We start from the raw sequence: 72089 nt of genomic DNA, 5'->3' as shown, positions 1-72089 counted from the left end.
GGAACCATACTTCATCATCAGTACTGTGGATAATGGTAACTGCACTGGCCAGCATTCTTATATTTTCTAGAAATACTTTCCTTTTCAATGTTGTGATAATTTCACAAACTGTTCTCCTAGATTTGCTGTCCTTATTCTACATCAATTTTTGCAAATCTTCCCTAGTTTCTCTAAATCCATTCCTTTCATCATTCTTAAAACACAGTAATATTTCATTACATTCAAATACCAATGTTTTAAAGCTATTCCTCAACTGATAGATACTCCTCCTTAGTTTCTATTTCTTTAATATAAAAAGTAGTTCTATCAGAAAAAAAGTTATACTGTATTGTTGTGGACTTATTCTATTCAGTCAGGTTTACCTTTTGGTAATTTCTTGACCAAAAATATTCCTGATTCCTTCATAGTGCTCTGCATCTCCTGCTAAATCATAACTACAACTTCACATCTTGTTTGGAGCATTGTCCAAAAGCCAAGCTCTGTCTTCATCCCATATTCTTTAATAAGTTGTCTGTGCCCTCTTTTGAGGGGATTTGGATTTCCTGTGCTGGTAAAACTGTCTTCCACCCTAACCCCACCCCACCACCTCATTTACAGTATTTCTATACTGAGAGAAATGCCAGATATCAGACCACTTTTTAGTCAGAGATTAGAGAGTTTAATTCTTTGTGGTCCTCTGGAATGGCATGTCAGGGTTTTGGAGACTTCTTTTTCTATTTTCCATGCACCATAAATATATACATGTTCAGGATGTCCTACCACCTGCTCACAACCTTATATCTAGGATCAAAGTGGTCAGATCACTGCCAGTTTCTGACCTTAATGGAGGTTCCAGTGACCCCTCCAGAAAAAAAAAGAGTGCTACAGTTTTCAGGTGCTATGGAAACAAACATCTCTGGAAAAAGTATTGGAAGGATTCTGGTTTCCTTACTTCTGACTGCCCTCTTGATAGAAGACATTATGGAGTCCCTCAGACTTCTAATTATCTTTTTTGTGTCATCCTGCTCTAGAAGAAAAAGATCACTGCTTTTTCTCTTTTGATTTCTTTGTCATTGTTCAATCTGGTGTCCTTTTTTACATTATGATAGAACATATATGGACAAGCTGGGCTTTAATATGACCTCTCACACAGACATTTTAACTGGGAATATGAATTTCAGGATTCTAAACAGCAGACTTGGGGGGGGTAGTATGTTTCATAAACAGGGAATGGCTTTTGCAAAGCCATTAAAGTGGGAGATGTAATGTAGTTTATTGCAAATAAATAGACAAGTTCATTTAATTGCAACTTAGAGTATGTGAAAGAGAAAAATGTGCAATAATTCCCAGAAAGGTAAGCTGGAGTAAGGTTATAAAGAGTTTTAAATGCCAAACAAAGGAGTTTGTATTTTATCCTAGAATCAATAGAAACCCACTGGAGCTTCCTAAGCAGGTAAGTGATGTATTCAGACCTGTGTTTAAGGAATATCAATTTTGTGGAAACCAAGGGAAGAAAAGATATCAAGAAGTAATATGTAATTCAAAGTGGCAAGCTACAGAATTCAAGAAAGATGAAGACAGAAAAAAAAATCCTTAGAATTTGGAAATAACTATATCAATGCTGACCTTGGAGAGGACTTTTCAGTAGAAAGGAAAATTGTCACTTGATTGCAAGTTCTTAAGGAGTGAGTTGGTAGCGAGGAAATGGTAGAAGCAAATGTAGCTTTCTTGGAATTTGGAAAGATGGGAAAAAGAGGCAAGATATTAGCTTGAGGAAGCATCTGGGTCAAAAGAAGATAATGTCATTATAATTATTTTTATTAATGATGATGAAGGAAATAATCTGAACCATTTTTGTGATCCAGGGGATAATTGTAGAGAAATTGAAGGAATAGGAAAGAGAAGTATGAGTGATATAATAAGGTCACAGAGGAGAAGAAAGATTATGAGGCTTAAATTCCAAGTCCTCAAAACTCAGTTTATTGCTGTATATTTTTTAAAAAGTGTTATTATGTTGTGCTCTCACACCTGTTCATTTAAAATATAATTTGTGAGCTCTCTATGTAAGTGGTTTTGTATTTTAGTATGTCAGGAAAAGTGTTTTAGGTTACAGCCACACTACCAAATCCAAGTTTATATAATTGTCTAACTAAATGGTTACAAAAAAACTACTTGCTGACATTAAATTTTATCTGCCAAATTTGGCTTTATGATTTCAATTCTGTTGAATTGGATTGCATACTGCACAATAATTTCCTGGAACTCTACATGTTTTAGAAACAAGTTAGAACCTTCTTCATGCTGTGCATTTTCAGAACTATGCTGTCTTTCCAATTTTGTCAAAAACACTGTGCATGCTTGGTCTGAGGTTATACTAGAGGGCTTAAATGAATATTTCTGGCTCCTTAGTTTTAGAATAAGAATGAGTTCCACGAAGAAAAAAATGAGCTTAGTATGGAAGTGATCAGTTGCTAATTCATGTCACAGTTTTATTGCAACATATCAAATATGGGTTGTACTCTTCTCAAAAATCTGGATTGTATAAAACCTGAGTTGGACCTGTATCATTATTTTGTTTTCTTTTGTTTTGTTTGTTTTTAGTATTCATTTATATATCCTCCACAAAATCCTATTCTGGTACCCAATCATGGCATGGAGACAACCTTGAATTCTTGAAGACTTTGCCAGAAGATGACAAGCTCTGGTAGGTTTTACTAGGCTAAAAAATCTTTGAGAATGGTCTTGGCAATGGCCTTAGTCTGCTTTCTAAAAACTATCCAACCTAATTACAGACTCTTCACAAGTACACTAGCCACTTAGTAATGAACTCCTCATGCATGGCAACATGTAAAACATGAAAAATACAAAGTAGCCTTAGATCCTTTGTTGCACCATTTTACTTTTACTGTCCATGGAAGAGTGGCAGAAATGGTAATGAGACATTCTAAGAATCACCATTTTCATATTATTTACAAATTAACTTAGTGATTGTTACTCCAGATAAAATATCATTGTATAATAATCAATTAATAGGCATGCTACTAAAGCAATGGTTAACTTTTTAATGTCATAGATCTTTCATATTCTGGTAAAGTTTGGCTATGCAATAATGTTCATAAATGTACAAAATAGAATAAACAGAATTATGAAATAGGTCAATATATTAAAGCACCATTTAAATAAATACACACACACAACTGGGCATCCATGAACTTATTATTAATTATTATTGCCTATTGTCCATTAACTTCTAGAAAAAGTATAAAATTCATCTGTAAGAACAAAAGACCTAGAATATAAATGGATTTAATTGTGGGGTGGGGTGAAGGAAAGTGGCTAAGCTGCATTGGATTTCAAACTATATTATAAAGTGGCAAATATAAAACAGTCTTATAGTTATTAAGAATGGAGTGGAGGACCAGTGGAATAGATTAAGTGCTCAACACATAATGATAAATTACCACAGTAACCAAGTCTATGACAAGCTCAAATATCTAAGCTTTTAGAAGAATTCATTATTTGACAAAAAGTACTAAGAAAACTTATAAACAGTATGGCAGAAATTAGACAAAGACTGATCTTATCCCATATACTAAGGTAAAATCAAAATCAATACATGATTTTGAAATACCATAAACAAATTAGTTTATCTGTCATACCTATAGATAAGGGAAGAATATTAAGGCAAAAAAAATTGGGAACCTTATGAGGTATAAAAAAAGATAACTATGACTATATTTAATTAAAAAGTTTCTGCACCAACAAAAACAATGCAACCAACATTAAAAAGTAAACAACAAACTGGAAAAAATATTTATAGTAAGTCTCTTTGACAAAGGCCTCATTTCTCAAATTATATAGAGAATTAGATCAAATTTGTAATACAAAGCTTTCCTCAATCAACAAACAGTCAAAGGATATAAACAGGAAATTTTGAGATGATGAAATTAAAACTATCTTTAGTCATATATAAAAATGTTCCAAATAAAAATTTATTAAAGAAATGTAAATTAAAACAACTGTGAGGTACCATTTCACAAAATCCGATTCGCTAATATGACAAAAAAAGGAAATGATAAATGTTGGAGGAGAGGATGTGGAAAAATTGGTACACTAATACACGGCTGGTGTAGATGCAAATTAATACAACCATCTGGAGAGCAATCTGGATTCATGACAAAAGGGCTATAATGTTGTAAATACCTTTTGAATCAGCATCACCACTACTTTATCCTAAAAAGTTAAAAATAGGGAAATAAAACCAACTTTCCCCAAGATACTTATAGCATCTCTTTTTTTGTGGTGGAAAAACAATGGAAACTGAAAGAATGTTCATCAATTGGGGGATGGCTGAACAAGTTAGTGTTATATGCTTATAACGAAATACTATAGTGTCATAAGAAATAACAAACAAAATGTTCACAAAATAAAAACTGGAAAGATTTATATGAAGTGATGCAAAGTGAAGTAAGCAGAATCAGGAGAACTTCGTACATAGTAACAATAAAGCATGGTCTTCAATTGAATGATTGTACTATTATCAGCAAGGCATGAATGCAGGAAAACTCCAAGCAAATCATGACAAAAAAGGGCTAACAACCACCATGAAAGAAACAGACAGAGTCCAAATGCAAATTAAAATATATCATTCTTTATTGTTTTCCCCTAAGAATCTTTGTCTAGTCAAAGCAATATATGTCTTTTTCACAACCTGATCAAAATAGAAATATGTATTAGATGAAAATATATGTACAGCCTATATTTTATTAATTCTCTTATTGGGGAGGAGAGGTAGAGAACATGGATTGCAGAATATGAAAAAACTAATATTGAAAAATTATATTGACATATAACCTGGAAAAAATAAAAAAGTATATTAAAATATATCTACAGAAACTATCAAAATAAAATTAATACATAATTTAAAGAAGAAAAAAATTACAGGCATGGAAAACAGGCAATGAAAATTCCCAGGATTGTCAAATTGAGTGTCTTTTGTGAAGAGCAGCAAGGAAGCCATGTCAATGGATCATAGAGAATGTGGGAGAGTGACATATAGAAAAACTGGAAAGGTAAGAGGTCAGATGATCAATGGCTTAAAAACAAAACAGAATATATTACATTGGATACTGAAAATCATAGGAAACTTTTGGAACTTTCCAAATTGGAGGGTGATATTGTCATACCTGTGCTTTAGGAAGATCAATTTAATCTGCATAAGTAGAGGATGGAATAAAATGGGGAAAGATTTGGTGCAAGAAGACAAAGCACTAAGTTATTTTGAATTTTGAAGTAAGGAGTCTGGACTGTGGTTTTCAAAATTCAGTTCAAGTATTTCTTTCTACATGAGAAATTTCCTGATCCCCTTGTGTCCTCCAGAAATATTTTATTTACCTCTTATATATTTTTAAAATATGTATACTTTATCAAAAGAGTATCTGATGAAAACAAAATTACATTCACATGTGCAAACATTTTAATAGACTGTAAGTTGCTTGAGAACAAGTAATGTTTGACTTTTCTCTTGGTTCATATTATCTAGCACAATGTCTGGCACATAGAAGATATTTAAAAATATTTGTTGATTAAAACTGTCATAACAGACATCAAAAGAGCATAAAAACAGTTTATTTAGCACTTTCTTAACTTACTCTTAATGCAAAGAAACATGGCAATGAAGGGCAATATCAATTTAGGGTATAAATTCTTTTGTAAAATAGCATAGGAAAGGATAAGTGAAAATAATAAGTAGTATCACTTCATAACAGAGAGAAGAAGAAGGTGGTGAATTCCCTCTAAGACTGACTTTTATCTAGTCTGTATTAAATTATATACACATATAGTACAGACATATATATCTTTATTATATTTATGTATGCTCTTTTTACTTCAATTCAAACAAAATATTTCTGTTCCAGTCCCTTATTTTAACTGTTTGTCTCTTTGTCTGAAGTGCATTTTGTATAAACAACATATTATTGGATTCTGGTTTCTAATTCATTATATTATCTACTTCTGTTTTATGGGTGAATTTATCCCATTGACATTCGCCTTCACAGTTATAACTGCAAACTGCACTTCTCTCCATTCTATTCTATTTATCATTTACCTACTTTTACCATATTTCCCCTTAGAATTATGCTTAATTTTTAATCACTGCCTCCCTTAATTTAACTTTCCTCTTACCACCATCTTCACTTTTTATTAATGACCTTTTATCCTCCTATTTACCTATTGAGTAAGATGAATTTGTATACTGAATCAAGGACATACAGATATGGTTTTCTCTTTGAAATATTTCAAATGATAATAAGGTTCAAGTAATGCTTCCCTTTCTGACCTCATTTTGCCTCATAAACAAAAGTGAAAAAATAGGTCTAATTAAAAGATATTCAATGAAACAACATTGTAAAAATTCTTCCATAAATTCTTCTTTTATATAAGATAATATTGCCCATTCCTAGTCTCCCTTTATCTCTCTATGAATGTATCTATCATTTTGCCCCTTCATTCCTTTCTCATCCCAGCATAATAGATTCATATGATTGCCCAGTGAATATATAATTTTTTCTTAATTGCTTTAATAATTATTACACATATATCTCCCAATATAGGAATATAAACAATTTAACCTCATTAAATCACTTGTGATTTATCTTTTTATCCTTCTGTTGAATATTATTTTTGAAATTTCAAATTTTCAATTCAGCTCTGATCTTTTGATCAGAAATATTCATTTTTCCCTTAAAATACTATATTCGTTTTTTTTTATAAGTCATTCTTTGTTGTATTCCTTGCTCCTTAGCCTTCCTGAACACCATATTCTAATTCCCACAATTCAATCCCATGCCATTTGAATGGTTTCTCTCTGGCTAGTTGATATACTAGCTGGTAGTAGTAGTAGTAGTAGTAGTCTCTCGGTAACCGAGGATGATGATTGTCTTTGTGCATTTTCATCTATGGTGTATAGATGAGTGTGCACAAAGATACTTGTGCATGAAGATTTAAGTGGAAAAGTCGATGCACAAAGACAGTCCCACTCTCTCGTCGTTGGAAGCCTGGGTCCAGTGGCACGAAAAGTCGTTACACCTGGAGACTTCCTCAGCTGCATTGGATGGCCATGTTGTCTTTTGTGCTCCAACACGCCCTAAGCACTCCACAGTGCCTTGCTGCGTCGCCATCTCAGCCGTTGAACCTTATTGTTGGTTTCTTCCACCAAAACAGTTCCACCAAAACAGTCTTCACATGCTGGGTGAGCAAAGCCCTAGTTCACCAGGGGTCAATGACCCGATGGCTACCCTCACAAGGTTTAGCCAGCCTGTGGAAGCCATTGCCCAGGGTGTGGCCGCTGCCGCATGCTAGCAGCTACTGGGAGCCACAAGTGAGAGCTGGGTGTCAGGTGGGGGTCAGAGGCTGGAGAGCTGCCCTAGGAGGGCACGACAAGCCCTCCATACCAGAGATACTACCCCTCCCTGAGCACCCCATACACCCCACTGGCTGGTATATATATACATATATATCTTTTAGGTAGTTAAAAAAACTTTAAATAATCTATCTTCAATCAATTTTCCAGGTAAGATTTTTTTTCTAATAATATAGTTCAGATTTTCTTTCTTTTTTGTCTTTTAATTTTTTAATTTATTAATGTCTCATTAAATTATTGCTTTCCTCCTGACCAAATCTAATTTTAAAGGAATTATTTTCTTCTGTGTTGTTTTGTGCCTATTTTTAAAAGCTTATGTCTTTGTTTATAATTTTGTTTCATTGGTCTCATTTATTTTCTTTAACTTTTCCTTCATCACTCTTATTTTTTTCCCTTTTTTATATCTTCTGTTAGCTCTCCCAGGAATTCTTGTTGGATATATGTCTAATTTTGGTTTTTCTTTGAAGCTTTGCTTAAGGATGATTTCAGGTTGCTCTCTACTTCTGAATTTGACTGTTATATACCCTCATCACCATATATTTTTAAGATCAGGTTATTTTTTGTTACTTGCTCATTTTTCTTGATTTTGGATTTTATGTCACAGTTGGACCTTGGTCATTTGTAAGAGATAGAGATTTCTACCCTAAGGATCTATGTCTAGAAATATGGGCTAAAGATTTATGGCATTTTCAAGGATATATGTTCTGGGACAAGTTGTAGTTACTATCCTATTGGTTTACACTCTGTTATTTTACCCACATAGGACTTCTCCCTCCAGACCACAGGCCATAACCACTCCTCAGCATAGGAATGACAACCTAGGACTAAGTAATGGGAAACAAAACTGCCAAATGGCACATTTTCCTACTGCAATTGCTAGCACAGGAATCCACTGTAATCTCTTTCTGACCAGATATTGAGTCTCTTTGTCATCCTTATTCTCTGGGCACTCTTGGTACTGCCATTGCTATTATCACTCCTCCATTGCCACCACCTCCAAGTCTTTCAATTGGCATTGTTTCTGCTATGCCATGTCCAAACCAACATCCACAGACCTCTGTACCAAGCTGTCCTTTGTTTTTTAAAGTTGGTGAAAAGCATGGGTCAATGGGGATATGATTGGGGATATAGACTCTAAGTGATCACCCTAACACAAATATTAATAATATGGAAATAGGTCTTTATCAATGACACATGTAAAACCCAGTGGATTTGCTCTTTCGCTACAGGAAAGGGTGGTTGGAGGGGAGGGAAAGACCATGAATCATTTAACCATGGAAAAATATTCTAAATTAATTAATTAAATAAAAATTTTCAAATTAAAAAAATAAAATTGGTGAAAGGGTTAGGTTATGAGAGTACAATAGAAATAAATGCTCACTGTACTCTGTACATCTTCACTTCACTTCTGATGCAATAAACATATGGTTGGTTTCCCTAAATAAAATCTAACCCTATTCCATTTCATCTTTACTCAGCTATCAATTTGAATATTATAAAACATATTTGACTATGTCACTTCCCACCTCTGTTCAATAAGTTCCAGTGGCTCCCTATTACTTCCAGATTTAAACATAAAATATTTTTGTTTGTTGTTTTGAAGCCCCTTCACACCTTTCTGCCTTTCTAGTTTTCTTATTGATTCCTACCACATAATTTATAATCCAGAAATACCTAATCTGCTTGATCTTTCTAGAATATAAAACTCAGAATATACCTACGTTATGTACAATACTTTGCATAAAGACCTGTAGTATGTTAAAGATCAGCATATATTAGCTTCCAAAATTAAAAACAGTAAACTTGGTCACTTGGATGAATTTATAAAGTCAAATATCATTAATTCTCTAAGTTTACATGACTACAAAGTATATCATCTATCCTGTATGACTAGATTATATACATAATAATATCTCTGAAAACTTGGATAGGTGAGAATTGTCTGAAATGTAGCAGAACAATCCATGGAGATTGTCTCTTAACTCCCTAATTACAATGAATGCATCTAATTACTACAATTACTCAGTATATTATTCTTTTGTCTTACAAATTCATGTAATCTACAGATCCTCAGTTATACTTTCTCCTTTTAAAAAAAATAGTATTTTAAGAATCAGTAAAGCTCACCTAAAGAAGAAATTTGCTGGTAGGAGTAGATCACTACTTTTAGTGACAAAATGATCTTTTCTATATGTCTTTGGTTACTGTACATGTAAAATATTTTATCTCTATAGGATAGTGATAGATGAAAGGAGAAAGGGGAAGAAGTAGGAGAATGAAGAGGGGAAGAGGAATCATCAAAGATAATTGAAGAAAATGGGCAAAGCTAATAACCTAAGCCAGGAAAACATAATTGTTATTTAGCTTATGATTTGTTAAGCATCTATTTTCTTTTTGTAAAGAAACCTAGAATTAGATATCTATCCCTCATTCCACAACAAGAACTAAGTGGGATCCCCAAAAGAAATTTCAAGCTTTGATAGAGAAAAAAAGAAGCTGATTCCTGATCCTTAAAAGAAGTAGCCATAAAGAGGACAAGCTTCAGGAAATCAGAAAGTAGGTTACATGGCCATAAAAGTGAATGGCCTACAAAAAAACACAAGACCCTAGAACTAGCTTTTTTGTTAGGCAAAGAAACTGGAATTCACTGTAAAGAAAAAAAATTATCTTTAACTTACAGTTACTTAAAGTTGCTTGAAACAAATCAAAGAGAAAGAGTAGAACAGGACAAATTTTTAAGATATTATTCCCAAAGATAAAAAAAAAACTATAGAGAGGATAAAGACACATGTTTGTGAGCTTATTATGGGACAATATGAAGCTCACAGAAAGAGTATTTTTTTAGATTAAGAAAAAGAAATATTTTCCTGAAAAAAGAGGCCCAGATATAAAAATGAAACAATGATTCAAGTTCTAAAGGGGATGGGGCACTAGCATCATTGCCAACTCTGATTTATTTATTTAGAAAACTGAGTTAAATTTAGTATCCATTAAAGAGAACTGAGATAAAAAATAAAAGAATGAAGAAAAGCTATGCTATATCAATGTTCAGTTTATATTTATGCTGAAGATTTGGGCAGTGAAAATCTACTACTCAGGAAACCTAAGGAAGAGTTATATCTTAACACAGGATTCAATAGAATAGGAAAGAAATTAGAAATCCATAGTTCCTGCTACAAGAGTTTTGAATTGTAGGAACTCCAAAAAAAAATGAGATATAAAATAAAAGATAAACTTCAATTGAAGAAAAAATAAAGTAAGAGGGGCAGCAGGTATATGACTGAGAAGTGTCTGGGAGTTTATTGCCTGAATGAACTCCCATAAATGCACAACCTAAGTGAATTCACCATATCTACAGAAACTTTATGTAAATTATGTTTGTGTAGGCATTTGTGGGGAGGGATCCTCTATAATTACATCAGATATTGAAAACTCCCAATATAGGACCTTCCTTTATTGATAAAGATGATAATTCTTCTGTAACTTAAGCACCACATGCCACAACAGTCAGACAATTGCCACCACTTAGACCACTGCTTCTCAGAAACATGTGGGACAGCCCAGGAACTGGATCCCATGAACCTTGGGAATTACGTTCCCCTAAAACCAGCAGTTCTACCCTTACCTCACTTCCTTCAGCCATTACACAAGGAAGTTATCCTTATTGGCATGTGACCTAATAATTTTCTACCATTGTTACAGATCCCATTTCTTCAGAAATCACAGCTCCTGAAAACTTATAAAAGAAATTCCTTGATATGCCAATCTATGGCAATGACAATTAGTTGAACATTTAAAAAAAAAGGTTTGATCAATGGAAATGATATTAAAAGCATGTATTATGGGGCAAAGCCAAAAGGCACACTAAAGGAAGTATTAAACAAAAAAAAAACCCTAATATTTCCCCCCCAAATGACTTAAAAATAAAGCCTCAAATAGAATTCTCAAGTGCAAAGTGAACAAGAAGGTCAGAGTGAAATATTCTCCCAACAATTGGCAATTAAGAAAATTGGGGTGGAGGCTGAATGAAACACCAGTGGTAAAACTAGATGGTGTTGACAGAAACAGCAGCACTTTCTGGAGCTCTCCAGCCAGAAGGGACTTGGCAACTGGGCAGAAAGAGATTACAGTGGATATTTGTTATATCAGTGGATGTAGGATTGCCACTGTTTGCCAACCCTCTTTCCTATACACACTTCTCTATCATAGGTCAAGGGGGAAAGGAGCATTTTCAAACAACCCAGAGCAGGAGCCCTGAGGAGAAGTTATGCTTTTAGCCCAAGGGATCAGGAGGAACAATATCAGTTCTATTCCCAAGGGAGCAGGACTCCTAAGGCATAGTAATAATTGCAACCCCAAAGGAACAGGAGCATTCATGGGTGAGGATTAAAGTGCAATTCAGGAAAATAGTGACTACAACTCTTCCCAGATAACATCCTTTGAAGCATCAAAAACTTCCAATCACCCAAACCAAGATCTGAAAATAGCATTGTGTCAAATGACTGAAACTTGATACAGTGCTCCTCCCCAGCCAAACCAAAACAGAGCCAACTTTAATTTGAAGTTCAAAAATAAAGAAATAGAGTAGAAAACTGAGCAAACAACAATAAGAAATAACCACTATAAAAAAAGTACTATGTTAAAAGGGAAGATCAAAATATGAACTCAAAAGAAGGCAAGAAAATCAAAACAGTTACATGCTAAACCTCTAAGAATAAAATATGAATTGGATACAAGCCCAGCAAGAATTTCCAGAAGAGTTAAAATTTATTTTCTAAATCAAATAAAAGTGGTAGAGGGAAAATCAGAAAACAAAATTAAAGTGAAGGGAAAAAATTATAAAAAAAGGAAATTAAAAGTTTGCACAAAGGCACAAAAATGCTATTTTAAAAATAGAATTGAACAAATGAAAAAAGAAGTATAAAATATCACAAGAAAAAATTTCTTAAAAATAAAAACTGTACAATATAAAATAATTGACATTGGGAAAACCTGGAAAAATTGGATATAAGTTTGGCAGAAAAAAAAGTATTGTCTTACCAAAATAAGGTGAAGAGGGATAAATGATTTAGACATAAAAGATAATATCATAAAAAGTTAGGAAAGCATGAAAACTTACTTCTCAGACCTAAATTTTATTGCAAAACATGAAACATAGACGATTACAGGAATTAAAATGGATAATTTTGATAATATGAAATTTAAAAGGGTTTGCACAAACAAAATTAATGTAGCCAATATTAGAAGGAAAACAAGAAAGTGGGGATTATGAAAAGTTTCCCTAATAAATGTTTCATTTCTCAAATATTGTAGGAACTGAAACAAATTTATAAAAATTAAAGTCATTCCCCAGATGATTAAAGGTCAAAGGTAATGAAAAGAAAAGATTAAAGCTATCAATACTCGCATAAAAAATCTTCTAAATCACTATTAATTAAAGAAGAACAAATTGAAACAATTTTGAGATACCCCCTCACACTTTGGGGTGAGCTAATGTGATAAAAAAGGAAAATGGAAAATGCTGGAAGGGGTATGGAAAAATTGGAGCATTAATGCACTATTGGAGTTGTAAATTAGTCAGACCATTCTGGAGAACACTTTGGAAGTATACTCCAAAGCCTATAAAACTGTTGCTATCTTTTAATGCACTAATATTGCTACTATTTCTGTATCCCACATAGATCAAAGAAAAGGAGTAAGAACTTATTTTTACAAAAAAACTGACAGTCGCTCTTTTTGTATTGGCAAATAATTGGAAGTTAATAGGCTAAACATCAATTGAGGAATGGCCGAGCAAGTTATCTGATATGAATCTGATGGAATACTATTGTGCTATAAGAAATAAAAACAAGATGCTTTAATAAAAACATGTGAAGTTTTATCTGAACTCATGAAAAATGAAATAAGCAGAACTGGAACAATAGGGTAAATAGTAATAGTAATATTGTAAGGATGATCAACTATGAAAGACTTAATTACTCTTGTCAAGACAATGATCCAAAATAATTCAAAAGAACCTATGATGAAAAATGTTATCCACCTTGAGAGAAGAGCATACTTTTTAAACTTACTTTTTCCTTGGGGCTTTTTTGTGTTTTCTTTTGCAACTCGGTTAATGTGACTTCACATGTATAATAGATATCACATTGTTTGCCTTCTCAAGGAGAAAGAAGGGGAGATAAAGAGGGAGAGAATTTGGGATTCAATTTTTTTTCAAAATGAACCTCAAAAAATTTTACATGTTATTAGGAAATACTTAATAAAATAGAGAAAAAAAACATTTTTTAAAAAGATATCAACATCAGTTTTGCCACTGTACCTGAAGAACTACTTTTTTTTTCATCTCAACAATAACTGAAACCTCCTCTATATAGTTTCTCTCCACATTGGATTCAAACCTCCTTTAAAGCAATAATATTCTTGCTTTTCAGTTTGTATCTTCAGTACTTAACACAGTTTTGGTACCAAGTAAGTACCTCATAATTTCTTTTTCAGTAATTCATTTAACTTAAAGTCTTAATAATTTGTCTGTAATATTGAGATTAAGTTGTTTGATCATGGCTACAAGTCTACTGGGTAACAGAGAAATCTTCCTGATTCCAGGATCACCCCTCCATCCTATATGCAACATTGCTACCAGATAGTAGCTTTTTCTTCCTAAGCCAAATAATAGATATTTGAGCATATTTTTTTCTGTTTCATGTACCAAAAGAAACTCACCAGTCTTCATCTTTTTCTTCTCTAAGCTCCTTAACAACTTCCTTTAACCTTTCCTCAGAGGACCTACTTTCCAACCTACTAAATGAAATGGTGTGTTGTTAAGGAGTCACAATAATGTAAAGTATATCCCATCTGTTAGAGTTGTTTGCAATGTCCTATATACATGTGTGAGAGCTAAGAGAAGTGGCATTTGAACAGAGAGGCTCAGGAGAATGATGAGTGGTTCTGACTTCAATCCTCTGTTGAAAAGAAAGTGCCACGCTGATCAATGCAAGCACAGAACAAAATGTACAGGTTCAGGATGTCCTATTCCACTGCTAAGCACTTGAAAGTGAAGAATGACTCTTATGTTTTAAACTGGCAATTTCATGGACTATGTAAGTGGGAATCAAAGTGACTCAGATAATTTGTCATTTTCTAATGATAGGTGATTCTCATTAAAATCTCATAATACTATGAATGTACATGTATACTCAGTTACATAAAGGTCTGGTTATAGATTTTTTTTATTTTTAATATATACACGATCATTTTTTCAAGTAGTTTTAAAAAGCTTTCATCAATTAAACAGTAAAAGAAACATATTTGAAGACCCTACTATGTTAGATACTGGGGATACAAAAAAGACAAAAACTATCTCTGCCCTCATCCAATTTCCATTCTAATAGGAATGAGAGCAGTCCCTTAAATCTGTATATTCAAAAACTATATTTAAAGAGGTATTAGGCAACCAGGAGAGTCAGGCAGGGGAACTAACCACTGAGGAATACATTAATGACTAGAAGATGGTGTTTAACTTAAATTGTGAATGAAACCAGCATTTCCAAGTGGGTGAAGTGAGAAAGGAGTATCAAGTATAGGGGATAGACAGTATAATGGCTCAGAGGCAGGAGATGGCATATCATATATAAGGAATGCCAAAAAGGCCAGCTAGGAGAAATCATAGTATCCTTGGAGGGAAGTAATATATATTAAAGCAGGAACTCAAGGACAACCAAACCACATTAACAAGCATTTATTAAATACCTACAATACAACAGATACTTTTCTTATTGCAGGGAATAAAAAGAAAAGGGAAAAAATACCAAGTCTATTGAAGAAGACAAAAATGTAAACAAACATGCACCAATAAGATATATACAGGGTTAATAGGAGATAATCTTAAATGGAAGGTACCAACATTGAGTGCAATTGGCAAAGACTTCTTGCAGAAGGTGGGATTTTAGCTAAGATTGGAAGGAAGAAAGGAAAGCCAGGAGCTGGAAATAAGGAAGAGCATCCCATGTATGTGTGACAATCCATGGAGAGGTAAGAATCTTGTGCAAGAAACAGCCAGAAGGCCACTGTCACTAGACCGCAGAGTATGTTGTGGGAAATAAGGTATAAGGAAACTAGACAAATAGACAGGGGCCAGGTTATGAAGGGATTGAAAAACCCAACAGAGGATTTTATATTTGATCCTGGATGTAATAGGGAACAGCTAAGCCTGGATATAACCTTGTAAATTTGAGAGATCCTGGGTTCATCTTGCTGAGTGGCAAAAAGGGATGTGACGGTATCAGGGAGGATACCCAATATAGGGAAATGAAATCATCCCCACTCCCAGCCTTCCTCCTAATTGACTAGAAAATGTGGAATCTGAGAGAAAAACTGCAGAGCCAAGGTGAATTATAAAAAGCCTTATCAGCAGTCCCACATAATCCTTCATGTTTAGATGATTTTAAAAATCAATCTCCCGGCAATGTGGGTAGTAGTTACTACTTTATTTAATTTACTTCTATCAAATGCATACTTTTACATGTTTTGTAATTATTTCTTTTGCATGTAGAAAATGAAGAGCTGTCCTATACCTGATTCGTATTATCCTATGCTAACTTCTACTCTTCTCCTAAAGAGAAACCCTAGGCATCAGCAAACATCTAATCCTTTATTTTTCCATCAGGACATAGGGTTAAGGGAGGTGATGTGTCAAAAAAAAATAAGAAAAGGAGTCTGACTTTCCTAGTGTAAGAGTTCTTTTCATGGTGAATGAATTTAGCTAAGAAAAAAATTACATCTCTTTTTTCACAAATCTCTAACTGAAATTTAGCATTAAAAATACAAACAAACATTATTCTGAGAAGGGGTCCACAGATTGCCAAAGGAGTCTATGCCACCAAAAATGGTTAAGAATTCATGCTTTAGGGGGCAGCTGGATGGCTCATTGGATTGAGAGCCAGGCAGAGATGGGAGGTCCTAGGTTCAAATCTGGCCTCAGACATCTCTTAGTTGTGTAATCTTGGGCAAGTCACTTAACCCCCATTACCTAGCCCTTACTAATCTTCTGCCTTAGAACCAACACCCAGTATTGATTCTAAGATGGAAGGTAAGGGTTAAAAAAAAAAGAATTCATGCTTTAAATAGTTAGTCTCCACTTGGACTAAATATGTCCAGTTTACATGTGTGCATTCAGATAAGTGGGACATTTAATAGAAAGAATGAGTTTAAAGAATTCTTGCCTCACTGGAGCCTGAAGCAGTTCCTTATTGTCAAACTTAACCCACAATCTGCCTCTGCAGTCTTAGAGAGTTTGCTCATCAATCAGTCAACAAACAGTCAACTAGCATTTATTCAGAGTCTACTATGTGTTAGGTGCTATGCTAAGTGCTCAGGAGGATACAATTTAAATCCAGATCTTCTTGTCTTGGAGGTCAGCCCCCTATGCTCTAAACCATGCTGTATTTCAGTAGAAAAAATAACCTCTTTAAAGGCCAAAAAAAAAAAAACCCTGCCTCTGTTTTATATATTAGTCCTAACTCTGATCCCAAGAAAAAAATGGGATATCCACTATCTCTTCAATATTATAGCCCTCCAGATACTTAAACATAGCAATCATGCTCCCTCTGTGTCTTTTCTAGAGTAAATAAGCCCAACATCTTCAACTCTTCCCATTTGTAATATGATTGATACCTCTTTGTCTCTCCTGATTGCCCATCTTATAACAGTGTTTGGATTTTCAGTGTCTCTTAGTGTTGTAATATTTAAAATAGTTGGAGACCATAAACTGTAATAATTAAAATAGTTATGGTCATAAAATGTGGTGATTAAAAGAGTTAAAATGGTTGAGGTTGTAAACTGTAGTGAGTAAAATAGTTGAAGATATAAATTGTGATAGATATAAGAGTGGGTGAGTAAATTTGTGACTGCAGAAAATATGTTTCACTACAGTGTCTTGGTTTTAAATCAAATATAAGGTGGTCACCAGGGAAATATTCCCAATTATAAATATACCCAAGTCAACTGGGTTTTATAGAGAATTTAATTAATAATACAATGAGGAATTAAAGAAAAGAGAGAAAGAGAGAAAAAGGAAATAAGTATGAAGGGCCTTATGCCAACATGGCCTAGACCTGAGTCTTAAGAGAGATCAGTCAGTCTTTTATCACTCACCACAAGGTCTGTCTAAGCAAGGATTCTAGTGACAGAGTCTCCTCAGAGAGAGTTCCAGCCAGAGTCCTCCTCATATAGCCTTCCAGCCAGAAACTGTTTCAAAGGGCCTCTCTCAAGAGCCTCCAGAGGGACAGAGTCCCCTCAGAGGAGCTCCAGTGAGACCTCCTTAGAGATTGTCCTCCAAGAGCTTCCCTTCTCCAGAGCCTCTCTCAAGAGATCTTCCAAAAGGATTTCCAAAAGATCTCCCTTCAAGAGATTCTGCTTTTTCTTATATAGGGGGTTTTCTCCTATGTCACCTCCCCTAAATTCTTCCATCTACCTATCACAGTAGATGTTTTCCAAAGGACAGCCCATTCTAAAAACACTGCTGGGTCAACTAATCCCTTTAGTAAGTTTTTACCAGAAAAAACTTCTGAATAAGTTTTCACCTCTTTGCTCCTGGCAAGTTTACAAGTTGCCTGACCTTTAATAGGTACTTAGAACCCCATTGTATTAATTCTAAAAATAGGCATGGCTTAAAGAACTTTTTCCCTCATTATAAGTATGGGTTAAGTACTTTCATTGTTTAGCAAGGAGTTTTCTCCCCTAAAGCAGTCTTAAGTAAGGGTGGAGTAGAGGTCCTCCCATTTCTGATCCAAGTAGAGTTCTCACTGTCAAAATGGGGAATGTTCCCAGTAGGGAATTGTTCCAATGGAGAATTCTCCAATGTGGAAATTTTTAACATTCATAAGTCTGAGAAATTTCAAGATTCACAGTGTTGAATATTCTCCACATGCAGTTTGTCCATCATAGAGTTCACTATGACTACTAATTCCTTTGAATGTGGACATTATACTTCAGCTAATGCAGTATGAGACTATATTAGCTTCTTAGCACCTAGGAAAACATCACTTTTGGCTTATTATTAAGACTGTGGTCATCTAGTACCCCCTAGGTCTTTTTCAAAGCAGAATATCTGCCATTCTGTATTTGTGTGATTGATTTTTTAAATCTGCCAAGTTTTATCTTGATGGTTTTAGCCCATCTTTCTTGCCTGTTGAGATCATTTTGAATCTTGATTCTATCATCCATCATATTAGCTATCCCTCCCAGCTTTGTGTCAATCAGTTGACAAGTATTATCCTTTATACTTAAGGCCAAAGGGCCAGTAACAAATAAAATGTTTCTTAAGAAATCCCTTTATCCACTCAATCTGAAATTGAGTGTAACCCATTCACCCATTCCATTATAGAAAGCAAGTATCAGTTACAGAATCAGTATAGTAGAAAGAATAAAGTGTTGTGGGATTTGGAAGCAGAAAAGACACAGATTTACTTCATACAACATGATATAATTTTCCTAAAGATATTCTAATGTCTTCTTAATTTTACCTATTCTTTCTGCCTAAATCCTTGCTACTCACAATCAACTCAGGCTCTGCTATCTATCATATATAGACTAATCCAATAAACCATTTTTATTTCCACTATCTGATTTCCACTAAATATCTGTCTTCCAGGAACTGGAACTGCTAATTGATGTGTTCATGTAGTCATAACTACCACATGCTCCCCCATAACCTGGAAGCATTCTGAAGATATAGAATTTTTTCAGGAATATTCTGTATGTAAACATCAGTGTCCACAATTTTGTGACATTTAATTCTCTCATATTTTGTATCTTCTTTGTCCAGAAGATAGAATTGTCCAGGTATCACATTTTCTGTTGCTACAAGACCTCAGATACAGCAGAATGACCAAAGATAAAGTTTTTATCCAGATCCACTCTGAAGGTACCTAACTAATATGTGTTGAATGAGCATAGTTTCTCCCTTTTCCCTAGACAAGGGGCAGACAGGAATGGCATCAAAGTACAAAAGGAATAAATAATAGACTACTTTGGGACAAAACCTGATTTTTACAGTCTTCATTTGTCCTAAGATGTTTCTATGTAAATTTTAATAAATGTGACTGATCCTTTTGATCCATCTTTCCCATCCTGTTCCTTTTTTCCTATTTTATCACTAGTAATATAAAACTTTATTTTTTTTTCTTTACCTTTTATAAGTAGCCTTAGTCTTGGCCATCATTACTACATTAGTTCTATCATCCTTATCACCACACAGATTATTAGAGCAGTCTTCACTAAACTTCCCTGATTTCTTACTCCCTCAAGTCTCCCCACAATCTATCCTGAATATTGCAGGCATCATTATTTTTAACTTGCATTTTACTAGTCAAAGAATTCTTCCTATAATTTCTCAATTTCTATTATAGCAAATCTAAACTCTTCTGCCTGTATCTCAAAGTCCTCTATAATCTAGCTAAATACTCTCTTTCTAAACATTAAGTTCCATTCAGCAAATATTTATATGCATGTTATATGCTAGGAATTGGGGCTACAAATGAAACAAAATAGTTTTTCCTCTTAATGAGCTTTTATCTTACTGAAAGAAAGAAAGAAAGAAAGAAAGAAAGAAAGAAGGAAGGAAGGAAGGAAGGAAGGAAGGAAGGAAGGAAGGAAGGAAGGAAAGAAAGAAAGAAAGAAAGAAAGAAAGAAAGAAAGAAAGAAAGAAAGAAAGAAAGAAAGAAAGAAAGAAAGAAAGAAAGAAAGAAAGAAAGAAAGAAAGAAAGAAAGAAAGAAAGAAAGAAAGAAAGAAAGAAAGAAAGAAAGAAAGAAAGAAAGAAAGAAAGAAAGAAAGAAAGAGGAAGGAAGGAAGGAAGAGACAAAGATATATATATAGAGATATAGATATATGCATATATATACTTAATTCTTAGCTCAATGCCTGGCACACAGTAGGCACTTAATAAAAAGGCCATTGACTGACTGAATGGAAGAGATTGAAGTAGGGAGAAGAATTAGAAGGCTAGGGGATCAGAGATTTGAAATTGGAAGGGACCTCAGAAGCCAACAATTCCCTTATTTTGTAGATCACTGCAATAGTTCAGGTGAGAAGTAGAGGGACTAAAGTAGTGAAGTATGTAGATGGAGTGCCTGTGGAGAAAAGGGGACTGATGACAGAGATGCTATGGACTAGAATTACTTGTGTTTGTCAATGGGATATAGAAGTGTTAGTGTAAGGGATCATGAAGAACTGAGGATATTTCGAAGTTGTGAGACTTCATGATTAGGAGCATCATAGCAAGACTCTAGAAGGAAAAAGGAAGCTTGTTAAAAGAGTGGGTCCTGAGGCAGTTGAGGGGTTCTGTTGAGTTGAATATGACCATTAGACATTCAGTTGGAAAAATATAGCAGCCAGTTGATGATAGTTATTTACCAATGCTCTCTAACACAACCCTTTGCTCTCTTTAAACCCTTTTACCTCAAGTATGTTTTGATCTCATCTATTTCTATCCCCTGAATTTAAAAATAAGAAGTCTAATGTCCATAAAGGTGTAACAATTTGGCAAATGTCACATTAGTAGTAAGTACTGTCAGTATTTGAAGCCAGATCCCCTGTTAACAAATATATTGTTCTTTTTGTTCTCATATTCTGCTTTTCAAAAAATAGGGATAGAAGCCATGACTATGGACTTACCTATGTTAAATGTTATTCAGGTACCACAATCACATTTACAGCAATTAAATCATGCATCACTTCCAAGTATCAACATGGGTATATCTTCCTAAGAAATCATTACATCACTTTGCTCTTTTCAGTTTACTCATTTGGTGGTAGAAAGAAGCTGATATATCTGAAGACATTATTAGGGTGCTCTTGTTCATATTACCTACAGTACAGTTATGTTTCTATTATTGATTGGGACCATAGCTCCTGAATACAAAATTACATCTTGATTCCCACATAAATTCAAGATGTGTTATATACAGATACAAATGTGTCGCCATAGTTTGCCTCAAAATTGCATTTCAGAAATGTTTCAGAACCTAGAAAATCAGTGAAGTGTCAGCAAGACCTAAATTTGGTATGGCATCTGAAGATCACAAGATTACAGTCTCATGTCTGAGAGAAGCCTAAAAACACAGTTGTTCAGAGATGTATGTGCAATGAATATACAAAGAACAAGACTGCAGTGAAATAGATGGGCTGTGATTGTGAGGCAGCAATAATGTGAAATGTCAAAACAGGTATGTGCTCCCACAATACTGTTTAGAATTGCAGCAGATCAGAAGAAAGAAAATGTAATGCTATTTGGCATTTGGGAGTATTAAGTGAAATGCATAACCCCAGTTTTCTTTTATGTGCTATACTTTAGGAGAAAGAAAGGGGCTGGTGCAAATACAGCCTACAGACTCAGTACCAAAGGTTTGTTTTTGCTTGAAGCACTCTATTAGATACTTTTATGTGGGACTTTTGGTTAAGAAAAATGTGCTTTAATTGCCACATTGGAATAAAATCATATATCCCAACGATTATGGGTTGTTATTTCTTTTTCCTCAAACTTGGAAATTAGAGAATCTCAACACTGTTACTATCATTTTTTATGAACCAAAGTGAAGTGCCAGAAATATTTCCTTGTTTAGGCTGGGTAAGGGGAACATGTATATTAAAACTTTGTCTAAAGATAGCAAAAGCCCTCCCTGGCAATTCTCAGAGAAGAACCATAACTGGGATGGAGTGTTTGTGACTTTGCCTCAGGATAAAAACAAGAAAGTTCAATACCTGGTAAGTAAGAAAAATTAAGTAATGTAAGAACATTCCAGATACTTCCTGTCCCCTCTTCCCACCCCCTATCACTAAAATCTTCTACAGCAACAGTTTTTGTACCAATGTTTGTTTCCCTCCCCAGGACAGTATCACACTCTCATACACTCTACCTCAACTGAGTATATATTTTGCCACAGTTTCCTTCAATGTAATTTATAGTATTTGCTCTGGTTAAAAAAAATCCTAGATTAAACAACAAACATTTATTAAGCATCTATTATATGCTGGGTACCACCCTAAGTGACAGGGATACAGATCCAAAGTTATACATTTCCTGCTCTCAAAGAACATGCATTTTACTTGGAGGGTCCACCATATTCACAAGTTTAAACATTTTTAAATTTTGTAATATGGAGTGAGGGCTCTAAGATTTGGGAAATTTTAGAAAGTGATCCTAAAGAAGGTATTATTTGAGCTGAGCCTTGAAGGAAGATAGGGGATTCAAGAGACAGTGTTAAGGAAGAAGAAAATTCCAGGTATGGAAAACAACCTATGCAGAGGCATAAAGTAAACAGATGGTATACCTGTGAGACATTCAGGTAGAGATGTCAGAAAGCCAAGTGAGGATGCATGTTTACAGCTCAGAAGAGAGAATTATATATGTGTACACACACACACACACACACACACACACACACACACACACACACACACACAAAGTCATCTCCAGAGATACAGCAGGTAAATCCATAGGGACTAAGGAGATCACCTATAGAGAGTCTAGAGAAAAGGATAAAGAATCTGAACATAAATCTTTGCCTAATATGGGTATTCCACCTGTAGTGGTGACTAAGAAGGATAGCTTTAATAAATAGGAGAAAGGCTATGACTGAGCAGTGTCATGGAAACTCAGGGAGAAGTAAATATCCAGAAAGAGAAGGTAATCAGCATTGTCAAATTCTAGTTAGGTCAAGAAGGATGAGGACTAGAAAAAGCCATTACACTTAGAGATATGGAGATTGATGGTGATCTGGGAGAGATATTTCATTTAACGGATAGGGAGACATCACTATGCATAAGGTTGAGGAGTTAGGATATATAGAAGTGAAGGCAAGGAGAATAAATAGTTCCTTAGACTTTGGATATGAGAGGGTTAAGAAACAAAAGATAATGATTGTTTTTAGGGGTTTGAAATTTAAGTGAAAGGTTTTGAACTTTTTGTGTGTTTTTTTTTTTGTTAAATTGAGAATGATTATATGAAGGAAGTGTGAGTCAGATTATAAGAGATTGAAAACCTAGAAGGGAAAGAGGATGACCTAAGTGGTAAGGCGTCAAAGGAAACAGGAAGGGATGAGATCAAAGACACATATATAGTGGTCAAAATTGGGAAGAAGAAATGGAAGGGTTGCAATGAAAGTGGAGTAAAAGAGGTGGAAGTAATCCAGAGTTGAAGAATGGAAATTGATGAAGATTGGCCAAATTAAGGATATGAGTACATGGAGAGATGCAGATCATGGATGCTGTGAAGGTACAATTACAATAAAGAAGAAAAAAATGTTTGAATTGGAGGAAGAGAAATCTTGGAGTATTTGAAGAGAAATAAAAGTGCAAATGACATGTATTGAGGTTAGTTAAGTGGAAAGAAGATTATTTTAGGGTGTTTTTTTAATTTTTTAAAACCCTTACCAATACATTAATTAAGTGACTTGCCCAGGGTCACAGAGCTAGGAAGTGTCTGAGGCCAGATTTAAACTCAGGATCTCCTGTCTCTAGGCCTGGCTCTGAATCCACTGAGCCACACAGCTACCCCTCTATTTGAGGGTTTATAAGCAATTAAATAGAAGAGTTTGTGAAGGAAAGGAAAACTATGAGCCAGATCCAAATTATTGGAGAAAGGAAGGAAAATGGGATAGATCACTATTACCAGGCTCTTGTTTTAGTAATGTGCTTAAATGGAATATACCTCTAAGGAGAAGATATGGTAGAGGGAAGGTGGTGATAAAAGGGTCTATAAGTGGCAATAAGACTCAGAAAGAATGATTATTCCTTCTTCTGCCCCAATGTATATGAACAAGGTCCATAGGAGAAGGTGCCCAGAAGGTATGCCAATATCTCTGGTTGGGGCCATACATACATTGTTATCAGGAGGAAGTCAGATTTCAATAACTGCAAGGAAATAGATTACTTACTCACTCTCCCATGGCCAGCCAGGGCAGCTGTGTCCCAAGGCTATTTTCTCCTTAGACATATAAAATCTCCTTAGAGATCTTTATTTCCTAGTGTTAACAGTGGGCTAGAGGTGGAGTGATAGTAGTGACAGAGCAATAGCATTCATGTAAAAACCAAGCAATACAGTTAGGTGGAAAAGCTCTAGTCTTAATGACAATGGCTTTGAATCCTACCTCTCAAGGTAATGCCAGTGACTAGCCCATAGCATTTGCTTAGTAAATGTTTATTGATTGATAAATTGATTTACTAATTGTAGAGTTACTAGAAAGTCACTTCACCTCTTAGTCTCAGATTCCTTATCTGCAAAATTTGTATAAATATCTCTTTAGGGATCAATGCAATGTGAGCAAAGCACTTTTGTAAAACTACAGTGCTATTCTCATAATTCTGCTTGTTCATACCCAGAGCATTATGAGTATCATATGAGATCATGTGTGCAATATGTTTTGCAAACTCAAAGTATTATAGCAGTTATTTTTATTATTACTATTATTATTATTACTATTATCACTACTACTACTACTACTACTACTACTACTACTACTACTACTACTACTACTACTACTACTACTACTACTACCAGTCAGGTAATCCACAAATAGAGGACAGGATCCTGCTAAGGAAAACTTCTAAAAACCACTCATCCCTTTTCAACCATTAAATCTAACTTTTGCATTAATTGCTATGATAATGTCTAACAAAGAAACTCTGCCAATAAAAATAGTCTCTAGTTCTGCTTTCCCTCAAAATTACCTGGCATGGGTTCATTTCTCAAGTTTGTACTACACATGCAACAGCTAGCATGAGTCTGAAGCAACTTATTTAGCCTTTGTTATCAAGATAAGGGGAAGCAGGATTCAGCTATTGGGAAATTCCCAAGTGCTACAGAAGAGAACAGGATGATTTTTTTTGTTGTTGTTGCTGTTCAGTTGGTGTGTTTTGTGTGTTTTAATGGTAAGCAAACACAAGCTGTGTTGACAAAACCAATTCACTAGAACTTTCCAGCCCTAACAGAGCCAGACTTCCTTGGCCACATGAACAGCTGGAGGAACCTGCCATCAAGTTGACATGACTAAAGAGATATAATCCCTCGGCTACTTAGGGTTTAAAAATAAGGACAAGAGGAAGGCCTTAACTTTGTTTCTTGGAATTCATCTTCTGAAGAAATGGAATTTTTATGAATAAAAATTAATCTTGGAGATATTATACTAAATTTATAAATATTTATTAGTAAAGAGAAAGATAGAAATAAGATTTCCAGCCTATCTAAAAAGTCTCCAACCAAGTCACTTCTGCTCCATCAGCTCCTAGATTCTCCTGGAGCCCTGACCATTTCACAAACAAGGGGGCAAGGGGCTCAGCTACCCACATGATTAGGCTAGACAAATTAAGGTCATCTAAGAAGTAGGCTTGAGTTCAGGAAGGGACCAGAGCCCAAGAAACTGAGTCCTCAAATCCAGGCTGGCTGTCACTTGCCAGAGATGGTTTACATAGATAAGCACTGAGATTGCTGCAGGACAGCTCCTTTCACCAGCCCAAAACATGGCAGAGAGTGAGACCAATTCACAAGCTGGATTTTCAAACTCAGTCTAAACCCCTATCCAAGATCCTCCAATTGACCAAGGTTTCACCTCAGGTGCCATATGTCACATCCCCTGACTTCCACCAGGTAGGAATCTCTCCTGGAGCCATGCTAGCAAATTAAAACACATGACTGGGACACCTACTTATTGTGGTGGGTCTTCCAGGTTTGGATTGGGTTGGAAGTCTCCTAGAGAGTTAATTCACAAAGAATAATATCAATATGGGGTAAGTAAGAGTAGCCTTAGAAAACTGTCCTTGGAGTTGTAAGTCATCACGGATGCCTACCCAACACTGTCTTACAAAGCTAACTCACTAAAAATCATATATTACATTTCAGGAATTTACTTTTAAGCTATAAAAGAAGCACTCAAACTTAGAGTGGAGAGGAATGAGATGGGATTGACCTTTTGGAAAGAATACCCAATCAAGATTTTTGTAACTAAACTATTTTGTCTGTGACTCAACAATTACGTCTCTATTCTTGAAAAAACAAGGTCATTTCACTAAGCAAAGTAATTTAGTCCTAAGAACATAAATATTATTCATCATGGGTCAGGCCAGAGTTAAGTACAAGTACAGAGCATTATCTGTTAACAGTGACTGTATATATCTAACCCCACTGCTAACACCTGCCCTCTTAAGATTATCACCCATTTAGACTGTATATACAATCTATGTCCATAGTTGTTTGTATGTTATCTGCCCATTGGACTGTGAGCTCTTTAAAGGCAAGAGCCATTTTTTTTTTGCTTTTCCAGTGCATAGCAGTGCCTGGCACATAGTGAATACTTAATTACTATTTTTAACCATCTAAGTAATATTCATGGTAGGTCTTTTGAGTCAGTCACAAAAGAATACATATAGAAATAACTGAAATATCCAAATTTCCCTAATTGCCATTTATGGATCTATCACTTATGAATCTCTTTTAAATAAGGGTTTTCCAAACTGTTACATGGAAGGTTGATAGTGCTAAGATAGTTTTTAGGGAATATTTCAAATTTGATGATATTTTCTTTCTAAAATATTACATATGAAATTATGTATGTTCAAACATTTTATTATATATTTATATTTCTCCTCCTCCTCTCTTCTGAAAATAGCTTTAATTTTCTGTTTTGTGTCATTATTTTTCTTAATGTGCTTTTATCCTGAGGGAATTCGAGGCTCTCTAGTCTCACTTTTACTGATTTATCAATACAACATAATTCCCCAAATGTTCCATTGTCAAATTAGTTCAGGAAAATCTGCTCTAGAAATTTCAGTCCTACTCTAAGACCATGAAACTGCTTGCTGCAATGTGTGCTATAAGTTTACTAACTACTGTGGGAAGTAGCACTTCCTTTTATTGCTCCTAAACTTTCCCCATCAAGTTCCAAAGGGAATCTTCTCTTCCTAGCATTCCAAGATTAAAGATTAAGTCCTTATCTACTCTGTCCATACCATTCATGGCTTGATAGTGCCAAATGTTCAGCAGAGACAAGAAATTCATTAGGTGATCAAGAGAAGAAGAGAGCAGTGTGGCTAGGACAGCTCATAGAGTTTAGAATATCATGTGGGTTATGGAAGCATTTGAAATGGGGTACAAAGAATGGAAAGGTATTAAACAAATAGATATGGAGAAGGAAAACAAAGAAGAATAGCTGAATAAAGGCATGGGGTGTGAAAGGAGAGTGTCAGAATAAGAGAGCTATCCACTTTGGACAGAGAATAGGAAGATAAACATGGAGAACACAGAAAATAAAATTATACATCAGAGAAGAACCTGGTTCTTGAATGCTAGGCAGAAGAGTATAAACTTTATTCAAAAGGCAAAAAATGGGGAACATATTTTAAGCAGGAGTGATATCATCAGATCTGTGGGTGCCAATGGCATTTCTGATGATAGCACTCAAGTGAAGGGTAGGAAAAAAATGAATGTCTTTTCTCTCATCCATTTAGACTCTTCCCTCCAATGATGAAGAATACAGAACACAACAGATCTAGGAGGGCCCATTCAATGTACCTGTTGACTGTACCATTCTTTAAGTTCACAACAGAGAATTCACTGAAAGTACTGGAAGTCTCCTTTGCTTTAATCATGAGGACACCCAACACACAGACTATCAATTCATGAGTTCTCACTCTCACCACAACATTTATCCGTCTTCTTTTTTTGATCATACTTTTCTTTGATGATATCCTTTACTCCAGTTCTTTGAAACCTACATATCTTATGTGTTGTAACTTGTTCCCACCCACCATGCAACTGCTCATTGCCCTATCAATAATCCTGATATTTTATTTAACCAGATACTGTTGTGTTCCATGAGTCACAGCCATATAATAACATTAGTAGAACTGGTATTAGAAAGGAAGTCTTTTGTTTCAGAGAGATGTCTGAGGTCATGAAAGGTACAATTATATCTGTTCTCCTTCCGTTTCATTACACCATGGATTAAATGGAAGTTTAGCTAGGAAATTTGCTGCCATTTATAATACTGGAAAATGTTCTCTGACTTTGAAACAGCTGTCTCACAGGCTTTTGGAATAGGGGAGGAAGAGGAATGAGAATCTTTATAGCAACAACTACATAGCAAGAAGTTTACAAATATCTCATTTAATTCCTCAAAACAATCCTGTGAGGTAAGTTCTAGTATAGTCCCATTTTACAGTTGAGGAAATAGAAGCAAACATAAGTGAAATTAATTGCTTTATAACACCCAGATGTTAAGTGTCTAAGGCCATATTTGAACTCGAATCCTCCTGACTAGAGACCTCATGATCTATCTACTGCATGATGTCACTGCTTTTAAACAGAATCTGTACATGGAAAACTGTCTTTACTGGCCTATGGTATGAAATTCCTCCAAGTCTATGAAACATATGTTTTGTACCTGAAGTTTGCTCCTGATTCCTCATGAGCAGATTTTTTTTTCCTAGCCCATGATGATGACTTCAGATAATAAATTGTCGACTATAAGAAAAACTGGAAGCAAAACATTTACGGTAAAGTGGTGAGGGGAGCAGTAGGGCAGAGAGAGAAAGATTAACAAGCTGAGAACATGTCCAATTTGGGACAAGCTCTGAACATCCTGGTTAAGTGAGCTTTTCATTTCTCAGGAAAATGTCCTCACCATAACATGCTTCTTTGTTCAAGGCACTTAATACAGGCTCCTTCATCATGATAACAGGATGTCAGGTTTATATTGCTTTTGCTTTAATGATCCTAAACTGCCTGAAAGTGGGAATGCAAGCTATGACAAGTTACTGATATTAAGAAGAAAACTCAAACTTCAAACTCCTTTCTAAAAATTTTTATTATTCCAGGCATTGTGAATTTTAAAGAACAAATTAGCATAAATTCAGGAAATGTATAGATACCATAACAGCACTGGACATCCCAATTAGGTTACAGTGTGGAAAAGGTTCTCAAAGAGTATTAGCAGGAGGATTCACTCCCTCCTTACACACTATAAATTCCAAAGGGCTCATGCCAAAGAGGGTAGATTGTACCCGTTTATTAATATTTGGAGTCCTGCAAATGAGTTTCCTAAATGTTAAGTATTACTCATTTGCTATTTTATAGTACTTTATTGCAGATGACACCAGCCCTTGCTTTCTTAGTGCCCTCTGTAAAACTATACATGCTATGCCTCAGGGAGACTTACATAACCTACACTACACATGTGGGGGTGAGAGAAGGGAGGAGGAAGTAGCAAATTACATCAGGATCTGCTGGTCTTGGATATAGGTCTCTCTGCAGGAGCGTCCAAATGGGCCTTTGTTTATGTTCTGGGCACTGCGTTTCTGTGCAGCCCATATCTAAGGAGGATGGAATTTGTAGCCTCAGTAAAAGGTCAGAAAACATGTAATTAAAATGGGAAATAAGGAATAGGTGAAGGAAAGAGCAGGAGTAACATTCTGTTGGGGTGTTAGTTCAAGACAGGGATATATAAGTTAATGAATTAGAAAAAATTATTGATTTTATTTTAGTACCTGGTGTTAAGTAGTGATATATATGTATTTGCATATATATGTATACATATGAGTATATATGTATCTGTGTTTTTCACTAAGTACAAATACAAAGTAAAATATTGGGGCAAATAAAGGTATAACTCATGGCTAAAATATTTTTCACCTCAATCATTTCGAATAATTAGAGAAAAAGTATATTAAAGTTCAAATGATCAAAACAGATGATTACCTAAATTCCCTACTTTCTATGTTCAAAATAAATGATAAGAACATAAGAAATGTGTCAGACTAGGTACAGCCAGTCTAGTATATTGCTTTAAAAAAATAATGGTAGCAAGGTGGATTTTCTGAGATGCCTTGTCAATTTTTCATGATATCAGTTTTAAAGAGATCTAGTGTTTTGAAGCAAAGAAGTTAAGTTGGACTTGAAGTTCTGATGCCAAGTTCCATACTTCCAATATTTAATAGCTCTGTGACTCTAAGTAATTCATTTATCCTCTATGGGCTGTAATTTGTTCATTTGTAAAATGAGTGAACTAGACTGGACCTCTGTTGTCTTTTCTAACTCTAAATCTATTATTGTTTGATTTGAGAAATACTACAAAAATCCTCAAGTTTGTCTGAAGAGACCATTATATACCTATTGTAATACGCCCAATTTTTTCTTAGAGTTATATGCATTTTCATCAACCTTGTAAGGAAATTAGTTACTTATTTTTTTTCTACTTTGTCAAACAATGTTTTAAGAAATTTATTCTGGGTGGCAGCTAGGTGACTCAGTGAATTGAAAGGCAGACTCAGAGACAAAAAGTCCTATGTTCAAATCTGGCCTCAGATACTTCTTAGCTGTGTGACCCTGGACAAGTCACAACCCCCATTGGCTAGTTCTTACTGCTCTTCTGCCTTGAAACCAATACCCAGTATTGATTCTAGGATGGAAGGTGAGTTAAAAAACATATATGTGTATATACATATACACATATATAATATGAAACCAGTTTCATGGGGTGCCTCCAAGTACTTTATTACAGGGTAAGTATAAATAAATACCCAGTATTGGTTCTAACATGGAAGGTGAGTTAAAATATATATATCATAAATCCATGTTAACTTTATCAGTACTCTCTGTGATTGAGTATTATATACTTGTCCACCATTATCACAACATATCAGCTTTCATCTTTCCAAAACAAAGTCCTAATTTTTAAGTCTATTCTTATATTAAGACCTCTTTGTGATTTAATTTACCCTTCAGAAAAATGTCAATTTATTTCTGCCTATTTCTTTCAGTTCTACCCTATCTATAACCAAAAAAATCCACCCTTCCATGCCTAATCCATAGCATAATAACTCTATTTTTAAAAACATCATGAAACTGGATTTTCTTTTTTTTAATTTTTGAAAATGTGAATAAAATCCCTCAATATATTCCTTGCCCAAATGCATTTTACTTGTCAAAGAACTCTAGTAGATTAGTTGGGCATGATTTTCCCTTACAGAAACCATATTGCTTTTTTCCTCCATAGGTCATGCTCACTCAAGGGTTCAATGATTCCGCTATTTTTACATTTCTTCTAGCTCCAGGGGACTGAATTGAGATTCACCCATCTCTTGTCTCTAGTATTATAACTGGTGCTCTTTTTACAAATAGGAATCTCATTAGCAATCTACCACTTCTTTGGCATTGTAGTAATTAAAAACAACCTATTCCTTGTTAGGGTCAATGACATTGGACTTTTATTGTGAGTCCTTTTCCTAACTCCCTGTTAATAATCGGCATCCATTCCAAGTGATTTGAAGATCTGTAAATTCTATGCATCTATCAGTAATAATTATGACCCACCTATTTTGGATAAAGTGTCAGTCCTGGAATTAAGAATACTCATCTTCTTGAATTCAAATTCAACCTCAAACACTTACTAGCTATGTGACCGTGGGCAAAGTCACTTAATTGTGTTTGTTTCAGTTCATTCATTTGGAAAATGAGTTAGAAAGGGAAATGGTAAACCAGTCCAGTGGTTAACTATGACCCAATAAGATTTTCTAGCCAATAGCCTCTTTTCACATCTGTGAAATTACTTCCTCTGAGCTTAGATTTAGGAGAACAGTTGTAAAAATCTTCATTATTGGATTAACCTGGGGAGTCAAGATGGTGGAGTAGAAGCAGAGAAGCTTGAAACCACCATGAGATTCTTATCCAATAAAACTTAAAATAAAGTCACAAAACAAAAACAGGAGTGAAAGAACAAGGAGATAGAGCAAAACAACTTTCATGAAGATAATAACTTGAAAGATAGGCAGAGAGCATCTAGGGCACTGGGATGAGAGGAGAGCACAGCCAGAAGGAGGCTACAGCAAGGAGAAAAGAGCAAGCTAACAGCAAACTCCATCTACCCTGCACCTGACTTGGTGCTAACTAACCCTTGACAATGTTCAAGGCAGAACTCCAGGGCAGGGCAATCTGCTGTGTGTTGTGTGGCTGAACTGAACAAGCTCAGAGTGTGACCAAAAGCCTACACACAAGCCTGAGGCTAGAATTTGAGCTATCAGCAGTGTCAGAGAGTAAATGAATCAGCAATGGAAAGTGACTTTCAGAGCTCCCAGCCCATAGATCATCATGCCACCTAGAAAGCACTGAAACATGCAGAAAACCCAAAATAAGGCTGAGGGTAGCATCAAAGAAAGACTGAAGTTTAAGAGGGTGCCCTAACCTCCCAGAGAACAGAGCCTATCTTTTAAAAGGCTGTGAAAATGAGTAAACACCCCCCCAAAAAAAAACACCTAACCAAAGATAATTTTTATGGAGAGAAAGAGCAAGCACAGACAAAGAAAGGGACAGTGAAAGTGAAGCAAACACACACAAAGTCCAAAAGAAAAATATAAATTGGACTCAGATTCTAGAAGTGCTAAAAAAAGGATTTCAAAAATCAGTTAAGGAAGGCATAGGAAAAAATGAAGAAGAGAAATGAAAGCAAAGCTAGAAGAAATGGGTCAAATGAAAAAGGAGATTCAAAAGCTGACAGAACAAAATCATACCTTAAAAATTAGAATTGGGCAACTAGAAGCTAACAACTTCATCAGACATCAAGAAACAATAAAACAAAATGAAAAGAATGGGAAAAAACAAAGAAAACATGAAATATTTCATTGAAAGAACAACTGACCTAGAAAATAGATTCAGGGGAGACAATGTAAGAATTATTGGACTGCCTTGAAGTCATGATAAAAAAAAGACCTGGATATCAAAATACAAGAAATTATCAAAGAAAGTTTAACTACCCATATACTTTTTAAAAAGAGAATAAAATATAAATTAAAACACAGATCACTTTTAGAAAGAAATCTTCAAATGACAACTCACAGGAATATAAAAGCCAAATTCAAGAACCCCCATGCTAAGAAGAAAATACTTCAAGCAGCCAGAAAGAAACAATTCAAATACCATGGAACTAGTCAGAATCACACAAGACTTAGCAGCTTCCACATCAAAGGATTGAAAACCATGGATATGATAGTCAGGATGGTGAAAGTTCTAGGTTTATAATCCAGAATCAACTATCCAGTAAAACTGAATATATTCTTTGGGAGCTAGGGGGTGGAATTGGCCATTCAATAAAATAAAAGATTTCCAAGCATTCCTGAAATAAATGATAAGACCTAAATGGCAAATTTGAAATCCAAACACAAGACCCAAGAGAAGCCTAAAAAGATAAATATGAAAGAGAAAATTTAAGGGACTCAATAAGGTCAAACTGTATGTATTCCTCCATGAAAAAGGATATTTGTAATTCTTAAAAATTCTTATTAATAGTACGGCAGTTTTAAGGAGAATACTTAGAAGGTGGGGAAGTCAGTTGATTATGATGATATGATATGCAAAAAAAAATCAAGTGGTTAAAAAAAAGAATTAGGCTGAGAGAAAATGGAAAGGATAGATGGAATGGAATAAATTATCTAATCTAAAGAGGTACAAAAAATATTACAGTGGAGGGAAAGATGAGGGTGGTGACTAGCAATGCTTAAACTTTACTCTCATAGTAACTGGCACAGAGACAGAATAATAACCATACTCTTTGGGATATAGAATCTTATATTATTCTATAGAGAAGTAGAAGGGGAATATGACAAGGGAAGTGGAGTGGTAATAGGAAATAGAGGGAAGTAGGGTGAGGAGGAACAGAATGAAAGGGAAAAGGGCAGGATCAAGAGGGAAAAATAATATGGAAGAGAATATACAATTGGTAATCATCATTGTCAATGTGAATGGAATGGATTCCCCTATATAACAGAAGCAGATAGCAAAGTGAAGTTAAACACTAGAATCTTACTATGTGTTATTTACAAGAATCACATCTGAGGCATGTTGATATACACAAAGTAAAGGTAAGGGGTAGAGCAGAATTTATTGTATATAATCTAAAATTTTAAAAGGTAGGCATAGAAATCATGATATCAGACAAAACTAAAGCAAAAATAGATCTGATTAAGAGATAAGAAAGGAAATTACTTCTTGCAATAAGGTACTATAAACAATGAAGTAATATCAATATGAAACATATATGCAATAAATAGTATAGTCTCTAAATTTTTAAAGGAAAAATTAAATGAACTTCAGGAAGAAATATGTAATAAAACTATACTAGTGAGGAAACTCAACTTACCTCTTTCAGATCTAGATAAATCAAACCAAAAAATAAACAAGTAAAGGAAGTGAATGGAATCTTAGAAAAGTTAGAACTAATATATCCCTGGAGAGAATTGAATGGTGATAGAAAGGAATATACCATTTTTCAGCAGTACATTGCTCCTTCAAAAACATTGTCCATGTAATAAAGCATGAAAACTTTACCACCAAATGCAGAAAAGCAGAAATAATTAATGCATTCTTTTCAGATAGTAACAAAATAAAATTATAAACAATAAATATCCATGGAAGTATAAGTCAAAGATTATTTGGAGAATAAATAATGCTAAAAAAGACTGGTCAAAGAACAAATTATAGAAACAATCAATTTTATTAATGAAAATGACAATGAGTAGAGTAAATTAGGGGAACACAGAATTGTTTACCTGGCAGATGTATGGAGAAGGGAAGAATTTATGGACAAACAAAAAAAGAGAAAGAGAGCATTATAAGATGCAAAATGAACAATTTTTATTATATTAAATTAAAAGGCTCTGATACAAACAAAATCAATGTAACCAAGATTGGAAGGGAAACAATAAACTGGGAAAATATTATAACTAATTTCTCTGACAAAGGTCTAATTCTCAAATGTATAAAGAACTAAGTGAAATTTATAAGAATACAAGCCATTCTCCAATTGACAATGCTCAAAGGATATGAAGAAGGAATTTTCAGATGAAGAAATCAAAGCCATCAATAGTCATATGAAGAAAATGTTCTAAATCCTTCTTGATTAAAGAATTTCAAATTAAAACAAAGCTGAAGTATCACCTTACGCCGATCAGATTGATCAATATGGCAGTAAAGGAAAGTGGTAAATGTTGGAGGGTATGTGGCAAAATTGGGGCACTAATGCATTGTTAGTGGAGTTGCGAACTGATCCAAACATTCTGGATGGCAATTTGTAACTACATCAAAGGACTATAAACTGTGTATAGTTTTTGTAATGCCACTATTGGGTCTATATCCCAAAGAGATAATTTTAAAAAGGCAAATGGACACACAAAAATATTTAGAGCAGCTCTTTTTGTGGTGTCAAAGAATAGAAAATTGAGGGGATGGTCATCATTTGGGGAATGGCTGAACAAATTGTAGTATATTTTGGTAATGGAATACCATTATGCTATAAGAAATGATAAGCAAGATGATTTCAGAACCAGCTGTAAAGATCTGAGGGAACTAATGCAGAGTGAAATAAGCAGACTTGGGAGAATATTGTATATAGTAACAGCAATGTTGGACAATGATTATCTGTGAAAACTTTGCTACTGTCAACAATGCAATGATCTGGGACAATCCTGAAAGACTTCTGACAGGGAATGCTATCCACCTCCAGGGAAAGAACTGGTGGAATTGTTTTTCGTATCACTGTATTTTTGGTATTATTTTGAGGTTTTGGTTATGGTTGACTTTAGTCTTACAATAATGACCAATATAGAAGTGTGTTTTTCAAGACAATAAAAAAATGAAAAATAGAACCTTCATTATTCATGTCCAGAGGATTCTAAATGTATTATATATGTAAAAGTTATTTCTAAGAATACATTCCTTGATACATAGAAAGAATTCTGCAGAATATAAATTGGCTTGGGAAATTATTTAAACTGTTGAAAAAACAAGAGAGAAATAACACTACATGCAAGTAAGATAATTGAAATGTGCCTTTGGTGGTAATGGTTTATGAAAAGAATATTAAATGGATCCACTGGCAGATTTTTTAATACCAATAATTACTAATATTGAGAAATGTCAACAGCATGGAATGAACATGAAATATGTGATTGTATAAGAATTTTTGCTAATGAGATTTTATGAGGTGAACAATTGTTTTGTGCTCTTTCGGGTTTCCTTTATAGTTCTATTCATGTTTAACTAACATCAGCAAAAATACTAAAACAGAGAAAGGAAACTCATAGTTGATCCAAGCATTAATATAATTGACTGCTGAAATGGAAATAGCTCCTTTTAGCCAATGCGATGAACAGGAATTAGACAAATGGAAGTATCAATTGAATTTTGATAAAGAGGAAATTATTTAGCATCTTTACTTTTCCTTCTTGACTTGAGAAAAAGAGAATCAAGTAACAAAAGGAAAAATATTGAAGTAATGCATGCTTAGTTCCTAAACATACACACTAGATGTTTTATATACTCTTCAGGTTACATAACTGCTTTGAAAGCTGTTTTCTCCACAATGTCATCAAAAAAGAATTTTCTGGCACCAATAAAGTACTATAACAGTTGGCCCAATAGAATTCAAACATGCCTAGAGACATAGTGAGACAATGCCAATAGAAAGTTTGGTTTTGAAGAACATTCTGATCTCTACTATTTTATTCACCATGCAGGGCTCAGAAGAGGCTGCTCTGCTTGTCATTTTCTAGCTGTTTTCCACCTCAATTCTGTATTACAGGAATAGGTACATCATATTTAGAGTGTGTCAGCTGACATTTGTGTCATGACAATTGATAAAGGAAGTTAGATTGGAAATGGAAAGATAAGATTGTGATTTCCAGGTCTATACTGCATGAACTCCTTTGTTACATGTATTCTTCTTTTCCCCACATCTTATAAATCATCTGGATTTTAATATGAGCATATTAATCCCCTTTTCTTATATATAATATTTACTCTATGGAAATCAATGTTCTTTATAATGTATAGGCTATGTCTACGTTTCCAAATATCATTGATGTGATCAACTATCATTGATCACATCAGGATAAAAATAAATTAAATGAGTCAAGTAAGAATTAAATGATGTCACATAATTTTTAACTACCTAAGAAACAGACAACTGAGTTAATGGTTATTGCAATTGACCCAACTACATATGGAGACATAATACAATTATTTTATAATAGTCTTGACTACTGAGATAAATGGTTTTAGAAGGTTTATTTTCATAATTTTTTAAAAGTTTGATAGATTTGGGGGAAAAAACATGAGATTAATACTGTTTAATTCTATAAATATCTTCCTGTGATGCTTCATTGCAGCAAAGAGGTGATCTGGGTTCTTAAAGACTATTCCTGTGCAGTACACGACCACAGTGATAGGCTATGATTGCTGTCTAAGCATTAGCTTAATTAAAGTCAATAGAGGCTCATCATCAATGGTTAGATGAAAGGTAATGAATTTTTTTGGCTATGAAATATAAAGTGGCCCTTAATTGTGTTCATCTCCATTCTACCTCCATGCTGTTAATAGCAGAGTGATAGAAAATGTGGCTAAGGATGCAAAACTTTCTAGAATTTTAGGCTACCTATGAACTAATCTAACTACTTGTATGCACTGTGATAGTGTTGATTTGAGCTAGAGTTGGTAGCAAATGGAGGGAGGGTACACACCAACAGCACAGAATGAAGATATCTATAAGTCTAAAGAGCATACAAGTTTTATTAATACATGATATCACCTCAATATAATGTAAGCTCTTTGATGGCAATATTATTTCATTTTTTGTCTTTTTAGCTCCAGTTCTTAATTCAGTGCTTGGCATTTATAAAAGCTTTAATATATAACGTATTGATAATTGACTGTTGATTACTGCATTCCTTTAAGTCTACTGAGGCAAATTTTATAACTTAACTTTATTATGATGAGAATTTTTTTAAAAGACATTGACTTTTGTTTTGGTTAAATAAACATTGGGGTAGTTAGGTGACACAATGGATAGAGTCCTGGCCCTGAAGTCAAGAAGACTACTCTTTGGAGTTCAAATCTAGCTTCCGACACTTACTTGTTGTGTGACCCTAACCAAGGCATTTAACCCATTTGCCTCAATTTTGCCATTTGGAAAAATGAGCTGGAGAAGGAAATGACAAAATACTTCAATATCTTTGCCAAGAAAATTATAAATGGGATCATGAAGAGTCATATGACCCAAACAACTAAATAAAGAGCAACAAAAAATAAATTAATGTATACAAATTTTAAAACTATCCTGCTTATTAATAAATCACAAACACCATAAAATATTGCCTAGTTATCCCAGATTAATTCTTCATCCTTGTTTAGCATCCTGACAATATAAAGAAAATTCTCCCTCTAAGCCCACTCTTATATCTTGGACTCTTTACTCATGCGACAGCATCAGAAAGAGGTATCTCATCTGTAGCAAAGCCCACAATTGAATAATATTTCTGTGGGTCCAACACATAAATATATCTCATCAGGGAAAGTCAGAGAAACAAATAATAAGAAACAGGAGGGGAAAAACATTGATGAGAGAGATAATATGAGAATAACTTCTCATATCTTGTTATTTAGAAGGAACAAAGCCAGGAAGAAAGAGACATTAGAGTGCAAAGGATAGGCAAAGAAAGAAAAGAAAGGGACAACTGAGCAATTAGGAGAAAGTCACAAAAGAATAATTAAATTTTATTGCTGTTTCTTGTTTAATTGGAAAAAGTTTGTCATAGGACAATATAACATCATCTAAATAGATTCTACATGTCCTTTTCTAGAACTGAGAATTAAAATCTTTATTTTTCAATGAACAAAGGCTCCAGCCCAGTGAAAGCATATAACTTCCAAAGTACTTATAGCTAGAGCTACTTGTTTTCTCTTCCAGGCATTTTGGCTCAGTAGTGCCTATAATTAGGGAAATAAATACCTCTCAAAGAGTCTGGGAGAACTCCCCTGCAAGACTGCTACCCTGCTTTCCATTTTTCTGTCACTGACTCATCTCACCAATGAGTAAATGTACAAATAACCAAGGGATCTTTTTTCATAAAAGAAAGGTAAAACAACTAGTGCTCTTCATTGACCTTAAAGAGAGAATATTGTTTCTAGGACCCAAAATCATGGAGTAAGGAAGGAATGCTCTTGAGTTCACACAAATCCACCCTCACACCACCATAAAAAATTACTCTAAACAAATTATGGAGGAATAGAACCAACCAAAAAAAAAAAACAGAATGAAACTGTCTTCCAACCTGTGTCAATGTAGGATAGTGGCAGGAAAGGCCTATTTCAATGGGATAATTGGAGTGAGGAATGTCCAGCATAGGCATCATGGAGGGAAATTAGCAGCCAGGGGAAATCGAATCCAGTTCAATCCAACATATGCTGAATCTTGGCAAAACAGCTATAAGCCTCCCTAAAGCAAGTCATCCAAGTCATTCCTAGTGAAGTGGCCTCTGCAGGATCCAAAAGTAGTCTTGCTACTAATCCCATGAAGTGCACATCATATCCAAATACTCATAGCAGGACCTTATGATAGCTAGGCTACCATTGAGCACCACAGTAGAGCACAATGCAAGTTTAGGACAGTACTGCCTTCTCCCTAGGAATAGAGCAAACTTAAACATTCACAAACATTCACATTCCAGTCACAAAATAGATTTGAAAAATATGAAAAGATAAAGAAAAAACTTTATCATAGAAAGTTACTTTAGTGACAGGGAAGATCAAAATATAAACTCAGAAAGGGATGACAATGTCAAAACAGCTACATATGAATCCTAAAAGGAAAGTGTGAAAAGATATCAGGACAAAAAAGAACCTCTAAAGGAGGTCAAAATTATTTTAAAAATCAAATAAGAGAGAGAAGAAGAATCAGACAAATAAATGAGAGTGATGCAAAAGAATTATGAAAAAAAGTCAACAGCTTAGTAAGATATATAAAAGTCACTGAAGGAAATAACTCTCTGAAACTTAAAATAAGACCAATGAAAAAAGTGGTACATTCATCCAATGAAGAAAACAACTCCCTATAAACTAGAATTGGCCAAATGAAAAGGGAGACGAAGATATCTAGTTAATAAAACAACTTCTTAAAATTGGAATACTGGCCAAATGAAAAATAAGGCACAAAAAAAAGAAAAAGAAAACTACTCCTTAAAAAGTAGAATTGGTCAAATGGAAAAGAAGGTACAAAATCTAGATGAAGGAAGCAATTTCTTTTTATTTTTTTCCATTTGAATTAGTTTATTTAGTCAATTTAGAACATTATTCTTTGGTTACAATAATCATATTATTTCCCTTCCTCCCCATCACCCACCCTTCTCACAGTCAATGCACAATTTCATTGGGTATTACTTGTGTCCTTAATCAGAACCCATTTCCATGTTGTTGTTTGCAGTAGGATGTTCATTTAGAGTCTATATCCCCAACCATATCCCTTTGACCCATGTATTCAAGCAGTTGTTTTCTTTCAGTGTTTTTACTCCCACAGTGTTTCCTCTGAATGTGGATAGTGGTTTTTTTCATAGATTCCTCCAAACTGTTCAGGGTCATTGCAATTCCACTAATGGAGAAGTCCATGACATTTGATTGTACCACAGTGTATCAGTCTCTGTGTACAATGTTCTCCTGGTTCTGCTCCTTTTGCTCTGCATCAATTCCTGGAGGTTGTTCCAGTCCCCATGGAATTCCTCCACTTTGTTATTCCTTTGAGCACAATAGTATTCCATCACCAACATATACCAAAGGAAGAAATTTCTTAAAAATTAGAATTGGACAAGTAGAAGATAATGAATAAATGAGATATCAAGAAGCAATCAAAGAAAATCAAAAGCATCAAAAAATAAAAGAAAATCTGGAATATCTCATGGAAAAATAACCAACCTAGAAAATAGATCCAGAGAAGTAACCTAAGAATGATTGAACTACCTGAAGGCCATGATAAAAAAAAAGAATCTGAACAGTATATTCTAAGAAATTAAAAGGAAAACTGCACTGTTTTTTTAGAAAAAGTGAAGAAAATAAAAATTAAAAGAATTTACTGATCACTTCATGAAAGAGATACCAAAATAAACATTCCTAGGACCATTCGAGTCAAATTTCACAGATTCCAGGCCAAGGCTACAGGCAGCCAGAAATAAACAATTCAAATATCATGGAACCACAATCAGGATTTCACAGGACCTTATAGAGGACCTCTTCTATATTAAAGAATTGGAGGGTTTGGACTATGATATGCTGGAAAGCAAAGGAGATAAGCCTACTATCCAAATATAAGACACAAGAAAAACAGAAAAGGTAAAATAAGAAAGATAATATTTAAAGAATTTAATAAGAGTAAACCATTTCCATTCCTACATAGGAAGATGAAACTTATAACTCTGAAGAATATCATCACAATTAGGGCAGCTAGAAAGACTATGTATAAACAGAGGGCACAGGAGAAAATTGAATTTAGTAAGAAGTTATAAAAAATAATGGTTGAGGAAGAAGAATGAATTGGTAGAAGGAAGGAGAAATAGAAAATGGTAAGTTATGTCACATGAGGAGGCATGAAAAAATTAATACACTAGAAGGAAGGAGGTCAATCTTACTCTCAGTAGAATTGACTTATAAAGAGAATAATATCTACTCTCATGTATAGAAATCTAATCTACTTTATAGATAAGTGGATGGGATAAGGAAAAAGAAAGGGGGAAATAAAAGGGAGGGTGAATTGGGGAGGCAGTGGTCAGAAGGAAGACATTTCTTTAAAGGAAAAGACTGAAAGGAGAGAGAAAATGATAAATAGAGGGAAAATAAGATGGAGAGAAATGCTTAGTAATTACAACTGTGAATGTGAATGTGATGAACTTATCCATAAAATAGAAGAGGATAGCACAAAACAACAATATGTTGTCTATAAGAAATACATTAAAAGCAGGCAGTCCCACAGCATTAAAGTAAGGGGCTAGAAAAGAATCTGTTATGCTTCAGCTGAAGTAAAAAAAAAAAGTAAGGGGTAGCAATCAAGATCTTAGACAAATAAAAAGGAAAAATAGGAAATATTAAATGAAATAAGGAAGAAAACATTTTGATAAAAGATATTATAGATAATAAAGCAATATTAGTTATAAACATATATGCACCAAATGGCATAGCATTCCAAATTTCTAAATGAAAAGTTAAATGAGTTATAAGAGGAAAAAGATAGCAAAATTCTACTAGTAGGAGATTTCAAATTCTCCTCAGAAATGGATAAATCTAAACAAACAAATGACAATAACAAAAAAGAAAGAAAGAAGTTAAAAGAAGGTAAACAACTTTAATTTAAGAAAAGTTAGATTTAATAGAGCTCTCAAGAAAACTGAATGAGAATAAAAAGGAATATACCTTTTTCTAAAGTGGTACATTGCACCTACACAAAAATTGACTGTTTTAGGGCATAAAAGTCACAGCCAAATGCAAAAAAAGCAGAAATATTAAATGCATTCTTTTCAGATCATAATACAATAAAAATAATATTCAATAAAGATCTGCAGAAAGAAAGTTTAAAAATTTGTTGTAAACTAAATAATCTAATCTTAGAGAAAGAGTGAGTCAAAGAAGAAATCATAGAAGCAATTAATGATTTCATCAAAGAGAATGAAAACAATAAAACAATGTATCAACATCTATAGAATGCAACTAAAGCATAACTTAGGGGAAATTTTGCATCTCTAAATGCTTATATCAATAAAATAGAGAAAAAGCATGCAATTAAAAAACTAGATAAAGAAGTTTAAAACTCCAGTTAAACACCAAATTGGAAATTCTGAAAAACAAAGGAGACATTAAAAAAATTAAACATAAGAAAACCATTGTCAATGAACTAATGGGAGACAAAAAAAAAATAGAGAAAATATTGGTTAATTTGATTGAAAAAAGAAGAAAGCCAAATTGCCTGTATAAAAAAAGGGAAAAGGATGAAAAAATTTAAATAAAATAAAAAATGAACTATCAAGTAGAATACAGCAATATATCAAAAGGATCATTTACTATGACCAGATGGAATTTATACCAGGAATGCAGGGCTGGTTCAGTATTAGAAAAACCATCAACATAATTGATCATATCAATAAAAATTGTGATTATCTCAAGAGATTTAGAAAAAGGCTTTAACAAAATACCACACCCATTCATATTAAAAAAAATATTAGGGAGCATAAGAATAAATGGAGATTTTCTTAAAATGATATATAGTATCTTGCTTAAACCATCAGCAACATTATCTGTAATGGGGATAAGCTATCTACCTTCCCAAAAAAGATAAGGGTTGAAGCAAGGATGCCTATTATCAGGACAATTATTCAAAATTGTTCTAGAAACAGTAAGAAGTTATAGCAATAAAAAAGGGGGAAATGGAAGTAATTTTAATAAACAATGAGGAAACAAAACTATTGCTCTTTCTGGTGATATGAAAAGTTATAGAATATAAAATAAATCCACATAGATCAACAGAATTTCTATGTTGTAGGGTTTTAATAAATAATAATAAGAGAGGGAAAGGAAAAAATGTTCTTTCAGTCAAGTGAGCAGTGCAAAGAGAGGCAGAGACTCACACCTGCAGCCCTTTACCAAAAAGCACAAGCTCTGAAAAAAAGAGCTTCATAGCATGGGTCTCAGCCAAATTTATCTCTTAAGCATCCTTATGTAAAATGAAGATTTAACTTAAAAGGATGCTGGGAATGTAGCTCAGTTGTTGCAAATTTTCCATCTGTACAATGTCCAACATCAAAAGAGAAAACTAGAAATTCTATATAAAATTACTGTAGGCAATATAAACTATCTTGGGATTTACACCTCTCCAAAAAAAAAAGAAAGAAAGAAAGAAAAAAACCAGGACCTGTTTCTCCACAATTACAAAACACTTTTCAAACAAATAAAGTTCAATTTAAATAATTGAAAAGACATCAATTATTTATGAGTAGACCAAGCCAACAAAATAGAAATGGCAAACCTACCTAAATTAATCTATCTGTTCAGTGCTATAGCAATCAAACTACATAATAATATTTCATAGCACTAGAAATAATCAAAAAATTCATCCAGAAGAACAAAAGATCAAGACTATAAAAGCAATTAATGGGGGAAAAAATGAAAGTGGCCTAGTATGAGATCTCAAACAGTACTACAAGGTGGTAATCATCAACGCAATCTGATACTGACTAAGAAAGTGATGGACCAATGGAATATATACAGTACATAGTAGAAAATTATCAAATCTAAAGTTTGAAAAACCCAAAGATCTAATTTCCTGGAATAAGGATTGATTATTTCACAAAAACTGTTGGGAAAACTGGAAAATAATGTGGTAGAAACTAGGCAAAGATGAACATTTTATATCATATACCAAGATAAGACCAAAAAGGGTATAAATCTAAATCTAAAAAAAAATAATTCTCTTATAACATGCCTAGTCAGTAGACAATCATATTTTGTACAAGGACCTCCTAATAAGAAAGAACACTTTTAAATACTTTAAGAAAGATCCTTTTTCCCAGAAATATAAGCAAACGCATTGCCAAGTTTATATTTCAGAAACCATAAACCATATACAGACAAAGAAATGAGGATAAATAGCAATGAATAATAATAACAATACTTTAGATTCTACAAAGCACTTTACATGTTATCTCATTTAATCCTCTCAACAATTCTGTGGGAGAGATCCTATTATTATCCATATTTTACATATGAAGAAATGAGATGGAAGTAGGTTAAGCAACTTGTTCACAATCACACAAGCAATAATTGTGCGTGGAGCTATTTGAATGCAGATCTTCCTAGTTCCAATGCCGGCTGTCTTTGAAAAATTAAAAGTCACACTAGTTAACCACTCTCCTTCCTAGACATATTTACTGTAGCATTTCGATAGATCCATGTGTGCACTTCACCCACAGTTAGGGTCACAACCCTTCCACACCTCTTAATGCTGTGGAGTTCTTATCCATGCCTTTCCATAAATTCTCAGTGGAGGATTTATCTAAGACTGGAGGTACACATCACTCCCACTCCATCCACATATTAATTAGGGAAACTGAAGCAGCAGTTTATAAGGAAAGGTTAAAGGAGCTAAATATATCCTGGCTGCATGACAACTGAGGACACCATAGCTGCCTACAACTGCTAGACCAGTGTAAACAAGTAGGAAGAGGGATTGCTTAGCTTAGGGGCTTGGGGGTGGGATAATTAGACTTAATGGGATCAATTGAGGAGAGGAGCCTTAAGCCTATCAGGAAAAACTTCCTCACAATGAGGAACTATAAGGAGGTGGAATCATCTCCCAAGAGAAGTGTTAGAAAGCCAATCACTTAGACACAAAGAACTCAGCTAGACCCTCCCAGGCATGCTACAGTGGCAGAGTATCTGTCCTTCTCTGTCAGTTTCTTTGATTTGATGAAAATATGTTGAAATCTCCCTTTTAAAGAAGAAAAGTTGTGGATTTGAAGATTGAAAGGAAAAATAAAAACATCTACACTGTCTGGTCACCCATGAAGCTTTGACTGCTATACTAGTTATTACCAGAGAGAAGAGATGCCTCCTTCCTCCTCATTACACTAATTACACCCTGAGGGGTAAGCAAGGAAAAGTTTGGATTTGAATTTCTCCTTGGTGAGTCCTGGATACTGCAGAAGAGTAATCCAAAGGAGAGATGGGGATTTCGAACCCCCAAAAAGAACAATAGAAATGGTCTAGACCAAGAAAAAACAATCCTATAAACTCAGAGAGGACTTCAGGTTCAGTGGCCCAACTAACTTTTTAGAGAGGAAAGAAACAATCACTTTCACAAAACATGTGCCCCCAAGGAATGACGCACCAACTTCCTCCTAAACTTAGATCGTGTTATCAGTGTTGCCATATATATCAACAACTGCCTGACTGTGGCACACCATGTTTACGTAATGGACCATAACAGAAAGTGCAAAAGAACACAGTTGGAGACAGCGATCTTTAAGAGAATTTTTCCAACAAGCACAATCTTTATCCATCCCCCTTTTCCCCATTCTTCAAATGGAGAGTAAAGGGAGATGACTTAGTAAGACAGACACAAGAATACTCTTTACATAAATAGTCTTATTTGAATCCACTATTTTGTATGGAAACATTAAAAATAAAATCCTCCCTGTAGAGCCAAACTATATTTTACAAATATTTAGAAATCCCATATGAGAACTAAAGGGCAAAAAAGAAAAAAATCCCTACTGGGTCCTTCTCCACTTGTAGAATGTTACAGTTAGTTTCCTTCAGTTTCCCTCAGAATCCACCTTTTTAAATGCATGAGGATTTTTGAGACACCTACAACTGCTAGCAGCTCCAGATCCCTCCTCATTTACATTAAAAATTCCTTTGTGGTATTTTTTCCTGTTTGTGCAGGTGTGCATACACACATACACACAGAAAGTTCTTTTCCACATAGTGGGGATTGGAGGCACAGTGACCCAGTGATCTGTAAAATCCATATAAAAGTTTTGGGCCTCCCCTTATTATGAGTGAAGTCTGAATTTTTTTCTTTTTTCTTTTAAGTAGTACCTTAATATAAAATTTGGGTTAAGTATTTGGCCATAATATGAATATATAAGTCAATGTCAATATTTCTAGCCTTTGTGTGTTATCTGTTGACTTTCACATTCTTTTCACTAACTTTAATTTTTATTTATTTTAACTTTTAAAAAGATATTGTAAATATTTATAGTATTAAAAGATAAAATATGTTAATATTATATAATACTATATATATATTTATGAATTTATAGAGTTTTAACTTTTGGGGGGTCATCTGTGACCTTCATATGTAGTCTGCAGCTTTCACAAAACTCCCCCAAAATGTCCATTAACTCTTATGCTGACCTGTGATATATTGAAACCATAATAGAAAAAAATATTTTTTTTCATGTTACTGAGGCATAGTTATACCCAATTTGCCCAACATGAAAGCAGTCTTTAGGGTCCTTTGCAGTATGTTCAGATGGCCTAACATGGAGTACCATATGGGTAGAGCTAGCATCTTTTCATTGGCCACCATCTTTAAAGACTGCCATCTTTAAAACTGACACAGCTGAAGTGGCCTCTGTTTCTGCCACTCTTTCAGCTGTATTCTCTTTGGTCATTTATCTTCTACATCCAGAGTGAAGATCCCAATTTACCTAGAAAAAGGATATCACAAACGACTAACCCAATGGGTCTGGGGGTGTTTGTTTTGGTTCTGTATTTGGTTCTCCATTTCAGTTGCTGAAAGTGATCCTTGAAAGAACAAGGTGTTCAAGCCATGGTGACCCAGAAGTCAGGACTGCAATCAGAGTAGTACAGCCAGCCAGTCTGGCTTCAAAGCCCTAAAAAGGCAGGGCACGTGGGACTCAATTCCACAGGAAGATTTGGCTTGGGAGTGGAATAGTAGGATTTAAGAACTGATCTCAACTATGAGGAATCTAATCCTCTTCTCCTCTGCAGAAACTGATGTGATATAAGGGAGATGTTCCCACATGTTGGGAAAAGAATTTTATATATTTATGATTATACTGTCTAAAATGAATATTTCTGAGTAAAAGCTACTCTGACTATGGACTACAGGGGACAAACCATCACACTTTGAAGGAACACCATTGGTGAGAGCTGGAGTCAGCAGCAGAAACTAGCCCCACTGAAGGTACCAGAAAACCCGAAAGTAGGGTAAGACCTACATATCTTGCCTTCAGGGAATGGGGGCCAGGATAACTTGGGTGCCTGGGACTTAAGATGCAGAGGAGGGCATCTATTTGGAAATGGGACTATGTTCTTTACCTAACCCCTTTCACCTCTGAGAAAGAAGTGGGATAGGGGGAGGGAGTTATGTTTTACATAAGTTATAGGAATGTTTGTATGTTTGTGATTATATTTTCTGAAGTAAATATTTCCATGTAAAATCTAATTTAAATTTTAGTGACTAATGGAACTAGGGTGCAGGGAACCACCTTTACAATTGAGGGAATATCATTGGTAGAGGCTAAAACCTCTTTTGTAGTCTAGATATCCCAAACTTCCTTAAAGAAAACCTTAGGAGAAGAGTAAAATGGAACTTAAGGCTTGCTTAAGTCAACAGGGGCCAAGGTAGTATCTGTTAGTTTGATGTTTTCAAAATTGGATAAAATTTCCATGATGACAAGAACTGTTTTGCTTTTATCTTTGCATCCTAGACTAACATAATGCTTGTTTTTAAGAAATGTCTTTTGGTTGATTAAGCTGAATCCTTTCTCCACTGTTTTCCTTTCAGGATTCCCCTTATTTTTACCCTTATTTGGGTACTTTTTAAATATGTCCTCTTATCTGAAGGGCCAGGTTATCTCTTTTAGAAATACAATTTTTTTTGGAAATAATTCCTTTGAGATGACCTGCTGCCGGTTAACAACAATAAGGATAAGAGAAGAAGTATTTTCATTTAAATGAAAGATATGGGGAAGGGGAAAGGGAATGCAAGAGACTTAAGGATCTTCTCAAAATTTAAATTGTGAGCAGGCTATGATTGCCATTTTGGAAGAGCTATGGAAAAGAACTGTAAAACCAAGAATAACTATAAGGAAATTTTATTAGTTCATGTGAATGATAGTCAAAATATGTTTGGGGGTTTTGTCTCAGGAGATTAGATATTAGAGATAGTTTTTCTTAGCATCATTTGGGGAGAATCTGGGTATAAATTCCAAGAGAGAGTTTAGAGCAAAGGAAAATAGGAGCCTAGGTATTTCAAATTCAACCTCACAAAAAAGAAATAAATAATAATTTCAGAATGAAAAAGTCAAACTCAGTGACACATAGATACTAAGCTTTGTGTTAAAAGCACATTAAAGGGGTAGTTATGTAGTACAGTGGATAAAGTAGCAGACCTGGAATCTGGAGAACTCAAGTTTAAATCTGGCCTTAGACACTTCCTCTAAGCTATGTGACCTTGGGCAAGTCACTTACCCCAATTTGTCTTACCCTCACCCTTATGTCTTAGAGTTGTTACTAAAATAGAAATTAAGGTTGTTGTTTTTTAAAGTATACTTGATACCATGTCAGTCATCTCCCTTTCACCTCTGAGGCTCTACTCAAGTTGCCCAAGTCAGTATCCTTCCTATTGTCCACCCAATATCTTTCCAATCTAATTCTTAGTTCATTTCCATTAAACAATCTCTGAGGAGGTCTCTGATAAACATGTTCTGATTTCTCACCTGAACATCCCATTTAAATCATACTTAAAACAACTATCGGGTATCTGAATGCATTTATGTTTCCTAAAAGCCTGTCTTTATTCGTTAAATAAATATTTGTTACAAAACTAATATCTGTCAGGAACTTTGTGGATTTGGCCAAATATATGCTTTAAGATTATCAGTATGGCAGTTGGTGGACTGGAGTGGGGAGACGCTAGAGGAAGAGTAATCCATAGAAGGCCATTGTAATAATTCAATGGAAAGGTGAGAAGGGCCTGAACTAGGGTATTGTGTGAATGGATAAAAAAGGGGGTGGGGCACATGTCAAAAATGTTGTGAAGATAGAATCCGTAAAAATTGGAGATTGATTATGAGAGATAAGAATTGTGTAGTGTCAAAGATGACGCCAAGACATTGAATCTATATGACTGGAACAATGGTGGGATCCTAGAACATAACAGAGGTATCTAGAGACTATAGTTTTAGAGGAAAGAAAATGAGTTCTGTTTTGGCCACAGGGAATTTGAGAAGACATGGTGACATGGAAGTGGAGGAACAAAGGGAATCTGAGAAGACATGGTGACATGGAAGTGGAGGACCAAAGGGAATCTGAGAAGACATGGTGATGTGGCAGTGGAGGGCCACAGGGAATCTGAGAAGACATGGTGATGTGGCAGTGGAGGACCAAATGGAATTTGAGAAGACATGGTGACATGGAAGTGGAGGACCAAAGGGAATCTGAGAAGACATGGTGACATGGAAGTGGAGAACCAAAGGGAATTTGAGAAGACATGGTGATGTGGCAGTGGAGGACCAAAGGGAATCTGAGAAGACATGGTGATGTGGCAGTGGAGGGCCACAGGGAATCTGAGAAGACATGGTGATGTGGCAGTGGAGGGCCACAGGGAATCTGAGAAGACATGGTGATGTGGCAGTGGAGGACCAAATGGAATTTGAGAAGACATGGTGACATGGAAGTGGAGGACCAAAGGGAATCTGAGAAGACATGGTGACATGGAAGTGGAGGACCAAAGGGAATTTGAGAAGACATGGTGATGTGGCAGTGGAGGACCAAAGGGAATCTGAGAAGACATGGTGATGTGGCAGTGGAGGGCCACAGGGAATCTGAGAAGACATGGTGATGTGGCAGTGGAGGGCCACAGGGAATCTGAGAAGACATGGTGATGTGGCAGTGGAGGGCCACAGGGAATCTGAGAAGACATGGTGATGTGGCAATGGAGGACCACAGGGAATCTGAGAAGACATGGTGATGTGGCAGTGGAGGGCCACAGGGAATCTGAGAAGACATGGTGATGTGGCACTGGAGGGCCACAGGGAATCTGAGAAGACATGGTGATGTGGCAGTGGAGGACCAAATGGAATTTGAGAAGACAGGGTGATGTGGCAGTGGAGGGTCACAAGGAATCTGAGAAGACATGGTGATGTGGCAGTGGAGGGCCACAGGGAATTTGAGAAGACATGGTGATGTGGCAGTGGAGTTGAGAAGGACTAGGATTTATATATAGATCTGGAAGTTATTTTTATAAATATGAAAATAGAATCTATAGGAATTGATGAGGCCATGGAAAAAGAAGGAAGAGAGAGAAAAGAAGAGGGTATAGGACAAAGTATGAGTAGAAGAACATATGTGATGATCCGGGAAAGCAGAATGAGAAGGATCTGAATAAGGTCCATTCTATAATTGGTATTGTTGTTATCTAAGTGGTGCAGTGGATAAGAATGCTGAACCTGAATTCAAGAAATCCTGAGTTCAAATTCTTCCTTTGACACTGTAACTCTGGCAATTTAGCTCTCTCAGCCTCCATTTTCTCATCAGTAAAATGGAAATAATAGCATTTGCTTCAGAGGATTGCTGTAAGAATCAAATGAAATAACCTACATATAGTTTACATAAACCTTAAAAGTGATATACTAATGTTCAGTATCAATTGAAATAGGATTTCATGACTCAGACTGGGTTGAAGGAAGGGAGATAAAAGACAGGAAGGATGAAGCAAACTTGAATGAAGGGATGATTAAATGGTTAGATATAACAATGTGGCAGATTGGGGCAAGGATTTTTCTGGTGGTGTGAAGAGAATTGGTTCAGTAGATTAGACAGTTTTCCACTGGTATGGAGTGATTGACTTAGCATATAATTAGTAGAAAACTGTCAAAGAGAGCCAAGAAAACACATATAGCATTTCCTGGTTGTTGTTGTCTTTCCTGCAGAACCTACTTTTCTGATATAAGATAACTGAGAGTAACTTGAGCTGATCTATTAAGCAACTAGACACAAAGTTCTGAGTTTTTACGGATCATGCAATGAAGTATGAAAGACAGTAAATTAAACCAGAAACAGCAAAAGTAAGGCATGGACTGCTGTCCTCTCCTCAGATTCATGTTATAAGATATTAGGTTGAAAGAAGGAAGTTTGGGAACCCATACAGGTGGTTTAAAAAGCCCAGAGGTGGTACTATTTCTATGTGCTGTAATGTTCTTTCTTGACAGGAGCAGAGGGTAAGGCAAGCTTTCACTGCTAAGAAACTCTTAAAGATTGCAAGAGAAATTTAAATTGTAAACCAAAGAATAGTTGGAACAATGGCTGATGAAATGCAGTCAGATGAAGTCAATTTAGAAATTCGATCCTCAAGAATTCCATGGTTTGGTATACTTTTGGAGGGCTCACTTTTGTAGAGCTAGTTAAACCAACTAGATGCTCCAGATAGAAGCCTTTTTAGGTAGCTAATATAGAGTTGTACATAGCTGGTTCCATTAAAATGATTTCCCATAGTTTATTCCTATGTGGGCGTCTGCTATTGAAAAGATAAAGTTCCTAAAGGAACAGGTTTGATAAGTAATTGTTCAATTTTTTTTTTCAGTTAGGTCCCACTTTTTGTGAACTCATTTGGGGTTTTCTTGGCAAAGATACTGGCATGGTTTTACCAGTTCCTTCTTCTGCTCATTTTACAGATCAGAAAACTGAGGAAAATAGTGTTAAGTGACTGACTAGCCTAGGGTCCCAAAGACAGTAAGTGTCTGAGGTCAGATCTGATCTCGAGTCTCCCTGATTCAAGTCTTAGTACTCGGTTTTCTACACCATTTAGTACAGTAAAGTGTTTATGCCCTGCTTCACGCCTTCCCTTGCCTGCCACACACCTTATTACCAGCATGCTAGAGAACAACTAGATCTCCCATTAAGTCAGAGTCTGCTAAAAAGAGCAGTGGGCTTTAGCTAACCATCTTTCCTGCCATATTCCCAAACAAACATGGAGAGATTATGTGGTGAAATTTGAGCAAGAGATTGGAAACAGCATTGACCATTAAAGCAAATAGATGTGTCAGTACCTGAAGGCTTTCTTGGGGTGGCAGGAGAAAGCCCAGGACCTGTTCCCCTGCTAGATGGACTGAAATTGATAACCTTGGGGATGGTCAGTCAGTTATCTAGCTTTTTATTAATTGCTTACTATGTGTCAAGCACCCTACTAAGTGCAGGAGGTTCCATGGCAAAGGCCAAGTATAAGTAAGTAGAATTCCTGAAACTGGTGGTTGATAGAGAGATCTAACAACAGCTGAGGGGTGCTAGAAAAGATGCACCATGACATCCAGAACCAGGGCAGTAAGGCCCTTCAGAAGTGCCACCCAAGTCTAAGGCACCCATCCCCTCAAGCTTCTGCTCCCCTTGGCAATCTTGGGCCATACATGTCTCTGAATTTAGAATTGAATTCTGCAGTAGAAATTCAGCATTGAGAGATTTCAAGGATGAACCCCCTAGTCCCAAACCAAATTTCTCTGAAGAACTGTAGTACTATAAGGGAACCAGAGACCATATACCTAAGTAGTGGTTGTCTGGAAAGAGGGGAGAGGTAGGGCATCCTGATGAATATTTGGATCCAGGTTGCTGTCATACCAGAGACCCAGCAAGTAAATAGACACACCAATTTCTACCAGAAGTTTCAGGGAGCAAACCACCAATGGAAGGCATCCTTGTTCAAGTAGAAATAACTAGGAAATCCTCTATATGGCTTAAAAACAGTGAGAGTGTTGGGGAAATAGATATTATGATTGACTAAAAATGGTCCTTTCAGCAATTTTTCTGATTATCATAAGTAGCACTAAATATAAATAGAAGATTTCCCACATAGTTAATGCCAAATCACATCAATCGACAGAATTTTTTTGGGGGGGAGTACTATTTCTTTAATGGTGAAAATGAAAGTGACCAAACCACTTCATTATGCCAAGCTCCCTTTACTAAAGACCTGTGAGGGAGGCAAATGGCATCTGTCAGCTTTTTAGCATTGCTGAACAAGTCATTCCCTTCCTAGCAACTGGTTCTGACCTCATCATTTTGCAGACCAGGTAGTCTGGGTCCAATAAGTGGGATGGGATTGTCAATCTTTTGAATGCTATGTTTTGGGGGATGACACTGGTCAGAAGCAATTTACATTCACTTGGGAAAGTGTCTCTGAGATAATGTTATCTTTCCTAAGGGCTATCAGAACCCTGGTTCAACTTCCATAATTTGGTAAGCAGAAACCTGAAAGGGGATTTCCTTCTTGAGGGTACTGATGTTCAGGATGGCAATGCTGACTTGAGTAGAAGAAGCCATAGTGTCTGAATTCCTGGGAAGGATATCCCAAATGAGGGATAAGGGGGGTGGGGAATCAACCCTAAAATTCGGTCTAGAATGCTTAGTAGAATTTGGGGGACTAGAGTAGATGGGAATAACCCAAATAATTCTAGCACAATCCATTGATGCTTGTCTCCCAACAACCCCAAAAGCAAGTCCAAATGCTTATTAGGCTCTTTGGGTTCTCCTGAATCCATAGTTGTTACCTTGGCATCTTGATGGTTTCCATTTACTAAAAAAACCCAAATCCTCTTTTAAGTAGGGACCAGAACAGGCTACAGCCCCAGAATAACTAAAGTGGGTCATTCAATAGTCTTCCTGTCAGGGCCCTTCTGACCCTTGTGTTTATAATAATAATAGTTATTATTATTATTATTATTATTATTAATTGTCAACTGCAGGTTAGGTGGAGTTAGGTGGATCAAATAACCACTGGATTTCCAGAGCTTCAAGAAGGGGTTGCTAATTGATATACAACCTTTGAAAAAGTTACATACAAAACGGTCCTTTGCTACTGAACAGATGAGATTAGGTCATATTATCCCTCTTGACCAAGAATTGTCTGTTATGAGTTGAATGACAAAAGATCTGTATAACAATTCCTGACTGGTATCCAAGAGACTGGCCCAATGCTCTATAGCCTGAAGAGTACAGGATTACACAATCAAAAGGTCTCTCTTTGTTTTGGGGTTGGCACAATGGAGAATTTTTTCTGTCTCATTCCACATGCAATTACTTATGGGGTGTATTAGCACCCATCAGAAATATAATACACTGAACCAAATAACAGGATTGATACCCTTATAGAAAGAGCAGAGATTGGGGAAAGATAGATTGATTCCACTAATCTGGACATTGGAGCCATGATGCCATGTTGCAGGAGAAATATAATCCGATTCCTAAATTACTTTTCCCTAATTATGCTCATGCCAATAGGAATACTCACTTCTGAAATATCAGTGTTGTATGATTCCCCAGGCCTACCTGTGACTTGGAAATTAATTATACTGGTCCCCTTCTCCCCTCTTAGCGTAAGAGGTTACTACAACTGTTCTTTATTCAGAAGTTGGCAGTGCCATTTCAGTCAATAGTTACATCAAATCTCTCATGGAACATCTCCTTTTGTTCCCCTTAATGGATTAGCCCTACACCACTTCCTCTCTTGTCAAATTTAATGTATTATATTCCCAATGACATGGCTAGTTTTTTTTCATTAATCTGAACTGGCGAATTGTTATGATACTATGTAGACATTGCTAGAGCATTTTTCAAAGATCCCATTTCACCATGAAGGAGGTCTGAGACTTGGCTTACAGTCCTCATATTTGCTGGAATTTTTGCTTCTGATATCATAGACAGTTGAAATAGACTTTTGACACAATAGCTTTATCATCATGCCACAGATTATTTTGGTTAGATTTGCTGCCTCCTACAAGCTATTTAGGAAAGGAAGGAAGGAAGGAAGGAAGGAAGGAAGGAAGGAAGGAAGGAAGGAAGGAAGGAAGGAAGGAAGGAAGGAAGGAAGGAAGGAAGGAAGGAAGGAAGGAAGAAGGAAGGGAGGGAGGGAGGGAGGGAGGAAGGGAGGAAGGGAGGAAGGGAGGAAGGGAGGGAGGGAGGGAGGGAGGCAGGGAGGAAGGGAGGAAGGGAGGGAGGGAGGGAGGGAGGCAGGGAGGGAGGGAGGAAGGGAGGGAGGGAGGGAGGGAGGGAGGGAGGAAGAAAGGAAGAAAGGAAGAAAGGAAGGAAGGAAGGAAGGAAGGAAGGAAGGAAGGAAGGAAGGAAGGAAGGAAGGAAGGAAGGAAGGAAGAAAGGAAGGAAGGAAGGAAGGAAGGAAGAAAGGAAGAAAGGAAGGAAGGAAGAAAGGAAGAAAGGAAGAAAGGAAGGAAGGAAGGAAGGAAGGAAGGAAGGAAGGAAGGAAGGAAGGAAGGAAGGAAGGAAGGAAGGAAGGAAGGAAGGAAGGAAGGAAGGAAGAAAGGAAGGAAGAAAGGAAGGAAGGAAGGAAGGAAGGAAGGAAGGAAGGAAGGAAGGAAGGAAGGAAGGAAGGAAGGAAGGAAGGAAGGAAGGAAGGAAGGAAGGAAGGAAGGAAGAAAGGAAGGAAGGAAGGAAGGAAGGAAGGAAGGAAGGAAGGAAGGAAGGAAGGAAGGAAGGAAGGAAGAAAGGAAGAAAGGAAGAAAGGAAGAAAGGAAGAAAGGAAGAAAGGAAGAAAGGAAGAAAGGAAGAAAGGAAGAAAGGAAGAAAGGAAGAAAGGAAGAAAGGAAGAAAGAAAGAAAGAAAGAAAGAAAGAAAGAAAGAAAGAAAGAAAGAAAGAAAGAAAGAAAGAAAGAAAGAAAGAAAGAAAGAAAGAAGGAAGGGAGGAGGGAGGAAGGAAGGAAGGAAGGAAGGGAGGAAGGAGGAAGGAAGGAAGGAAAGATTGCAGAGATAAAGGATTTAGTCTTTCAAAAGAAGGGAGGAAAAACTATTTTCTATTTTCTCATCTTTATTCCCTAATGTATTGTTTGGTCATTCCTCCAAGGAGTCATTAACTTTTTTTTGTTCATTTGTTTACTTGATTTATTTTTATCCTCATTGTACATTAGGCTTTTCTTTCTTTCTTGGTTTCCCAAACCCAGGTACCCTGCATTGAGGGCATTAGGGGAATCAAATAATAGTCTCATAGTCCTTTACATAGTAGACTATCTTGTAGGAGTTTGCCATCAAGGTGGTGAAGACTGTTAGGGTCATTATCTAACCCAATCCCCACATCACCCAGTCTTGGACCTCCTCTAGCTTAGGTTAGTTCCTTCCCTGAAAGAAAAGGTAGTTATCCTTGGCTGGCCCTGGAGGCTAATGCTTAAGCTACTCTGCTAGTGGATACAAATGTTTAGAGGACTTAAGCCAAGTTGATATGATCTCCTGTGGAATTAAAAGCCTAGATAAATGGAGCAGAGGTCTTTTAGACCTTAACTGATATCCTAAGGATACTGAAACTATCACTCCTTGCACTGCTGACCAGACTTGTTTCCTAATGTAAGGGAGAGGAACTGAGCTGGGTACTGCATCCTTTAAAGATATCCTTTTTTTAAAGGTATGGCTAAGAAAGAATATTTTGATAACTGTCGATTTAGCCTATTAGTTTTTTGTTTCATTTTAATATTTGAGCAAAACTACTAGGGAACTAATGACTCAAGCCCAAGTGGCAATACCCAAAATTATACAGGCAATAAGTAGCAGAGACGGTTTCTTAAGACTCAACTTTCAATTTCTTCACTACCATGTTATATCTCTGGAGGGCTGTGAAACAGTCTCACAATGTTTAAATGATGCCAAAGCAATCTGTCATTTCAATCAGTATAATATAAAAAAAAAATCAGCCAAGTCAGTGGGGAGGAAAATCAGTTAAATTTGGCACTTAGTAGAAATAGCAACCAGTAGACTAATATTGTCACTTTTCAAATGATTGTCTGAACATCTTGTTGGATTGATCTGGGAAACATAATAGGAAGCTCATGAATATGGTACCCAAGATAATATGGTAACCTTTGTCCAGCAACAAATATTAATAATAACATGTCACTGGCATCATAAAAATATATACAGGGCTTCAAAAAGAAGAATTGAGTAGATAAAACCTATACATTTTTATTAACAAGTTATCAAGAAGATAGACAGCTCCCTAGACTACTTTCATATCTAAAAGAGAATACATCAAAGTAGTTTAAGCCAAAATATCTGGGTTTATTTTTAATAGACTAGTAGGTGAAGCTTAAGAAGAAACTAATGACAAGCATAAGCATGTTTAAGTGATTAAGTTATCTTAAGTTTGACAGCATCCTACCAGTACATTGAAATGTAAAGATAAATTTGATTGAAAAATATAAGCAGGACTAATTTCAATATCTAAGTGAACAAAATTCACAAAATTTTTAAAAGTATGCAAGCAGAATTCCATCTGGAAATGATTTTCCTCTAATTTGATATATCTATAAGTAAATGGTTTTATACATATGCTTTTTTAGAAATCAAGCTTAATAGCTGGCATTTTTAAATAAACAGTGGCTAGGTGCTTTGTAGAACATGAAGGATATAAAGTTCCAATCCAACAAACATTTATTAAGTACTTATAATGTGTAAGTCACTATGCTATAATCTTGAAGAATCAGAGTCAAAAGGAAAAAAGCAGTTCTGATTTTCAAGGGGCTTATATTTTATTTGGAAGTATGAGTTCTGTAGTCCCACTGTTTTTTTTTTTTTCCCTCTCAAAATCCTCTGCATCATCATCTACATAGGAAGGCTAATTATATCTCTACATGTGCCATTAATCCCATTCCCTGCAATTGCCAGTCATCTCATGTCTCTCATGGGTTTTCAGTTTTCTTCCCCACTAAGTCCTTCTCATAAGTCTACAAACATGTCAAGTTCATTAAATGATTAAAAAGAAAAAAATTTAAAGCCTTCTCTTGATTTCTTTTTTGGGAGGGCAAGAGGATATTTTGAAATTGACAGACAAGCAAATATAATCATTTCCAGAAAAGAATAATTAAAAAGAATTGCACATGATACTATGAATCTCTACCATATATATTTGAGCCTTTTTTTCTTCATAGTATACAATAAATTCAGCTCACTGCCTCTAAAGCTGTCCTATTTCTTTTTTAACACTCTATTCTTTTGCATACATTTAAAAAAATCTTCAGTGAAAACTTTTCTTTTCTTTTGGCATTATTTTAATCAAATTCAGCCATCCTTTGCCTCCCCCAAATTAAAACAAAAGTAAAACCTCTCCCCTGCTATCAACAAGTACAGTGAACTAAAACCAATACTTACACTGGCCTTGACCAAATATTTATGTTACATTCAGCACCCTGAGGCTATCATCTCTCTACTAAGAGGTGAGAAATACATTTCATCACTGGTCCATGTGAGTAAATCATGTAGTAATTGTATAAAATGTTCTCCTGTTTTTGCTCATTTTTCCTTTAATTCATTCCTTTCCTTTGGCATAATATTTCATTACATTTACATAGCACACTTTGTTCTGCCATTCTCAGATTGATAGGTACCACCCCTTTGTTTCTATTTCTTTGATATAACAAAATGTGGTCCTTCCCCTGGCTTCCTTTTATCTGGGGAGCCTAATGCTAGGAAAAGGGGTATAGATATAGATCTAAAGCTAGCTTATTTTTTAATATAGTTCCACTCGACTTTCCAGAATGGCTATATACATAGCTCTATCAAAAATTCATTAGTACGCCTTTTCTCCTGTATCCCTTCCAACAGTTGTCATTTTGCATTTTTATCATCTTTGTCAATCCTATATGTATGAAGTAAAGCCTCAGAATTATTTTAATTTGTGTTTCTCTTGTTTTTAGTAATTTGGATCATTTTTTTCAGATGGTGATTGATAACTTTTGTTTCTATTTTTTTTTTAGAATTGCTACTTTCTATCATTTGATCATTTATCTATTCTAAAATGGTTCTTGCTCAAAAATACTTCAACTGGTTCTACATGTATCTATATGGATGTATACATGTGTGTGTATGTAAAAAAAAAACTTGACACAAAAATTTCTTCCCCAAATTAACTGCCTTTTAAATCATCTATGTCTCTTTTGCTTCCCTGTTAAACTTCTGGGAAACCTTATCTACAGAATTATCTCCTCTTTCCTTAAAATGTGATAATGTATGTAGAGTATTTTACAAACCCTAATGCACAAAATGTGAGCAAATGACAATCTGAATTGCCTACTCTTGCCTTAACCTTTTGCAGTGACTTCCAATCCTCCTTCCCCCTCTATTGAAATTACTTCCTCTACAAATCAACAGGGATTTCCTAATTCTAAAATGGTCAATTGCCACTGTAAAGCTTTATTCACTGTGGACAACGCTCCCACTGTATATCGTCACCTACATTAGCTTAACAGTCTCATAGACTTCTGACAGTCCTCTTATTAAGCACTTTCTAGGGGTCTTACAAGCACTGTATTAAGCACTAGAATTACAAATGGTTGCTCATCCTTCCATTTGAAGAGTCCCAATGACATCACAAAGTGAATTGAGGCAGAGTTGCACAAAGTCATCAGCCTCACTGTCTTCCAAACTCATCAAAGACTAGTGGCAAGACAAAAATGAGGAGGACTCAAGATGACTCAAGATGCAATGGAGGACCATGACTTCTTCATATGTTCTCCACAGTGCCTGCTTCAGTGGCATTCATAATCTTTGGAACAGCTTGTTCTCATCTGCCCATTCTGCCAGGGGAATCCTTCACATGCTTGGGGCAGACATCTCCCTAAGTCACTGATGAGTTTGGGCCCATGGGTTACCCTCAATCTAGGTTAGCCCATCTGAAGAGATGTTTTTTACAAGTGAATGGCTGCTGAGCATGCTATAGCCTTTTGGAGCACAGGTGAGAGTTTAGTGACAGGTAGACACCAAAGGTAGATGAGTAGCCCAGAAAAGGGTTCCATAAGCCCTCATGCCAGAGGTGCTAGTGCTCCCTATACATCCCATATACTTAGGGATAAGTTTAATGCAAACAAAAAGAAAGATACTCCCTGCCCACCAGGCACTTATATTCTGATGGGAGAAGATAACATATAAAAGGAAATTGAAAAACAAGAGGGGAACAGTTTTTACTGTTGGTTTTCACTAAAGGTCTTCATTTGCCTTTCTATGCTCACAGTTTCTCTTTCTGTCTGTCTGTCTGTCTGTCTGTCTCTCTCTCTCTCTCATTAAATCTCCTATATAAGTCCCAACCTCTCCTCATAACCTCAGACCATATCTCCAATGTTACTGAGGATTTTTCTCCTAAAATGTTGTAAAATCATTACAAAATTCAACACACCAAAAACAATGCTCATGATCATTCCCTCCTAAATTTACTCAAGCTTCTCACTTCCTCTTTACCAATAGTTTCACCATGCACTTAATCTAGTTTTCTTTGTTTCATTTTTTTAGTTGAGAGTGGTCTTCAATTCTTTAATTCTCTCCCACTTCAGTTTCCTCATCTATAAAAGGAACTAGAGAAAGAAATGACAAACCACACCAACATCTTTGTGAAGAAAACCCCAATTGGGGTCACTCAGAGTGAAACATAACTGAAAAATGACTAAACAACAACTTCTTAAGTATAATGATTGACTTATCAATTCTACCTTCACAATATCTCCTGTACTTCCCACTTAATCTTGCACATGGTAAGCACTAAATGCTTGTTTAATCAATGAATAGATGAACATTGAATTTTCTAGAATATCATTTTATGGATAAGTCAATGAATGGAATGTGATAAATGAAACTTCTCTATAATGTATACAGCATGAACAGGAGTAAACAAATAATCAATCATGCCTAGCTCATTCATTGAACAAATATTTATTTAGTTTCGACTGCATTCAGGGTACTACTCTAGGTTTGAAGGCATATAAATGAACCATAGGCCTTGCCTAAGGGAGTTTTTTGATCTGGTAGCTTATTGTAAACTGTAAGTTATGATTCTCTAATGGAATGAATGGGAGAAAAGGCATGCATTTAAGAAGCATTTATTTTATGCCAGGCATTGTGCTCTACAGATATTAACTCATTTGATACTCACAATAAGGCTGGAAAAGAGATACCATTTAATTCCTTATTTTTACAGTTGAGGAAATTGAGTTAGACAAAGGTGAAGTAACTTATCCAGGGTCACACATTTAGTGAGTGTTGGAGGTTCAATTTGAAAGCAAGTCTTCCTGACACTAAGCTCAGTTTTTCCATCCTTTATCTCTGTAGTTGAAATAGAACCAACAATATCATGTTAAATTGGATCTTCATTCTGAAATGTCATGAGGAACTGAAATTCACTTCCTTATAATTATATTCCTTAGTCAATGGTTCTGTATTTTATGAAAATGTTTTGTTGTTTAGTAATGCCTGACTCTTTGTAACCTAATTTAGGGTTTTCTTGGGAAAGATACTAGAGTGGTTTGGGATTTCCTTCTCCAGCTCATTTTACAGATAAAGAAACTGAGGAAAACAGCATTAAATGACTAGCCCAGGATCACAAAATTAGTAAATATCTGAGGATAGATTTAAATATGAGTCTTCCTGACTTCAAGCCTACTGAGCCACCTAGCTGCCCCAGATAATCATTTTATTAATTTTCAAGAAAAGGAACAATATTTAAGAGGAAACTATGAAACTCAGGCATATAAGGAAACACTTTATTTTTTTAGATAATGTTATATAACAGAGATAATTTTGCGTAGTGGTTAGAGCAGATGTCTCAGATGTAAAAAAACTTGGGTTCTAGTCCTAATTCTGTCTGCTGGCTGTAGGATGCCACAAAATTTCCTTAACCAGGGAAACTAGTGACTTAGTAGATAGAGAGCCAAGCCTGGAGACACGAGGTCCTGGGTTCAAATTTGACATTAGATGCCTCCTCACTATATGAACTTGGACAAGTTACTAACCCTAACCCCAATTGCATAGCCATTATTGGTGCCTCAGAACCCACACTTGTATCAACTCTAAAGTAGAAGATTATTAAGGGTTTAAAAAAAGTTACTTAAATTCTTAGTGCTATAAGAAATTAATTCTCTTTGATTAGAAGTTGAAAAGGAGGTGCTACCTTGCTTCACAAGAAGTTTCTTCATCTAGGTGTTTCCTAATCCAATGAAGCCCCAAGTCTCATCCCTACAGTATATAATATGCAAAAGGATAGCAACACCCAGCACAACAGTCAGTAACTGACTCTATTGGGATAGATGGTGCTGTCAGGTTATGTTATAGAACTAGTCTGGAGAATTAGGTGAATTTTTATATGTTTATTTATATACATTTATATACCTTTGCAGGAGTCTTGGGGTGAAAAGCTCTGTGTTAGCTTGCATTAGCAGTGTCTGTCTCATCAGTCATTTGTAGGGGGAGCCTGGGAGCCATTCACAGCTCTAGCTTTGGCTCTGTCATGGGCTAAGAGGACCATTTGCTGGCATTCAAACTATCTACTAACAACCTGGGGAGAACCTGGATCTGTTTACAGGATTAAACACCCAGAGTAGCCAGAAGGAATCGTTACACTAGGATAAAAAAGCTCGCATCAACACACAAATGATGATTTTTAAAACATTTAATGGTGGTGAAGAGTAAATTATTTAACTATAACCGGGGATAAGAGCAGTTTGGTAGCTATTGCTTACTGCTGTAAATTTGCCTTCCGTTTGCATTTCCTGGCGGCTGGTTCTGTTTATTTAAAGTCATTTTGAATGCTCTGCTAGAAAGAATTTCAGGGATACTGCCAAATTTTCACTAGATTAAAAATGTGCATTGCTGATATTTTTATAAACAGTACACACTGAACAAGAGCAATGTGCTTTCGATATCAATTTGCAGCTCTTCTCTAGTCAGTCTTTGCTCTGGGCCTTGTCACTTCACAGAATCCGTTCAACCTGGTTATTTCCAATAAATGTACAAGGAAACTTACATTGAAATGTCTTTATGGCTTCAGTGCTGAATTAGGTGTCTCTCCTAACCCTCTAAAACTTGTCAAGAGGTAATGGCAATTCATCAGGGGGAATGTTTGAATGTCTAAACATTTGTGGGGAAGGTGTCCACAGAAGCAAAGTTCACCCCCCCACTTTAGTAAATGAATACAAAAACACACAAAGTGTGGCATTAAGAGTGATACATTTCTTAAATAAAAATAATTTAACTTTTAGAAAAAAAGAATAAAATTACATTAATTATCTCTTCATACAAACATATGGATCAAGTGGTAGGCAATGACTTTAGGATTGTCACAGCTTTGGAATTCTCAGACTCTTGCTTAGTTTTTATTTTTCCTTGGGTTACAAAATCCACAGACATTTTATTAAAACAAAGTTTGCTTGTATTAGGTTTCCCAGAGAGGTATAGAACCTGACCTGAAAAACAATGAATCAGCAGATCAACAGAAGGCAAGGGCTAAAGCAATGGGGAAATAATAAAGTGTTAGAACAGCAAGATTAAACTGGGACAACCAAGCAAAGGTGGGAGCAAGGCTTGGAGAAAATAGAAACAAACTGCTGGAGTAAATTTGTACAAGGAGACAGATGACAGAAGATCAAGAAGAAAGCAGATAAAATATAAGAAAGTAAAACAAGAAACCCAGTGGGGAAGTATCAAAATGTTATATAGTGTGGAGATATTTACAAAACTTCCCTAATGCCTTGAGGTCACATTGATCTTTCTTGTTTGATTATCTGTGTCTGTGACATTTCTGTCACTTAAAAGGGGTGGCAGTTTCAGTGAAAGTTCAGGGAATACTTGTCAATTCCTCCCAGCTACTTTTTCTTCTTCATCTTTAACTGTTGCCACTAGGCAATTAGTGGTGCTTCATTAAAATAATACAGAGAGGCCTGACTTCAAGATTCATGGAAAAGCAGAGATATCAGGGGTGATACATACATTCATTTGTTTGTTTTCTTAACTAAAAATATAAAGTGTAATTTAGAAAATAATATAAACAAATTAAATTTATTTTCTACTTAGAAAATATAAACTCAGACTAATATAATTAGAGCCCAAAAGGCCCTTGATACATTGTCTTTAAAAAAAAAACAAAACACTGTGTGATAAATAGTATTATCCCCATTTCTGGGGTTAGGAAATTTATTTTAAAAGTTTAGGGATATGTTCATGGTCATAGAGTTCATAAGTATCCTAAGTGTCACTCAGAGTGAGGACTTGACCTTTAGCCCTCTGAATTAAGCCTCCCCAATGTGAAAAAAATAAGTATAAAAGTATAAAAATAAAAACATACATTGACAGACCAGCTGTATTATAAATGCAAGTTACTTGGTACCAATTTTGATTATCTTGTTTTTAACTTAATTTTTATCTGTCTTTTCAAAAAATGGGTTTATTATCTAGCTCCCATTTAGGGGTGGCCTCTGATCATTTTTCTTCTCTCTCTGACTTAAGCTCTGCCTATCTCAGATAATACTCAGCTGAAAGGGTATATGTGTTAAACACAAGACCTTTCTGTTCCTCTGATCACTATATCATATGTCAACAAATATTTACTGAACCTCCACTTGGATACCATTTAAACACCTCATCACAGCATGGAATTGACCCTGGGTTCTCAAAAGTTATGCCAAGAGAGTTCAAACTCTGGTAGATCTTAGGTAGCTTGAAAATCTTAGAGCTTGGGTTGAGCCATAAACTATACATCTTTAACCTAAAAACTATATAGATACCTAAATTTTTAGAATATCATCATTTTGTAGTTTAACCACAAAGTGATGTTTTTGTTTCTGTTTTGTTTTTTTTCCACCAAAACAATTCATAAAACCATTAACCTATATGTAGTAGTAGCAATCAACATCAGTGAAATTCCCATTTCACATGATGAAATTACAAACTAAATTTGATACCAAACCTCTTTGTGTCATGTCATGTCTTCAGAAAATGTTGTTCAATGCATAAAACAGATAAGATTACAAAAGAAACCTATTATTATAAAATGCAGTTATCTAACCATCTATCTATCTAATTCAGGGGCAATTAGATGGCTCAGAGGAAAGAATATTGGAACTAGAGTCAGGAAGACCTGAGTTCAAACCTAACCTTAGAAACTTCCAACTCTGTAATCCATAGCAAGTTATTAACCCTGTTTGCCTCAGTTTCCTCATCTGTAAAATGACATGGAGAAGGAAATGGCAAACTAGTCCAGTATCTGCCAAGAAAACCCCAAATAATCTAGAAGAATCAAAACTGAAACAACAAAACAACAAAATATATGTGTGTATATATGTATATACAATGTATATATATATATATATACATATATATCTGTCCACTGACCTGAAATTAAAGATTTCCCATTCCAAAATATCTACTAGCCATCTTCTTTGTTTAAGGAATAATGTGCCATATTAGAGCAGCAAGTTAGGGGGACAGGTTTATATTGTGCTCAGTTTGCCCACCTAAGGCACAAAGGGTTAAACATTAAAGGAAAGGGATAATTAAGATGGGCTATCATCACAAAGCTTGTCTGGCCTATTACAATAGCCTATTTTTCTCCTAGCCTTGAGGCTCCCCCATCTCTAATCCATCCTTTGTAAAAACCTGCTATGGCAATTTTCTTAACAAGCAAATGTGACCTATATTCAATAATTTCCAGGGGTTTCTTATTACCTAAAAGATCAAATATAAATTCCTCTCTTCGGTATTTAAAATCTTCTATATATACTTCAATCTACCTTTCTGGCATCATGGCTCATTACTTCTTTTTGCACACATTGTAGTTTACCCAAATTGGCCATCTTGCTTTTCTTCATGAGGTACATCATTCTGTCTCTGATTTTCCACTAGCTATTCCTCTCTGCCTAGAAGGCAGCATCTCCTCATCTCTTTATCCCCAAATCCCTAGTTTCCTTCAAGATTCAGGTCAAATGCCATCTTCTGCATGAAAATCTTTATGAGCCCCTCAGCTGGTAGCACCTAACCTCATCTCCAAATCACCTTATATAACCATCCATCTGTCTATCTAGCTATCATCTTTATATATATATATATATAAAGTGTGTGTATCCATGTATATATGGAATCTCCCTTGGCTAGTCTTTGACCTTCTTAAAGACATATTATTTTTCACTTTTGCCTTTGTATCTCTACAACACTTAACATATTGTAGATACTTAATAGCCATTTGTTGATAAATTTTGATAGGATAAAGTTGAAAAGATATATATTCTTTAGATATAATATATAACTCTATAATATACTCCTTAGATATTATATATATGTATATATATATATATATATTTCTTAGACTAAATATCTGAGAAAATCAGTGAGAAATCTATAAGGCTATATTGGAGACTGTTATAAAAGATGAATATAAAATAGGTCACTAGAGCTTCTGACTGAAATACTTAAGAGATATAGCAATGGTTAATATAGCATCTCCCTGCGGGCTTCTATTTCCCTCTAAACATCTCAGAACAAAGCTCTGACTGACCTGGCATTCAGGTTTCAAAGGATCCTATACTGGTCACTGATCAGATACTTTTTGTCTTAGTATCATTGCTATAATTGAGTATAATTTGCCATGATTATTAGTCTGGTAGATCATGGTACTATTTAACTGTGTGCATATATATATATATATATATATATACGTGTGTGTATACTTTACCTCATTTTAAGTAAAAAAAAAAAATGTCTGTTTCACTCTTCTTTGAAGAAGATAGAGAGATGTCGACCAGACAACATTGCATCTTGAGAGATTCAGAATTGGTTGAATGGTCAAATGAAAATTTTGATGTCACCTGGCAAATAGGACTCTAGATTTCCTCGGAAATCATGCGACGTTATCCTACATTTTGTCAGTAACTTGGATAGAGGCATGGAGAGTAACCTTATTAAATTTGAAATACCACAAAGCTAAAGGGATAATTAATATATTCAAAAACAGAGTTGGGATAAAAAAATATCTTGAAAGGATAGAATATTGGGCTGAATCTAATATGATGAAATATAATATAGATAAATATAAAATTTCGCACTATTATTCAAAGAATTAACTTTGCTTATATAAAATACAGGAGACATAATTCAACAACAGTTTGTCTGGGGGGAAAAAAAAAGGAAGGAAAAAGCTCAAATGTTCTTGGCAGTCAGGATCAGGACATCATTAGCAGTTAAATATGGCAGCCAAGAGTTCCTTAAAGCAGGCCTGCATTAAAGGAAGAATAATACCTGGGACTAGAGAGGGGGACATCTTGCTATATTTGAGCCTGGTCTTGAATACTGTGTTCAGTTTGGGGTGTCACATTTTAAGAACAATGAAGAGCTAAAGTAAGGTAAGATAAGTTTCAAGTTCCTATCAAATGAAGAAGGATTCAATAAAATTTAGCTAAGAGAAGCCTTAGAAGGAGCAGAATAACTGATTTCCAATATTTAAAGATATTAATGAGGAAGAGGGATCAAACTTGCTGGTTCGCTCCATGGGAGAGAACTAAAAACAAGCAGTAGAAGTTACAAAGCAGCAATATTTAGGATTAATTTTTCCCCCTACCAATTTAAGATATCCAAAAGTGGAATTAATTGCTAAGGAGGCAATGGATTCTCCATCAAAGAAGGCTTTCAAAGGAAAAAAAAAAGCAGATGACCACTGGCTGGGGATGTTACAAAGATGACTGGGCTGTGGATGGCCGCTGAGGTCCCTACCAATTCTGAGATAATAGGATTTTGAGTACTTTAGGCTTCAGGCCCTCATCCTCCATATCATCAATGCCATCAAAATCTAATTGTGGACCACGATCCTAGACGTATGAACCGTGATGCTCTGCTCCATGACAGTAATTAAATGTCTCTAACTGACTCTTAACCTCCCTCTCAATACTCTCTAGTGACTCTCAACTGCTTCTTCAAAAGGGAGCACATATGGCCACTGGATCTCACCCAGCTGTTATTAATTCCCTCACTCATGACCTGCCACCCCCTCTCCCCAGAAAAATGATACAATCTATGTCTTTAAAGAGGTCGAGGAGATAAAACTGGGTTGAAATCTCCACCCAACCCCCTAATCTCAGTGGTGAGGTAACCCAGGCTCTGCTCTTTACTCTGCTGCTTTCTATAACATCAAGTCACTTAAATTCTCTGAAATCTCAATGAAGCCACCTGTACAATTGAGGAAATGACACATCTTGCCAACTTCAGAGAGATGTAGTGATGAAACGCCCAATGAAGGATGGGACTGACTTTTAAGGTCATGTGTGATTCGAAATCTATTAGCCTTCAATTAATATAATGACAATAAACCTACAGAATTATATTGGGCAGCTAGTTTGCCCTGGAAAGCAAGGTGGGCTGATAGATAGAGGGCAAGATTCATCTTCCTGAACTCAAATCTAGCCTCAAACACTGTGTGATGTTTTTTACCTCAATTTCCTCATCTTTAAAATTATATGCAAAAGGAAGTGGCAAACCTCTCCAATATCTTTGCCAAGAAAATCCAAAATAGGAACAGAAAAAGTGGGATATGGCTGAAAAATGACTGAACAACAAATACATATTTATATTGTATACTTTTACTTATTTATCATTATTTTTATTATTACCTCAAATGAGACTATGTAGAAAAAGTGATTAAAGCTATGTAGTTAAACAAAAAAGGTTTATAAAGTCATATGTAAATTTAATGTTGTGAATAAATCTAAATTTTAATAATATTTAATAAACTTAGTAAGAATAATATTTCAATTTTGATTTATTTTTTTAAACCCTTACCTTCCATCTTAGAATCAATACTGGGTATTGGTTCCAAGGCAGAAGAGTGGTAAGGGCCAGGCAGTGGGGGTTAAGTGACTTGCCCAGGGTCACACAGCTAGGAGGTGTCTTAGTCCAGATTTGAACCCAGGACCTCCCATTTCTGGGTCTGACTCTCAATCCACTGAGCCATCCAGCTTCCTCAGTATTTCAATTTTTAGAGAAATGATGTGGCATAACTGGTAAAGAGCCAGTCTCAGAGCCTGAAGGGCTGTGTTCAAATCCTATGCCTGATACACACTGGAAGATATCTAGGGCTGCAGCAAATAGTGCACTGAGCCCATCTGCAGACATTTACTAACTGTGCTACCCTAGATAAGTCACTTAATCCCTGTGTGCCTCAGTTTCTTAAACTGGAAAAATAGGTAACATAGAGCTTTTGGTAGGATCAAATGATTTTACAATTGTGAAAAACCCTTAGTATAGTGTCTGGTACACAGTAAACACTTACTAAATGCATATGCCCTTCCTTCTCCTTCTCCCTTAATTTCTTAGTGCTCAAGGCAACTCTCTACAAGTATATCCTAGAAAAGGTGCAATCTGCCTTGGTAGAAAGAGCTTCCATATCTGGGAGTTTCCCGTATCAAGGAAATCCCAAGTCTTCTCCCTATCCTTTATGGCAATACAGATACAGCCACCATCTTCAGAGTCTTTAACCATTCAGGCAACAATTATGAAGATCTAGAAAGTAGCCTCTATTGTGCTCCCCACTCCCCATTGCTCACTTCTTCTCTAACCCCTGCTCTACGCTGGAAGCTAAGAGCGTCCCTTCCCTGTCAATGAAAAGCGCCAACCTTCACCTCCTACTACCGTAAAGATAATCTATTTCTAGTGCATACTGTCCCGAAAGGAGCGAGTTAAATGTTTTGGTTTCAAAGGTTTTAGTTGCTGTTTTTGTTGATCGGTGAGCACCATGGGAGAATAAAATTAAATGAAGGAGAGGAAGTCATTTTCAAATGACTTTATTATTTACTTGACTTCATGACGGCAATAAGATCTCGAAGGTAAAACTCATCAGATAGGCAGATAATCAAGGGTTCACACTGATACCTTGTGTAGTCGTTTATCATCCACGTCTTCTCGTTCCGTCAAAGGTTGTCTGTAGTCTTCCAGGTGACCTGGAAACTGCCAATTCCTACATTCTTTTGTGAGTCCCTGATCCCTGCCTGCTCCGATCCTGGAGATTGTTTAAAGGCACACATCATCCCTTGTAGCATTTTCATTGCAAACATGACTTTTTAAATAATAATCCATTGTACCAAAATTAAAATAGGAAAAAAATACCACATATTTGGGGGGAACAAGCATGAGATGAGAGAAGAGAGAAGTCTAGTCGTCTGGGGTTTCTTGTGAAACATATCTTCTGTGACCTAGGAATACAGATGATCTGTCAAGGCACTATGAGGAAATGAAAGCTTTTGGAGGGGAGAGAATAGGATTCGCTTTTGTCCGAATACTTGGTACATTCGAAAGAGCACTGAAGCTGGATTCAAATCCCAAATGTTGCTTACTACTTATTTGGCCCTGAGCCTCAGCTTCTTCATGAAAAATGAGAGTAAGATTAGATGGATACTAAGTTCTCTTCCAGATGATCCTACAGTTAAGTGTTTTGAATGAGTAAATGAATAGAAAGGGTCAAGAAGAGCCCATGGAAAGGTATATTAAAATGGCTTATAAGTAAAATATTTATGGCATCGGTGATAGTCAAAAGTTGAATACAAACTAGAAACCTCCTGATGGAGAAAACACAAACAGGAAAAATATGAGAAGACTTGTATGAAGCATGTTTTCATAGGCAAAAGATATTCCCCTTAGCTGTGTGACCCTGGGCAAGTCACTTGACCTCTATTGCCTAATCCTTACCACTATTCTGCCTTAGAACCAATACACAGAATTGATTCTAAGATGGAAGGTAAGGGTTTTTTTTAATAATAAACAAACAAACAATTAAATGAATGAATGACCAAATAAATACATGAATGAATAAATAAATAAATGAGTGAATGAATGAAAAAATGAATGAATAAATAAGAGATATTCCCAAGGAAACAATGTATTACTGGAAAAAAGGTACTGGATTCCAAGTCAGAGGATCTGAGTTCAAATCCTAACTATACCTTATATGACTGATGAATATTTTGAATGAATAAATTCCTTTCCTTGTTTGTATCTCAATTTCCTCCCTTGGAAAAGAGAGAACTAGATTGTTTTTCAGGTCTTTTTGTATTATTATTATTCATCTATGATCATATTGATCTAGGTTCAAGTCACATATATCTCATAGCCTCAGTTTCCTCAGATAACAATTGAATAAGATATTGAATTACTTTTATCATAAAGTTGTCATGATAATAAAGTGAACTAATATATAAGTGTGAAGAGGGTCTATAAATGAAGGCTGGAAGAAAGAAAAAGAGAAGGAAATGAGAAAGAGATAACAGGAGAAGAAGAGAAGAAAACAAGAATAAGGAGAAAGCTGTCAAAAATAGGGGAAAATTGTAAAGTAAGAAAGGCTAAATGGAAAAAAGTAGAAAACAGCAACAAATGAACTTTTATTAAAATAATTTGAACTATACTTGCTAAATGATAAAACCCTAAAATGCATAATGTCTCATATATGAAAAAGACACAATAAAAAAATTGCATTTGAGATCTCTAATGACAAGTCTGATGTTCAAAACCCATAAAATATTGGCATGAATCTCTAAGAC

Source organism: Monodelphis domestica, chromosome 2, assembly GCF_027887165.1.
Source record: "Monodelphis domestica isolate mMonDom1 chromosome 2, mMonDom1.pri, whole genome shotgun sequence".
In the NCBI taxonomy this organism is placed as follows: Eukaryota; Metazoa; Chordata; class Mammalia; order Didelphimorphia; family Didelphidae; genus Monodelphis; species Monodelphis domestica.
This window is presented reverse-complemented; position numbering follows the sequence as displayed.